This window comes from Dromiciops gliroides, chromosome 2 (assembly GCF_019393635.1).
Source record: "Dromiciops gliroides isolate mDroGli1 chromosome 2, mDroGli1.pri, whole genome shotgun sequence".
Lineage (NCBI taxonomy): Eukaryota > Metazoa > Chordata > Mammalia > Microbiotheria > Microbiotheriidae > Dromiciops > Dromiciops gliroides.
Genome location: NC_057862.1, coordinates 465,733,763 through 465,805,034, shown reverse-complemented (window position 1 = coordinate 465,805,034; position 71,272 = coordinate 465,733,763). Strand labels below are relative to the sequence as shown.

The following is a 71,272-nucleotide window of genomic DNA, read 5'->3' as shown; positions in this document are numbered from 1 at the left end:
CTAATGCCCTCTTTCCCAAACTACCTGGTGCTTCACTACTTTGTATTTATTTGCACTTATTCCCTTTATATTTATTTTCATATTTATTTATGTTTATTCCCTTTATATTTATTTTCATATTTATTTATGTTTATTCCCTTTATATTTATTTATGTTTATTCTCTTTATATTTATTTTCTATGTATGTACTTGCCTACCCTATTAGAATATAAATCCCAGCAACACCTGGCTCCTTGGTATCTCCTGCATGACATTCCATGCCTTTTCATTTTGTTTTGTTTTTGTTGTTGTTGTTGTTTTTAGTGAGGCAATTGGGGTTAAGTGACTTGCCCAGGGTTACACAGCTAGTAAGTGTTAAGTGTCTGAGGCCATATTTGAACTCAGGTCCTTCTGAATCCAGGGCCAGTGCTCTATCCACTGCGCCACCTAGCTGCCCCTATTCCATGCCTTTTCATTGGCTGTCCCCAATACCTGGGATGCTCTCCCTCCTGACCTCCACCTCCTGGTTTCCTTCAAGACTCAGATCAAATTCTGCCTTCTTGCAGGAGGCCTACTCCCTACACCTCAACCTCCACTGATTATACCTTCCTGCTTTTTTTTTTGGTGAGGCAATTGGGGTTAAGTGGCTTGCCCAGGGTCACACAGCTAATAAGTGTTAAGCATTTGAAGTCGGATTTGAACTGAGGTCCTCCTGATTCCAGGGCTGGGGCTCTATCCACTGGACCACCTAGCTGCCCTCATTATACCTTCCTTCTAAAGTTACCTTCCAACCATTTTGCATATATCTTGTAGGTAGCTGTTTACATGTTATTTCCCCACTAGAATGTGAACTTCTTGAGGGCAGGGACTGTTTTTGCCTTTCTTTATATCCTCTTGTTGTCGTGTCCGACTCTGTGAGCCCATTTGGGGTTTTCTTGGCAAAGAGACTAGAGTGGTTTGCCATTTCCTTACACAGCTAGTAAGTATCTGAGGCCAGATTTGAACTGTCTTCCTGACTACAGACTCGACACTCTATCCACTGTGCCAGGGAGCTGTCCATTTATATCTTTGGTGCCTGTCAAGTGTAAGAACTTAATAAATGTTTGTTCACTGACTCATGAGTAGGAATTGTTACATTCTTTCTACTTATATATTCTATATGTTCTTACACCAACACCTAGAACTGTACTTGGCACATAGTAGGTATTTAAAACATATTTGCTGCTTCATTTAAATCCCTTGTTGCAGTCCCCGAAGAATCCCATGACTCCAAGAGATGACAGGGCTGCCTACACTGGTCCTCTTTCCTCCCAGGGTCTCCTCTTCCTTCACAGCTCACTTCCTACGTGAGACCTTTCCTGATTTCCTCCAGTCTGGAGAGCCTTCTTCCGCCTAAGATTACTTTGTATTCTTTCCAACAAACTTCAATCAACAAGTGTCCATTAAGCGCTTACTATGTGCCAGATGCAATGTTAGGAGATACCAGACAAAAACAAAATCCTTCTGATATGGGGGGAAATGGGGTACGGGTTGGGTAGAGGTTGGGGTTCTTAGGAATTCCTCTTTAAAGAATTACACCCTCTTGCACACAAAACTTAGTTAGAATAAGGTGATAGTTTATTTAGGAGCAAGGGAAGGGAAGGGTGGGGGGAGGGAAACCATGAAAGAAATCCTTGGACTTTTCATGGGGAGATTTGGCATAAAGCACATGGCTCAGAAGTACCAAATCTCCTCGAACAGGAGACTGGAAGGTACTTTTATAAAGGACTGATGGGGGTGGACCATCTGCCCGTGAAAAGTTCCTTTAGTGAGAGAGGACCATCCCCCACTGGTGGTAGCTGGGGGAATTGGGGGAGGAGTGGAGGACCATCCCCCACTGGTAGTGACTAGAGGAATTGGGTGAGGGGTGGCTACGGATCCCTCTTCAGAACGCTAAGGCCGCAGCCACACCCAAATTTATCTCCCCAGGGTAAGGGAGACCAGAATGAAGGGTAGGAATCCCAAACTAGCTCAGTCCGATTTGGTTCCTCTAGGCGTTATCTGTCCTCTGGTTTAGTTTCTCAAGGAGAAGTTTCCTTGATGTGCCCCAGAGAATTTCTGGGGTGCTCTGCACCCCATGACACTTCCCTTGAGAAGCTGATATTCTAAAGGAGAGGGGGCAGGGGGCCATAACACGTGCATATTTAAGAATATTTATGCAAAATGAATGCAAGTAGTTTGGGAAAGAGAAGCATGGGGGGGTGGGGAAGAAGTTGTAGGGGGGCAGAGGGCCTCCAACAACAGGCCTCATAGAGAGGGCAGTGCTTGAGCTGAGACTGGATGGAAACTAGGGATTCTCTGAGACAGAGATGAGGAGGGAGTGTGTTTCCAGCAGGGAGGGACAGCCAAGGCAAGAGCACAGATGTCTCACAGCCTAGTGGGGAGTAGGGGCTTCCTAATTGTTTGTTGAATTGAATACCGGAAGGAGGGTAGGAGGAAGTGGCTGATGAAGGGGGATTGAGAACTACAACAATAGGAAAAGCTCCCATTTGTCAGGGGGGTGGGGTGAAGGTTTACAAAACACTTTCCTTCAAGGTAAATGAGGTTCCCACTATTATCTCCATTTCACATTTTCTTTCCTTTGACTCTCTTCTTAACCCCTTATGGTCCAGGCTTCCACCCTTATTATTCCACTGGGATTGCTCCCACCAGCATTACCAATGATCTCTCAATTGTCAAATCCAATGGCATTTTCTCAGTCTACATTCGTCTTGATTATCTGCAGCCTTTGACACCATTGATCACTCTCACCTCCCTCATATTCTTTTCTCTCTGGGTTTTTGGGACACCACATCTCTCTCTCTCTCTCTCCTAGTTCTCCTCCTACCTATCTGACCACTCCTTCTTAGTCTCTTTGGCTGGATCCCCCTCCAGGTCACACCCTCTAACTGTAGGCATCCCTTGGGATGTAGGCCCTCTTCTCTTCCTCATCTATACCACTTCACTTAATGTTCTCATCCACTCCCATGGATTTAATTAACCATTTCAATGCTGATTCATGTATCTACATATTCTGCCCCAGCTTCTCTGCCCACCTCTAATATGACATCTCCAACTACCTTTCAGATATCTCAAACTAGACTTCCAATATACATCTTGTTTTGTTGTGTTTTTTTTTTTTTTGGTGGGGCAATGAAGGTTAAGTGACTTGTCCAGGATTACATAGCTAGTAAGAGTCAAGCGTCTGAGCTGGATTTGAACTCAGATCCTCTGGAATTCCAGGCTAGCGCTTTATCCACTGTGCCACCTAGCTTCCCTCCAATAGACATCTTAAACTCAAAAATGTCCAAAATCTAACTCTTTATCTTTCATCTTAAAATTCTCCCCACCCAGGAACTCTATGAACACAATTACCAAACACTTTTCACACAAATCAAATCAGATCTAAAAAATTGGAAAGATATCAATTGCTCATGGATAGGCTGAGCTAATATAATAAAAATGACAATTCTACCTAAATTAATGTACTTATTCAGTGCCATACCAATCAGACTACCTACAAATTATTTTATAGAGCTAGAAAAAATAATAACAAAATTAATCTGGAAAAACAAAAAGTCAAGAATATCAAGGGAAATAATTTTTAAAAATGCACAGGAAGGTGGGTTAGCTATATCAAATCTGGAGCTCTACTGTAAAGCGGCAGTCATCAAAACTATCTGGTACTGGCTAAGAAATAGAGTGGAGGACCAGTGGAATAGGCTAGGCACAGGAGACACAGTAGTAAATGACATCAGTAATGTACTATTTGATAAACCCAAAGACCCCAGCTTTTGGGATAGGAATTCAGTATTTGACAAAAATTGCTGTGAAAACTGGAAGATAGTATGGCAGAAATTAGGCATAGACCAATGTCTGACACCTTATACTAAAATAAGGTCAAAATGGGTAGATGGGGGGCAGCTAGATGGCGCAGTGGTTAAAGTGCTGGCCCTGGATTCAGGAGTACCTGAGTTCAAATCCAGCCTCAGACACTTAACACTTACTAGCTGTGTGACCCTGGGCAAGTCATTTAACCCCCATTGCCCTGCAAAACAAAACAAAACAAAATGGGTAGATGATTTAGACATAAGAGGTGATACCATAGGTAAATTAGGAGAAAAAGGAATAATCTACCTTTCAGATCTTTGGAAAGGAGAGCAGTTTATGACCAAACAAGAGATAGAGAATATTATGAAATGCAAAATGGATGACTTTGATTACATTAAATTAAAAAGGTTTTGTACAGGGGCAGCTAGGTGGTGCAGTGGATAGAGCACCGGCCCTGGAATCAGGAGTACCTGAGTTCAAATCCGGCCTCAGACACTTAACACTTACTAGCTGTGTGACCCTGGGCAAGTCACTTAACCCCAATTGCCTTACTAAAAAAAAAAAAAAAGTTTTTGTACAAACAGAAGCAATGCATCCAAAATTAGAAGGGATGCAGATAGCTGGGAAACAATTTTTATGGCCAGTACCTCTGATAAAGGCCTCATTTCTAAAATATATAGGGAACTAAATCAAATTTATATGAATCCAAGTCATTCCCCAATTGAGAAATGGTCAAAGGATATGAAAAGACAGTTTTCTTTTTTTTTTTTTTTTTTTGGTGAGGCAATGGGGGTTAAGTGACTTGCCCAGGGTCACACAGCTAGTAAGTGTTAAGTGTCTGAGGTCAGATTTGAACTCAGGTCCTCCTGAATCCAGGGCCAGTGCTCTATCCACTGTGCCACCTAGCTGCCCCCAGGCAGTTTTCTGATGAAGAAATCAAAGCTATCTATTCCCATATGAAAAAATGCTCTAAATCACTATTGATTAGAGAGATGCAAATTAAAACAACTCTAAGGTACCACCTGACACCTATCAGATTGGTTAATATGACAAAAAAGGAAAATAATAAATGTTGGAGAAGCTGTGGAAAAATTGGAACACAGATGCATTGTTGGTGGAGCTGTGAACTGATATAACCATTCTGGAGAGCAATTTGGAATTATGCCCAAAGGGCTATAAAGCTGTGCATACCCTTTGACCCAGCAATAGCACTCTTGGGTCTTTTCCCCAAAGAGATCATAAAAAAGGGAAAAGGACCCACATGTACAAAAATATTTATAGCTGCTCTTTTTGTGCTGGCAAGGAATTGGAAATTGAGGGGATGTCCATCAGTTGGGGAATGGCTGAACAATTGTGGTATATGAACCTAATGGAATTCTATTGTGCTATAAGAAACGATGAGCAGGTGGAGTTCAGAGAAACCTGGAAGGACATGCATGAACTGATGATGAGTGAGATGAACAGAACCAGAAGAACATTATACACAGTATCATCAACATTATGTGTTGATCAACTGTGATAGACTAGATTCTTCTCACCAATCCATTGGTACAAGAATGTTACAAAGGACTCATGATGGAAAAAGCTCTCCAAATCCAGGGGGAAAAAAAAAAGCAACTGTGGAATATGGATACTGATTGGACCATACTATTTCTTTTGTTTTTGATGCTGTTGGTTTTCTGATTTGAGGTTTTTCCTTTGTGCTCTGATCCTTCTCATATAACATGACTAATGCAGAAATATGTTTAATGTTATTATGTATATATAACCTATATCAGATTGCCAGCTGTCTAGGGGAGGGGGGGAGGGAGGGGAGGAATGGGGGGAGGGCGAAAAATTTGAAATTGGAAATCTTATATAAACAAATGTTGAAAACTAAATTAAACAAAAAAATTCTCCCCACCCTACCCCCACCTTCCCTATTACTGTGGAGGTCAACACTGTCCTAATCCCTCTGTTTCATAACCTAGAAGTTAATCTTGACTCTTCAATCTCTCACCCCCATAGCCAAGCTGTTGCCAAGACCTCTTGATTTCACCTTTGCAACATCTCTTTATTTATTTATTTTAAGTAAACTGTTATGGGCCCAGAGCACCCCAGAAGTTCTCTGGGGCATACCAAAGAACCTTCTCCTTGAAAAACTAAATCAGAGGACAGATACACCTAGAGAGGTAAGAGGAACCAGTTCAGACTGAGCTAGTTTCAGGACCCCCCCACCCTTCATTCTAGTCTCCTTCAACCATGGGGCAATAAGATTAGGTGTGGCTGCTTCCTTTGTGTCCTGAAGAGGTGGCTTGGGAGACCTGCAGCCACCCCTCACCCAATTCCTCCTGCCACCATCAGTGGGGGATGGTCCTTCCTCACTAAAGGAACTTTCCACAGTCAGATGGTCACCCCCATCAGTCCTCTATAAAAGTACCTGCCAGTCTCCTGCTTGAGGAGATTAGTATCTCAGAGCCACATGCTTTGTGCCATGCCTCTTTCCCCATGAGAAGTCCAAGGATTTATTTCTCTTGGTTTCCCTTCCCTTCCCCTCCCTTTCCTTGTCCCTAAATAAACTACCATCTTATTCTAACTGCTTTTGTGTGCAAGAGGGTGTAATTCTTTAAAGAGGAATTCCTAAGGACCCCAAACTTCTATGGCTACCCCTATCCCAAACCCCGTATTCCATTTTCCCCATGACATAAACAGTATTTTTTTTCCAATTACATGTAAAGATAGTTTTCAATATTCATTTTTTTAATTTGTTTTGTTTATTTTTGTGGGGCAATGAGGGTTAAGTGACTTGCCCAGGGTCACACAGCTAGCAAGCGTTAAGTGTCGGATTTGAACTCAGGTACTCCTGACTCCAGGGCCACTGCGCCATCTAGCTGCCCCCCAATATTCATTTTTTTATAAGATCTTGAGTTCCAAATTTTTCTCCCTCCTTCCCGTTTCCCCTCCCCAAGACAGCAAGCAATCTGATGATGTAGGTTATACATGTGCAATCAAGTTAAAGATATTTTCACATTAGTCATTGTGAGAAAATGGGTAGTTGTTTCCTCTCAATGGAGATATAACAATCAATCATACTCCTCCTGACCTGTTTTTAGGACAAAGATCTCAGATACCCTCCTCTCCCTCTGGCTAACAAAATCACATGGTTCAAAGAACCCTGGTCTCAATAAGGCCTGATCCTGAGTTGTGTCCACGTAAGGAAGAATAAGGGCCACTCCTGAGTTATGTCCATATAAGGAAGAGGGATGGGAATACTGCATTCCAATTAGCTAGTTTTTCCATAGATTGTAACCCTTGCGTAATCAGACCAATGACAAAAAAGGGGAAGGTCCACTAGCATTAGGGACTAGGGTTTAAAACAGGGCTTGCAAGCCCCCTTTCTTTGCACCTGTCATGGAGAAATGGGGTACAGGGTTTGTGAAGGGGATAGGGGTTTGGGGTCCTTAGGAATTCCTCTTTAAAGAATTACACCCTCGAGGCGGCTAGGTGGTGAAATGGATAAAGCACCAGCCCAGGATTCAAGAATACCTGAGTTCAAATCTGACCTCAGACACTTGATACTAGCTGTGTGACCCTGGGCAAGTCACTTAACCCTCATTGCCCCTCCAAAAAAACAAAAACAAAACAAAACAAACAAACAAAAAAAGAATTACACCCTCTTGCACACAAAAGTAGTTAGAATAAGATGGTAGTTTATTTCTAGGCAAGCAAAGGGGAAGGGAAGGGAAACCATGAAAGAAGTCCTTAGACTTCTCATGGGGAGAAAGGCATGTCACAGAGAGAGTGGCTCTGAGATACCAATCTCCTCAATCAGGAGACTGGCAGGTACTTTTATAGAGGACTGATGGGGGTGACCATCTCACTGGAAAGTTCCTTTAGTGAAGGAGGACCATCCCCCACTGGTGGTGGCTGGAGGAATTGGGTGAGGGGTGGCTGCAGATCTCTGAAGCCATCTCCTCAGGACACAAAGGAAGCAGGCACACCCAAATTTATCTCCCCGGGGTTGAGGGAGACTAGAATGAAGGGTGGAGGTCCCAAAACTAGCTCAGTCTGGTTCCACTTATCTCTTTAGGTGTGTCTGTCCTTTGGATTAGTTTCTCAAGGAGAAGGTTCTTTGATGTGCCCCAGAGAATTTCTAGGCTGCTATGGGCCCATAACACACCCACTAGCTGCACACTAGGGTGCCTTCTTCTCAGGAGAAGAAAATAAAAGAGCCTTTGTCACATACCTGCTGAGTTCCTGAGAATTATTGAGAATAGGATTGTTTTCCCTCAGTCATGCAGCATCTCTCTCTTAAATAAATCCTCTCCTCTCCTCTGACACTGTCATTACTCTAGGGCAGACCCTTACCACCTCACAGTTGGATTATTGCAATAGCCTGTTGGTGGGTCTGCCTTCCTCAAATCTCTCCCCACTCCAATCCATCTTCTGTTCAGCCACTAAACTGATTTTCCTAACGCATAGCAGCTATAATATCACCCTTGATGGCCCTATATTGCCTCCAAAATAAAATACACAATTCTCTCTTTAGCATTCAAATCCCTTCATACCCTACCCCCCTCCTACCTTTCTAGTCTTCTACCTTTCTCTCTGCCGCAGACTTTTCAACCCAGTGACTTTGGCTGTTCCACAAACAAGACATGCCATCTCTCCACTCTGGCTGTCCCCCATTCCTAGGACGTTCTCCCTCCTCAACTCTTCTGCCTCCAGACTTTCCTGGCTTTCTTTCAGCCTAATCTAAAACCCCATCTTTTCCTGGAAGCCTTTCTCATCCCTTCTTAATTCTAGTGTCTTCCCTCCATTAATTATTTCTTCTTCTTTTTTTTTTGGCAGGGCAATGAGGGTTAAGTGACTTGCCCAGGGTCACACAGCTAGTAAGTGTCAAGTGCCTGAGGCCCCATTTGAACTCAGGTCCTCCTGAATCCAGGGTTGGTGCTTTATCCACTGTGCCACCTAGATGCCCCTCTAATTATTTCTTCTTTATCATGTATGAAACTTGTTTGTCTATATTCAAAAGTTGTCTCCTCCATTAGATTGTAAGCACCTTGAGGGCAGGCCTTTTGTCTCTTTTTGTATCCCCAGTGCTTGGCATTGGTCTGGCACCTAGCATGTGTTGATTGATACAGAAGAAAAAACTGAAGCTCAGAGAAATTAAATAACTTGCCCAGAATCTCATAGCTCATTTGAGAGGCAGCATGACTCACTGCAATGAACATACAATGTGCAATCATGTGCAGTGTGCAATCAGAGGAGCTGGCTTTTAACTGTTGCTGCTACTTACTGCCTGTGTGACCTTAGGTGAATAACTACCTCTCTAGGCCTCGGTAAAATGAGGATATTAAACTAGATGTCCTCTGAGATCTCTTCCAGCTCCAGGTCTTTCAGCCTCAGGAGTCTCAGGTCCCCTGCCACAAAGTCCCAGGCTCTTTCCCAGAGGGACCACACTCCAGCTGAGAAGAATAATCCAGCAGCTCCAGAAGCAGCAGCAGCTTCAGAGGCAGCAGCATGTAGATTAACTAGGTCATGTCCTCTGTTTTTGAGATGCGAAAAAGACAAAAGGTTTCTGAGAAGGCAGAGGTGCCTTTCTGGGCCATTGAACCAGCTGAAAGCCCTGGAGGAAAATGGCCAGATGCAAGGAGAACTCTGCAGTCCTAATTGTTATTATCATTTTAACATCCATTTTCCCTTCATTCTCTAGTGGGAGAGAGGGAGAGAGAAGGCATAAGGCACCTCCTTAAGGCTGACTGTGGGGGTTCTCTGATGTTGCTCAGTACCAGGGATGCTCTCAAGTACAGGGACACAATTTTAAATAATAATTTTGCAGTTATTTACTTATTAAAACATTCCTTTCTTTTTCAACTAAAAAAAGAAGAAAATAAAATTTTAACCCAACCTTTCATTTTTATATCATCTATATTACCTAATGTAGCCTTCCTCCCTCCCTGTCTGAAAGAGGGCGGAACAGTTCAGCAAAACCTAACCAACACATAGGAAAAGTCTGATACAGTGTTCTATACCCATTAGTCCCCCATTTCTTCAAAGAACTTGGGTGGGGGTGACAGGGAGTAATTTCAGGCAGAGCTGCCTGTTGCAAGAGGTTAAGCAAACACTAAAGGATCTAGGGAAGAAACTAGACCATTTTGATTATGTATGTATGCATACATGCATGTATATAATGTATAGCTGATATTTACATGGCACTTTAAGGTTTGGAAAGAATTTTACACAATATTTCACTTAAACCTCACAACCATCCTGTCAAGTGTTGTCTGTCCCCCTTTTACAAAAGAATAAATTGGGGGGCAGCTAGGTGGTGCAGTGGATAAGGCACCAGCCCTGGATTCAGGAGGACCTGAGTTCAAATGTGGCCTCAGACACTTGACACTTACTAGCTGTGTGACCCTGGGCAAGTCACTTAACCCTCATTGCCCGGCGCCCCCCCCCCCCCCCCCCCCCCCCCCGCCAAAAAAGAAGAAGAAATTGGTTCAGAGAGGTTGTGTCTTGCCCATGCAATACAATTTCCCAGAATAACCACATTTTTAGAATCAGAAGAGACCACAGTGGCCACCTAGGTTAGCCCATACCCAAAAAGAATTCCCCCTGCATTATGGCTGCCAAGTGATCATCCAGTCTCTGCTTGCAGACCATCTCTGAGGAAAAAACTACCACCTCCCATGTTAGCCCTTTCTACTTCAGGATAAACTCTTAGGAAGTCCTTCCTTCTATGTGGCCTACTATGTCTCTTTGCCACTTGCACCCATGCCTCTTGGTTCTGCATCCTGGAGCTAACCAGATTAAATCTAATCTGTCTTCAGTGTGCCAGCCCTTCAAATATTTGAACATAAAGACCACATCAACCCTGAGTCTTCTCCATGCTGAACACTCCCAATTCTCTCAGCTGAGCTTCATATAGCATGCACTCACAGTCCTTGGCCTTCCTTACTGCTCACCTTGGGGATCCTTTCTAACTTATTAACATTTTTCTTTTACTGTAGTGCTTAGAACTGACCATGATACTCCTGTTGTGCCTTAACCAATGCCAAGTACAGCAGGACTAATCATCTCCTTAGTCTGGGAAACTAGGCCTCTGTGAATGTAGTTCCAGATTGCCTTCGTTTTTTTGGGCTGCTGAATCACTGTGCTGACCCCACAGAGCTTCCAGTGCCCTTGCATGTATCTAAGGAAGGATTTGAATCCAGTTCTTCTTGACTTGAGACCGGTTCCTCATCTCTTTTGTGAGGTTGTCTCTTCAATCTTTATATGATTATTGAACAGGGGCAGCTAGGTGGTGCAGCAGTTAGAGAGCTGGTCCTGGAGTCAAGAGGACCTGAGTTCTAATCAGACCTCAGACGGTTACTAGCTGTGTGATCCAGGGCAAGTCACTTAACCCAAATTGCCTTAAACATCCAGGGCCATCTCTATTGCTCCTAGACCCAGATGGCTCCAGAGGAGAGAGTGAGGTTGATGGCCTTGCAAAGCCCTCCTTCACTTAAATCCAATTCAGTGCAAGTCATGACATCACCTCGATGTCATGGTCCTCTTCTAGAACTAAGGACAAACGATATTATTGAATGGAAAAAAAGTAGTGAGGTAGGGGCAGCTAGGTGGCACAGTGGATAAAGAACTGACCTTGGATTCAAGAGGACCTGAGTGCAAATCCAGCCTCAGACACTTGACACTAGCTGTGTGACCCTGGGCAAGTTACTTAACCTTTATTGCCCCACCAAAAAAAAAGTAGTGAGATAAAAAGGGTCAGGGGACAGTTGGGTCTGGAGTCAGGAAGACCTGTGTTCAAATCCAGTCTCAGATATTAGCTGTATGATCCTTGGCATTTCATTTAATCCTATTTGCTCGGTTTTCTCATCTGCAAAATGAGCTGGAAAAGGAAATGACAAACCACTCCAGAAAACCCACTGCCAAGAAAACCCCAAATGGGGTCACAAATAGTCACACACAACTGAACAACAGAAAGGTTAGGAGAAAGGAGAGAATGCCCAGGGAAAAGAGGGTGGCATTTTTTCTTGTTCTTCCAGGTGCCTCCTTTAAATTTGGGGAGAAAAAGATGAAGTGACTCGTCCCTTTTAAAAACCTGAGAAGTGGGAGGGGGAACCCACAGACTGCATGAGTGTTTGCCTGCAGGGGGTGCGTGGGGAGAGGACCAGGCTTGTCTCTAAGGAGTTCCTTTATCCTGGGTGAGCCAAGAAAAACAATCACAGCCCCAGTGAGCCAGAGAGAATAGGGGAGGTCAATAGAAAAGTTCCATCTCCTGCCCTCACACAAAGCAGGAGTCTCTGTCTCTGTTTCTGTCTGTCTTGGTCTCTCTCTGTCTTTCTCTCTGCCTTCAGAACAACACAAACCTTTACACCAGCACCAACACCCTTTATTTTGACTTATTTTGTTGTGTTTTGCTTTTTGTTGTTGTTGTTGAGGCAATTGGAGTTGTGACTTGCCTAGGGTCACACAGCTAGTGTCAAGTGTCAAGACTGGATTTGAACTCAGGTCCTCCTGACTCCAGGGCCAGTGCTTTATCCACTATGCCACCTAGCTGCCCTGTGTTTTGCTTTTAGGAGAAAATATCCTGCTTGCCTTTAGCAGAAAGGGGTTGAAGAGGCAAACAGCCATTAACTAAAATGTTATTGTTCCTTAAGTGCTAATGTACTTTGGTGGGGGATCCTCTAGGGGGTATCCTCTTGGGAAATGTCAACCCATTAAGACTTGGTCCCAGGGCAGCCAGGTGGCACAGTGGATAGAGCACTGGCCCTGGAGTCAGGAGGACCTGAGTTCAAATATGGCCTCAGACACTTAACAGTTACTAGCGCTGTGTGACCCTGGGCAAGTCACTTAACCCCAATTGCCTCACTAAAAAAAAAAAAAAAGACTTGGTCCCAGCTCTCAAGGAAAAGTGCTGGAGGTTTAGGGAGTAATCACTTTAGGCTTGGTGTGGGGAGGGAAGAAGTAATAAGGGAAGACTTCATTCCCTGAAGTTCGATCTGTAACCAGGAAGCCAATACCAACTGGCTTCTTCTAATGGTGGTGACTGACCCACCCATGCCTGTCTAATCCCTCTGAACTCCTGTCCCACTGCTCCCATTTGAGCCTTAATCTGGATCTCTTGACATTGCGAATGCATTTTAATGGAACACAGAGACACTTCCTTTTTTAATCTCTCACTCATGTTCTGAGACCAGCCCAAGACTTCACCAAAAAAGGTAATATTTGGCTCTTGATTTGATCAGGCATAGATAGGAAGTTGGGGATGGCATTCCAGGTCAAGAAATTGGTTGAAGAATGACATAGACTCAGCAAAGTACGAGGGCATATTTCAGAAACAGGGAATAAATAATCCAGTATGATTGGAGGCAGAGTAGGTGAAACTGGGATAATAGATTGGGGTTAGCTTGTAAATCAATGGCGGCCCTATACATGGCCATTCTTGTCTTTGCTGGGGCTGTGTCATTCCCTCTTGCCTAGAATGCATTCCCCCTCTTAGACTCCTAAGCTCCCTTCAAAGCTCAAGTACCATCTCCTATGGAAGGCTGTTCCCCCCTTCTCCCAAGCTGCTAATTAATACCCTCTTTCCTAGAAATTAATTTGTATCTTTGAATTTTAGACTCACTTTTCTGTGTCTGTTATTTCACTTCTTGGAGAACATCACACTAAAGTTAGGGTCTGTTGAATTTTTGGCCTTGTATCCTCAGCATCTATCACTGAGTCTGGTATACTGTAAGCACATAATAAATGCTTGTTAAATGAATGAAGATTTAGCTGGTAGGGAACTTGGTAGAATAAAGGTTTTGAATTGGAATTGAGATAATCATTGCTGTCTGTGCTTTGGGAAGAGTAACATTACAGGGAGGTAATGATAGCTTGAACCTGAAAGAAGCGGAAACCTACCAGCTAGGAAGCTATCAAGACAGGTGAGAGGTATTAAGGAACTTAGCTAACTAGAGTGGGCTGATGGGAAGGGGGAAAGAGAGGCCTGATTCTAGAGCTATAGTAGAGGTAGAATCTATAGGATTTGGTGAAAGGAAAAGGTTTGAAGTGGTCTTGAGCTTTCAAGGTTGGATGAGTAGGAAAATGATACTGATTTAAGAGAGAGAAGACAATCAAGAGGAAGATAAAAATGGGTTTGGGATGGAGCTAACAAGTTTGGTATTACACCAATTGATTTTTTTTTTTTTTTTGCGGGGCAATGAGGGTTAAGTGACTTGCCCAGCATCACACAGCTAGTAAGTGTCAAGTGTCTGAGGCCAGCTTTGAACTCAGGAACTCCTGAATCCAGGGCCAGTGCTCTATCCACTACGCCACCTAGTTGCCCCTCACCTATTAAATTTTAGGACTGGGTAATTCAAGGTGGAGTTGGGGATATCCCCAAGCTTACCAGAATGACTGATGTGGAAAAAATGAGGTTATAAAGGTAAGAAATATCCCATAGAACAGAAGACTCTTTTTTTAAAATCATAAAAGTATTTTATTAGATAGTTTTCAACATTTGTTTTCATAAGATTGTTAGTTGCAAATTTTTTCTCTCCCTCCCTTCCCTCTCCCCTCTCCAAGACAGAAAACAATCTGATATAGGTTCTACATGTACAATTAAATTAAACATATTTTGGGGCGGCTAGGTGGCGAAGTGGATAGAGCACCGGCCCTGGAGTCAGGAGTACCTGAGTTCAAATCCGGCCTCAGACACATAACACTTACTAGCTGTGTGACCCTGGGCAAGTCACTTAACCCCAATTGCCTCACTAAAAATAAATAAATAAAAACATATTTCTGCTTTAGTCGTGTGAAAGAAGAATCAGAACAAAAGGGGAAAACCTCAAAAAAGAAAAACAGAAACAAAAACAAAAGTAAAAACAGTATAGTTCACTCTGCATTCAGAATCTACAGTTCTTTGTTCTGGATTTAGAGAACATTTTCTATCATGAGTCCTTTGGAATTATCTTGGATCATTGTATTGCTGAGAAGAGCTAAGTCTATCACAGCTGATCATCACACAATGTTGCTGTTACTGTGTACGATGTTCTCCTGGTTCTGCTCACTTCACTCAGCATCAGCCCACTTAAGTCTTTCCAGGTTTCTTTGAACTCCACCTGCTCATCATTTCTTTCTTTCTTTCTTTTTTTTTAGTGAGGCAATTGGGGTTAAGTGACTTGCCCAGGGTCACACAGCTAGTAAGTGTTAATTATCTGAGGTCGGATTTGAACTCAGGTACTCCTGGTGCTCTATCCACTTCACCACCTAGCTGCCCCCCCTTCATCGTTTCTTATAGCACAATAGTATTCCATTACATTCATGTACCACAATTTGTTTAGCCATTCCCCAATTGATGGGCATTCCCAAGATTTCCAATTCTTGAGCAGACGACTCTTGATTCAGGAGTCTACCTTGCTCAGTAGCCTAGCACTTTCCAATAAGGAAGAGAAGGAACCAGGAACCATAACCAGGAAAAAAAAAAGTTAAGTTCTTTGAGGCCAGAAAGTGTTTCATTTTTGACTTTTTGTCCTCTAGTACCTAGCACAGGGCCTGGCACATAGTGTGTGGTTTTTTATTCATACATTCATTCAATCACTTATTCCACAAGCACTTTTCAGACTCAGTAAATTTATATAAATACATATTGAATGAATGAATGAATGAAAGACCAAAGCCTCCCCATTTCCTGTAGAAAAGGAGACTAATTTAGAATCAACCTCAGAGGGCAGCTAGGTGGTGTAGTGGATAGAGCACCGACCCTGGATTCAGGAGGACCTGAGTTCAAATCTGCCCTCTGACACTTAACACTTACTAGCTGTGTGATTCTGGGCAAGTCACTTAACCCCAATTGCCTCACCCCCCCCCCAAAAAAGATAAGATAGAATCAATCTCAGAGTTGGAAGAGACCACAGAGCCATCTAGGGCAACCTGAGCAGGGGTCATCTTTCTGACAACCCTGTCATTTAGCCTTCCTTTGAAGATCCATAGTGAGGAAGAATAATGCTGTCTTCTGTTATGGCAGATTCTATGTCTGGAGGGCTCTAATTGTTTGGAAACTTTTCCTTATGTGAAACCCAAATCAGTTTTGTCATAACTTCCACTCATTGATCATAGATTCTGCTGTTGGTCAAGCAAAAGAAACAAGTCAAATCCCTCTTCCCCAAGACAACCTTTCACATACCTTCAAATAGTCACCATGCTCAGTTTTGTTGATAGTTTTTTCTCCTTTTCTTAGTTTTTTTTTCTTTTTAAAATATTTTATTATGTGGGTTGGCTCTCTAAGAAGAAAGAGGGAAGGTATGGGGGGAAGGGGGAAATGTAGGTGATATAAAAACAAAGCTATCCATGAAAATTATTTAAAAAATAAATGTTCACAAACCATCCTTTTAATAATACATCCTAGAATCTTGTCAGTAATTGAAGTCAACCTCACTAGCTTATTCTTTTTGGATCACATCTTCTCTCTTTTGAAAATTGGAATAAACTTTGCTTCTTCAGGCCAGTTTCCTCTTTCCCATTTTCTGTGATCTTTCTTTCCTTAAATTTTTTTTGGATGCTCTTTTCTTACATCACTGTCACTCTCCCTTCACACCAATAGCAAAGTCAAAGCAAAGTAAGACTTTGGCCATGTCTGAGAATGTTTGCCTCTTTCTGCCCCACGAGTTTACTACCTCTATGCTGAGAGGCTTCTCCATGATCTTTTTTCTTCCCAAGTAAGTAAAAAATATAGAATGCTTCACAGATTTGCATGTCATCCTTGCACAGAGGCCATGCTAATCTTTGTATTGTTCCAGCTTTAGTATGTTGTTGTCCTTCAGTTGTTTCAGTCATGTCCAACTCTTTAATTAATTATTATAAATTTTTTTTTTTTGCAGGGCAATGAGGCTTAAGTGACTTACCCAGGGCCACACAGCTAGTAAGTGTCAAACATCTGAGGCCGGATTTGAACTCAGGTCCTCCTGAATCTAGGGTGGGTGCTTTATCCCTGTGTTATAGATGAGGGGCTCCCCCCCAACTCCAACTCCTTCACTAGAAGGGCTTAGTGACCAACCTAGACATAGACTTGGCAAAGTATGAAGACATATTCCAGAAACAGGGAATAAATACTCCAGTATGATTGGAGGTAGAGTAGGTGAAGCTGGAATAATTGATCAGGGTGAGGTTATAAAGGGATAGTGGTCTATTTTCTGTTCCCAAACATGACTATTCATTCCATGTCCTTGATTTTGTTCTAAGGGAGGAAGGAGAGGACATGCCAGAAAAGATGAAGTGCCAGGCTATTTCAATGTGATATTCCTCATACGTGACACCCACCTCCTGTTTTCTGTGCCTTTGCCAACACTGTCTCCCATGCCTAGTGTGCACTCCTTCTACTTCTTAGAAGAATTCCTAGATTTCTTCAAAGCTCAGCTCAAATTCCACATCCAACATGCCTTTCTCGATTCTCCCAGTTGTTCTGTTTGGGGGATACTTGTGACTTGGATGAGGGGGGCTGGCTCACCCAAAGAATTGGAGGTTCATCATGAATCTTGTAAAATAAAAAGAGATTTATTAGGAGAGGAATATAGGGCTGGAGAACAGATCACCTTGGTGATGTTCCACTGGAGTAAGAGAAGACTGGTGTTTTGTATCTTTACAAAACAAAGGAGAGGAAGGGAATTACCAGGTAAGGGCTGAGGCCAGATAAGGAAGAGGGGATCTTTGATAACAGGGTATCAGTAGTGTATGCAGCATCCAACCATATCCTGCATATCTTCTTCCAGACCTTAGTATTGCTTATCAGGATACTGGGGTATGTCCTGTCACACCTCATATCTGAGGTGGGAGAGAGAACTTTTCCCTCAGTCTTGGGGGATTGGGATCTTTATGTTTCTTGGGGTCTCACTGCATTCCCATAATAGTTCCTATACCCCTAGAGTCCTGTCATACTTTCCCTGATTTTGTATGAATGTATTTTGTCTGTACTTTTTTTTTTTTGGTGGGGCAATGGGGGTTAAGTGACTTGCCCAGGGTCACACAGCCAGTAAGTGTCAAGTGTCTGAGGCCGGATTTGAACTCAGGAACTCCTGAATCCAGGGCCAGTGCTTTATCCACTGAGCCACCTAGCCGCCCCCTTTGTATGTACTTTTTTTTTTCTTTTTTTTTTTTAGTGAGGCAATTGGGGTTAAGTGACTTGCCCAGGGTCACACAGCTAGTAAGTGCTAAGTGTCTGAGGCCAGATTTGAACCCAGGTACTCCTGACTCCAGGGCCGGTGCTCTATCCACTGCGCCACCTAGTTGCCCCTTGTATGTACTTTTGCTTCTGGACGCATAGTGGACTTGTTGACAGAATGAAATTATTAAGGACCCTAGCTAGAGGGTAGTGATGATGGGAAGGGGAAAAGACCTATGGTAGAGGTAGAGTTGATAGGATTTAATGCCCAACAGAGTGAGACAGGGAAGAGTTCAAGGTGGTCCTGAGCTTTCAGGGTCTTGGTTTACTTGCTTGGTCCTTGTGAGGGAAAAATTCATCCTCTTCTCAATAATTCTCAGGAACTCAGCAGTGAGGTGACAAAGGCTTTATTTTCTTCTCATGAGAAGGAGGCACCCTAGTGTGCAGGTAGTGGGTGCCCCAAAAGGGGGCTCGCAGGCCCTGTTTTATACCCTAGTCCCTAACGCAAATGGACCTTCCCCTTTTTCATCACTGGTCGGGGTTACATTCTACTCACCAAAACTAGCTAATCGGAATGCAGTATTCCCACCCCTCTTCCTTGTATGGGCATAACTCAGGAGTGGACCTTATACTTCCTTATATGGACAAACTCTGGAGAGGACCTAATTGAGACCAGGGCTCCTTGAACCATGTGACCTTGCTAACCTGAGGGGGAGGAGGGGATCGAGACCTTTGTCCAACAAACAGGTCAGGGGAGTATGACTGACTGTTATATCCACATTGAGAGGAGACAATTACCCATTTCTCACAGTCCTCCTCTATGGTCCTGCTTACAGAGAGAAGGGGAGAACTTCAAAGAAATAAGACAAATTTTGTCCCTCTTCAAATTTCTTTGTAGTTCTCCTTGTTGGGAAGGACCAATTCTTTTTTATTTCTTGTCTTTGTATCTGCCTTAGGTGCTTAATAAACGTTTATAGAATTGAAATTTCTTATCTCTTACTAGGGCAGCTGGGGGGCACAGTGGATAGACCGTTGGTCCTGGAGTCCGGAGAATTCATCTTCCTGAGCTCAAATCTAGCCTCAGACCCTGGGCAAGTCACTTGGGCTGTCTGCCTCAGTTTCCTCATCTGTAAAATGAGCTGGAGAGAGAAATAGTTAACCACCCTAGGATCTCTGCCAAGAAAACCCCAAATGGGGTAGTGAAGAGTTGGACGTGACTGAAAAATGACTTAACAACAATAACCTTCCGGCAGTGGGAAGACAAAAAGAAAATACCTAAAGAGTTGGCAAAATTAGGTGAGGCCTTTGGATCCTTGGAACTTGGCTTCAGCACCTTCAAATATTGATAGTGTTATGGGGGAAATAGGGTAAGGGTTTGGGGTTCTTAGGAATTCCTCTTTAAAGAATTACACCCTCTTGTACACAAAAGCAGTTAGAATAAGGTGGTAGTTTATTTAGGGGCAAGGGAAGGGGTGGGGGGAGGGAAACCATGAAAGAAATCCTTGGACTTCTCATGGGGAGATAGGCACAAAGCTCTGAGGTACCAATCTCCTCGAACAGGAAACTGGCAGGTACTTTTATAGGGGGCTGATGGGGGTGGACCATCTGCCTGTGGAAAGTTCCTTTAGTGAGAGAGGACCACCCCCCACTGGTGGTGACTAGAGGAATTGGGTGAGGGGTGGCTACGGATCTCTCTTCCGGACACAAAGGCTGCAGCCACACCCAAATTTATCTCCCCAGGGGTAAGGGAGATCAGAATGAAGGGCGGAGATTCCGAAGCTAGCTCAGTCTGATTTGGTTCCGCTTATCTCTCTAGCCGTATCTGTCCTCTGGTTTAGTTTCTCAAGGAGAAGATTCCTCAATGTGCCCCAGAGAACTTCTGGGGAACTTTGGGCCCACAACAATAGTGTTGCATCATTCAGAAATGAGCTAAGGGATGTAAGGGGTGACTTACCCATCCAGAATCAGGCTTTCAACCATTCTGGTGACCTCCTAGCTTCAATCTCCAGAATTTTGCCTTATCATTCAAACTCTTAGGCTCATTTCCACTAGTCTGGGAAACCTTATGTAATACATATGTTCCCATCAAAAGACTCTGAGGTAGAGAATGCAGATCATTATCCTTGTTTTCCAGATAAGGAAGTTGAAGGTGAGAGAAGTTAAGGTATTTACCTACAATCCCTACGAGAACCCAGGACTTGAACCCACTTCTCCAGACTCCAAGCCCAGTTTTCTTGTTAATATAGCTAATGATGCCATCTTTTAGAAGAAAGTTTTATTAGTACCTTTAGTTTTTGCTTCACAATCACTTGTTTTGTTTGTTTGTTTGTTTTCCGGGGCAATGAGGGTTAAGTGACTTGCCCAGGGTCACACAGCTAGTAAGTGTCAAGTGTCTGAGGCCATATTTGAACTCAGGTCCTCCTGAATCCAGGGCTGATGCTTTATCCACTGCATCACCTATTTCTGCCCTATTTCTGAATATGTTTTCCTATCCCTCATCCACACCATAAAGTTTCCAATATAATAATTAAATTTTAACACAAAACCACCAACAGTGACCTTGTTTAACAGTATTTATACTCCACACCCATAGTTCCTCACTTCTCCAAATAAAGAAGGAAGGTTAAATTCCTCATTCTAAAGGGGTGGGACAAGATTGGTCATTACAATTACTGAACTTTTGGCTTTGTTCATATAAAGATATGCTCGTTTGGACTTGAGTGAAGCTGGAAGGAGTAAAAGACAGAAATTTAAAAGGGAAGCCCTTTCTGAGTTGGGAAGGAAGCACTCCACATAGAGTCCGAGGCTTGAAGAGCTCAATTGCATATAAAAAGGCCAGCAAAGACAATGAATTTGCTTGTAGGGCACAGATAGCCTGAATACCTTCCTCCCCATTCTCTCCTCCCCCAATCCTTTCCCCCAGTCATCCGCATAAGATCTCAACTGGAATCTGGAAAGTGGATGTAAATAGATGATCTCTCTCACGGAGGGAGGCTACTTTAAACCTAGAAGAATTGTGGAACTGGAGGAGCTAGAAGTCTCCCACTTCCTGCCTAGAGAGCTGAGGGTCTGAGGGAGTCAGAGGCAAGAGGCTTTTTACCAATCCTCTAGGCTAAGTGTCATTGTCCTTGCTGAAAAAAGTTTTGTAACCTGAAGGTGAGCCAGAGGCTGGATGTCAGCCACAGCTCATAGAACAGTAAGCCTGAGGAATCTAGTAGATTTACCCATGCAGTGCCAAAGAGGAACCCTGTGGAAGCGTCAGTGGCTGAGCTTTCTCTGAGCTGCAATTCTTCAAAAGCACTTCTAGGGGCAGCTAGGTGGCGTAGTGGATAGAGCATCGGCCCTGGATTCAGGAGGACCTGAATTCAAATTTGACCTCAGACACTTGACACTTACTAGCTGTGTGACCCTGGGCAAGTTACTTAACCCCAATTACCTCACCAAAAAAACCCCCCAACACTTCTGAAGAAACACACACACACACATATATATACACACACATTATATAAATATATATACACATATAACATATATTTTCATAAAAAGACAAATTGGAATATATGGCATGTATATGCCACAGAGAAAAGGTGTGGGGGTCCTTAGGTGTTATATTACTCTGTAAAGAATTACACTCTGGGGGCGGCTAGGTGGCACAGTGGATAAAGCACCGGCCCTGGATTCAGGAGTACCTGAGTTCAAATATGGCCTCAGACACTTGACACTTACTAGCTGTGTGACCCTGGGCAAGTCACTTAACCCCCATTGCCCTGCAAAAAAAAAAAAAAAAAAGAATTACACTCTGGCACATGGTCCAATTAGAATTAAAATGGTCCTTTATTTGGCACTAGAGAAACTGACCAAATGAGAAGTCAAAGACTTAACCCCTGGGGAGGAGATGGCTTAGAAACATCTTCCTCTCCCAAAAGAAGGAAGGCAAATGTTTTTATAGAGGATAGATGGAGTGTCCACCTGAAAATGGAAAGTTCCCTTTTAGGGTGGGGTGGGGGAAAGCTTGGATACTTGTCATTCCTGAGAGTCAAGTGGGATTATTTTTTAGGAATGATGGTCTTAACCTCTGGGGTTATCTCTGTCTCCTAGCTCTGGTTTAATTGATTTTCCTGTTATGGAATTTTATCTCCCCTTCTTTTTTTTTTTTTTGGTGAGGCAATTGGGGTTAAGTGACTTGCCCAGGGTCACACAGCTAGTAAGTGTTAAGTGTCTGAGGCTGGATTTGAACTCAGGTCCTCCTGAATCCAGGGCCAGTGCTCTCTCCACTGCACCACCTAGCTGCCCCCCCCTTACTTCTTAGGTGTGTCAGTCCTGATATCTAGTTGGCCAAGCTAAACTTTAATAGTCATTTGACTTCCCAATATGTCTGTCCTGTTATCTGGTCATCCTAAATCCCATGTCAAAAACAAAAACAAACATATACATACACACACATATATACTTACCATATATGTGCCTTTATATACACCATATATTCCAAGTTTTTATTAAAATATATATCTATATATATCTATATACATATGTATGTATATATTAATAAAAAGAGAAATTGCAATATGTGACATGCCCAGAATAAGTATGTAGAAGTCTGATCCCGAATATTCCCAAACTTCCTAGCACCCACTTTTTTTTTTGGCAAGACAATGAGGGTTAAGCGACTTGCCCAGGGTTGCACAGCTAGTTAGTGTCAAGTGTCTGAGGCTGGATTTGAACTCAGGTCCTCCTGAATCCAGGGCTGGCACTTTATCCACTGTGCCACCTAGCTGCCCCCAGCACCCACTTTTTTTTTCTTTTTTCTTTTTTTTTTTAGTGAGGCAATTGGGGTGAAGTGACTTGCCCAGGGTCACACAGCAAGTAAGTGTTAAGTGTCTGAGGCCGGTTTTGAACCCAGGTACTTCTGACTCCAGGGCCGGTGCTCTATCCACTGTGCCACCTAGCCACCCCGTGCACCCACTTTTAAATGTTACCTATAAGTCAGATTCTCCCCCAGCCCACCCCTGGAAACATGGATCCAATTTTGAATAGAAGATAATCAACAAATACAATCAGTCTTAGGCAGAGGAGAACAGTATTCTTAGAGACCAAAGTTGTTTCCCTTGGTCAGAGAGCTATGTGTGGGTCCAGGATGATGATTTCAGATATCATGCTGAGAGTTCCAGGACACACCAGGCTGGGAAAACCTAAACTTTCCTTTTAGTACTAATGGGTCTGAGGATGCATGATTAAATTCCCCCACTGCAAAAGTCTATTCCTCCTTATAGGGAGCCTGACCCATTCCTGCAGTAGCCCATTGGTTGAACAACCTGTCTAAACTAGCCTAGAAGTCAGATTGACTCACCCATCACTGATATCTTGCCCCACATTTACTTTATGTGGATTCTCAAGAGAAAGAAAGTTTGGTAAGGGGTTAGGCACGGGATATATTCAGAAGTGACTGAAATAAAAACAAAAAGTCAACTTGCTCAACAGTAGATTCCCCCGTCACCAAAGGAAAGAAGCCAACATTTATTAAGTGCCTACTGTATTCGAGGCAGTGTGCTATGCTCTTTATGAGTATTATCTCATTTGATCCTCAAGATGACTCTGAGAGGTGCTACTATTATTCCCATTTTACTGTTGGGAAAACTGGGGCAGACAGATTAAGTGACTTGCCCATGGTCATATAGAAAGTAAGGTAGATTTGAACCATCTCCCTGACTTCAAAACTGTCACCCTGGGGTGGCTAGGTGGTGCAGTGGATAGAGAACTGGCCCTGGAGTCAGGAGTACCTGAGTTCAAATCCAGCCTCAGACACTTAACACTTACTAGCTGTGTGACCCTGGGCAAGTCACTTAACCCCAATTGCCTCACACACACACAAAACTGGCACCCAAAAAAAACCTGGCACTGTACCACCCTGCTGCATCACCAAACCTATACCCCATGAAGAACTTCAATGTGCATTCTTCAGAGAAAGAAAGGGCATCAGAACTCCATTGTTTCAGAATTGTGAGTTGCCTTGGTCATGTGTGTTGCCTACATGTATGCCTCTCTACCATTGTATTTTATATTTGTGTTCACATTCCTGGATTCTATATGATTTTGTGGGAGGACTGCCCCAGGTTTGGAAGGGGGAGGGGAATGCTTTGGGGTTTTTTTGTTTTGTTTTGTTTTGTTTTTAGTGAGGCAATTGGGGTTAGGTGACTTGCCCAGGGTCACACAGCTAGTAAGTATTAAGTGTCTGAGGCCAGGTTTGAACTCAGGTACTCCTGACTCCAGGGCTGGTGCTCTATTCACTGCGCCATCTAGCTGCCCCGAGGGGAATGCTTTGTAACTGCTGTTCTATTTTATGTCATTTGAGTAAATGTATTTTTTTAAAAGCTAATGAAATCCACTGTCTGATTGTTAAGAGGAAGCACACTAGTGGTAGTTTATAAACTACACTGTTGGGGGCAGCTAGGTGGCACAGTGGATAAAGCACAGGCCCTGGATTCAGGAGGACCTGAGTTCAAATATGGCTTCAAACACTTGACACTTAACTAGCTGTGTGACCCTGGGCAAGTCACTTAACCCTCATTGCCCCATAAAAACCCCAAACAAAACAAAACAAAAACAAAAACAACAAGAAAGCATAGAATTTGCCACAGCTGTTTTAAACCATTTCCCCATTTCATAAACTACACTGTTAGGAGGAAAGTCATCCACAAGGTGATCCCTAGCAGCTGAGGCAGCAACCGCTGATAGGGGTGGGACCTAACCTGCCAGGGCAAGTTGGATGATGGAGCCCAGAGGGGTGCTACATTTAATTACTCTCTACATTTTCCTTATTGTCATTGAGCATATTGTCCTACTAGTTCTGCTTTCTTCACTGTGTATTCTTACAAGTATTCCCATGTTTCTCCAAATTGCCAAGGTTTGTCATTTCCAATGCAGTAATAGTCCACTCCCTATACATGCCACAGTTTGTTTTGCCATATATACAATGGTACCTCTTCAAGGCACTATGTATCTCAAGAACCTATACTCCTAGCATTGTAAGCACTTAATAAATGATTGTTGATTGGGTGATATAGAGAATTTATAGGGAAGGAAGGAATGGGGATCATAGAAAGCTGAGGAGCCAGGAGACCCAGCCTATGGGATCTTCTTTACTCACTGTGGCTGAGAGCTATATGCCAGTTTCCCCATTAAGGGAATTGAGGGTCTAGTTGGCAGTAGTTCTCAAACTTTTTTGGGGGGGTGGGGCAATGGGGGTTAAATGACTTGCCCAAGATCACACTGCTAGTAAGTGTCAAGTGTCTGAGGCCAGATTTTAACTCAGGTCCTCCTGAATCCGGGGCTGGTGCCTTATCCACTGCTCCACCTAGCTGCCCCCCACATTCTTTTTCTTTTGTGTTTTTAGTGAGGCAATTGGGGTTAAGTGACTTGCCCAGGGTCACACAGCTAGTAAGTGTTAAGTGTCTGAGGCCGAATTTGAACTCAGATACTCCTGACTCCAGGGCCGGTGCTCTATCCACTGCGCCACCTAGCTGCCCCCCCACGTTATTTTTTACCGTGAAGAAATGGCACATCTGAAGATGTGTGTGATTACAAATATAAGGTCAATTAATATGGCTGTAGGTATAAGTTCCATATAATTCCAGCATACTGTTTGGTTACATCATTCCCTTTGGGTACCACTGGTTCTTATTGGAGAGAGACACAAATGGGAAGAGAGCTTATAGGATGTGTTACAGTGTGCCACAAAGGTCAGATGAATGGAACAGATGGGAAGTCTCAAAAGTAGGAATTAGTGATCGGATCCAGATTGGTCAGAGAAAACTTCTAGGGAGAGCTTTGCACTGTTGCTGCCTCAAACTCAATTAGAACAAAACTCAGCTCATCATCCCCGAGTCCTAAAGAAAAAAATTACTCACCCCAGTATTCTGGAATCTCTGAAGAGACAAACCCAAAGGGATAGAGAACAAGGTCCCAGAAATAACCCATGGAAAGAAGTTAAGGCAGGAAGTGGCTAGTCAGGAATATCCAGCATTAAGTCAGAGATAGGAGCCCAGACAGGCCACCTGGGAATGAGCATGGGGCAATTCAAGTGGTAAGTAAGCAAGCCTCAGGGAAGTGTTACAACAGGTAACCTTAATCATAGGGACTGGAGTTCAAGACTAGGAAACTAGGCCTTGAACAGACTTTATGGGGCAGGGACAGGGGACAGGGAGGAGAGATGCCAGGAGTTTTAATCATTTCTATAGTGCCTACTATGCCAGGTACTGGGCTAAGTGCTTAACAAATATCTCATTTGATCCTTACAACAACCATTGAAGCTATTATTACCTCCATTTTATAGCTGAGGAAACAAGGAAAATAGAGGTTAAGTGACTTATTCAAGATCACACAGCTAGTCAGTATCTGAGACCAGATTTGAACTGGGATCTTCTTGGCTCTGGGCCCAGTGCGCTATCTATTGCAAACTGATTCAAATACATAAGAATATGAGTCTTGGGGCAGCTAGGTGGTACAGTGGATAGAGCACGGGCCCTGGAGTCAGGAGGACCTGAGTTCAAATCCAGGCTCAGACACTTAACACTTACTAGCTGTGTGACCCTGGGCAAGTCATTTAACCCCAATTGCCTCACTAAAAAAAAAAAAAAGAATATGAATCTTTTACCAATTGATAAATGGTCAAAGGATATGATTACACTGTTTTCAAAGGAAGAAATCCAAGCAATCAACAGCTATATGACTTCAGTCATATATACTACAAATCACCCTCCTCTTAATTATTTCCTATTTATTCTATACATAGGTTGCTCTGTATCTTTGTTTTCATATTGTCTCCTCCATTAGATTGTAAATTCCTTGAAGGTGGTGACTGTCTTTTGCTTCCTTTGAATCCCCAGCATTTAGCACAGTATCTGGCAGAGTAGTCACTTATTAAACCTTGATTGATAGATTGATTTGAAGTAGAGAAATGCAGATTAAAGCTATTCTGAGGGGCGGCTAGGTGGCACAGTGGATAGAGCACTGGCCCTGGACTCAGGATGACCCGAGTTCAAATCTGGCCTCAGACACTTGACACATACTAGCTGTGTGACCCTGGGCAAGGCACTTAACCCCCATTGCCCCGCCCAAAAAAAAAAGCTACTCTGAAATCTGATCTGATTGGTCATTTTCCTTTTTATCAACTTTGTCAGTGTTGGAGGGACTGCAGGAAACATTAATGCACTGTTAGTGGAGCTGTGAATTGATCTGGCCATTGTGGGAGGGTTACTGCAGAAATTCTGAGTGAAGCCTGGGCCATGGGAAAATTAACGGAACTGGGCATATTAAACTTGGAAACTTGGGGTTGGATCATTGCAGCTGTCTTCCAAAACAAGGAGAAATGGGCAGTAGTTACAGAGTTTCAATTTAATTTATAAAAACTTCCTATCAATTAGAGCCAAGGGACTCCCCTTGAACTGCTCTTGGAAGTAGAGAGGTTAAGGGGTTTGTCTGAGCTCACTCCAGCAATAAGAAGCCGTTAGAATTCACTCTCAGGTTCTCACTTGAGATTCAGTGCTCTGCCCACATCATATTGCTACTCCCATGTTAAATTTAAATATGATGCTTCAGATATTGAACCTGTAGGTGATACAGTGGATAGAATTCTGGGCCTGGAGCCAGGAAGACCTGGGTGCAAATCCAGCCTAAATCTATTAGCTGTGTGAACCCCCAAAAGTCACCTAACCTGTCTGCCCAGTTTCTTCAACTGCACTGCCTTGAAGGGTTGTGAGGATTAAATGAGCTATTTGTAAAAAGCATATAACACAGTGCTTGGCACAGAGTGGGAATTCTAGAAATGCTTATTCCCTTCCCTTCCTCCCCTCCAAATAATGATTATTTGGCATCTGACTTTAGATGTCATTCAACTTTCTGTGAGAATGTCATCTCCCCAGGCAGACTTAAGACCCACAAGGACAGATCCCTGCAGATCTCACGGGGACCATTATTAATAATGTTGATAATTCTGATTTTGGCTATGCAACTCGTTTCAGTGCTTTTGCTTTTCCTCATTTCTCTTAAAATAAGAACTAAGATCCTGACCTGAGAGGTGAGAATGGTGGGAAGGAACTAGCTATTTTGAGATGCCTTGCAGCTACATTAGAAGTGACTCATGACTTATGTGGGGGTGGGGAATAAATATTACTGTATCCATGAAGATGAAGAAAATGAGGGAGTAGCTGGTGAGCCAGCCCCAGCAAGACACTGCTTTCTCTATTGTCTCTTAGTCAGTACATTCCCATAGGACCTACCCACCCACACAGGTGGGAAGAGAAAGACAAAACCAGAGCAGTTCAGTCCTTTGGAACTGGGAATTCTGGATTAAAATCCACTGAGTGAGCTATGTGCGGTTGTGGCCTGCTAAAGATATGTATTTGTGACCTGGGCTAAGAATATTCAGAAGGCGCTAGCCCAGTGACAAGCCCATAACATAGACATTACAGATTAGAAACTTTACCACCTACCACTGACTGCACATAATCCATTAGAGTGTGAGCTCCTGGAGATTAGGGACTGCCTGTTAGCTTCCTGGGTATCTGCAGTGTTTAGCACTGGGTATAGAACATATTTACATTTATTGACTGATACAGGGAAGGACTGGAAATAATAGTGAGGTAGACACCTACATACTGAGAATCAGAGGCTGGAATTTATAATTGGGAATACATTTGAGCAATCGATCTAGAAAAGCTATACACAATTGATATCTGTAGTTTCACATACAAGCTTTTTTCCTTCCTGTTCTGCTACCTATATGGACACATTTTATTTGGTGTTTAAGTTCAGAATCTCAAAAATTGGAGGAAAAAACACACTTGGATTTGCTGCTTGGGTAGTCTGAACACTGAATTTCATGAAGTCCTCTCCCAACAAAGGCATCTAAGTTTGGCTAATAGCTTTAAACCATCTGTACTTTGGTTCAGAGAAGCATTACAATTTACTTCTGGTAGGAAAAACAGCTGATTACAAATGATTTGGTTCCTTCAAGTCCTCACAAGTTCTTTGAAGAAATATCTTTGCTCCAACCATGCCTCAGTATGCACAACACACCCTGTCACGCCTTTTCTCACCCCATGGTGGTACCTCCTCTCTCCCCCCATTGCTCCATCAAACAGCTTCCTTGTACACCCATTCTGTGGCCTGACTTTTCCATCATGATTCCATGCCAAGGGAACAGATTTAAGAATACTATTTAATGGGGCAACAGATCCATCAAGGAGGGACTTGCCCCTCTGAGCCTCATCCCCAAGGGAGGACTAAAGATGGCAAATCTCCATACAGGGAAAGTCCAAATTTCCTTTTTGCCCTGGCCACGGTTCACAGGATCACCCTCAGGTTGAAGCCAAACTTGGAAAATTCCAGGGGAAAAGGGAATTTTCCATGGGGGTTGGAATAACTGAACCTTGGCCAGGGAGGAGGCTGGAATAGTTTCCCTGCCAATGGAGTAGGAGCAGACAGAATAGGAAGCGTGGTACTAGCAGATGAAATTGGAAAAGCTTTGGCCTCTGTGAAGCCTTGTGTCTCCCTCCCAGCAGGGATATGATGGTGAATTGAAATCAGAATCCTTGGGACTGTCTTTCCATATTTGAATCCCAGGTAACTAACAGTGGCTGGCATATAGTTGGAGCTTAATACTTGTTATGCCCCATAACACTTAGAATTGAGAAGACCAGACTATTTTTAAGTTTACCTGCTAGAGAATCTAGGGCTATGAACCATGCTATAACACCAGGAACAAAGATCTGCCCTTGCTGGTTGGTAGCATCTCACTACATTACAGTTAGCTTACATCTCACTGGCTCCTGGAAGGGATAATAAAAGCACAGGCATCCCTGGCCCCCTCTCCCCACCTCAGAGCACAAAGGAGGTGAGTCAGCCAGGCCCACCAAGAGGGAATCCTTTAATATAGATACTGAAACAGGATACACAAAACGGCCCCGGGCAGTACTGCTCACACACGTGGCTCTGGCCCCATAAGCCAGACAGATGCAATGGTTTTCCAAGAAGGGACAGTTGACCACTTGGATTCTCTCCCCAGGGGTACAGGTAAAGGGAAGGTGGTTTTTTAAAAAAACGTGGCTGTTACTCGTTTACTTTGCAGAAGGGGGGATTATGGGGGATGAAGGGCACAGCCAAAGAATTTCTACATCCTGGTGAATAACAATTCCCCCCTCCCACCAAGTATATTCCCTGCCAGGGCTGAAGCTTAGGACCCCTACTCCCCAATGGAATGGTCACTCATACAAAGTCAGGGAATATGCACATTTATGGGAATGGGGGAAAGAACAGGGGAACCAAGGGGGCTGTACAACAGAGGGACTCGCTTTCCTTTAAATAGCTTTTTTTTCTTTTTTTTTCCTGCTTTTAGTGTTTCTACACTATGTACATTTTGTGCTTTGTAATTAATCGTCTCCCTTCCCCCCCAACCCCACCCTACACAGCCTCTTGCACTTGGGCTTGGGGTGGGGAAGAGGAAACATGGGTGCCAGATAGAATGAGGCTGGTGGGGAGAGATCCAGTCTACGTGACAGCTCCTCGGTCCCCGATGAAGGGTTGCGGGGCTTGCTGTAGCCTTTCGGTCCACATACGTAATGACTACTAAAGATGAATTAGTAGGACTGGCTTCATCACCAAGCCAGGAAGAAAAAAGCCCAGGGCCCTCCCAGAGTCCACAGGCCCAGACCACCACAGAGCATGCTCGGCCCCATTCGTGAGGAAGATAGAACAGAAGGCTCAAAGCCAGAGTCAGACGGAGGGCTGATACCGGTCAGGGTAGAGAAAGGGAAGGCTCCTGCTAGGACCCTGTGGAATGGCCTGTGCAGGGGGAAGATGGAAAGACTACAGCAGGCCCAGGCAAAGGAAGCCTCAATCCCAGTGCTGCCGGGGAGCTGAGGGAAGGGGGCCAGAAGAACTAGGAAGAAGGACGGACTGAAGTGGGCAGCCACACTGTGGCTGCAAGGTCTGACCGACGACAGAGGGGGCTGTGTTTGGGTGAGCGTCGTGATGTGTGGGCAGCTCAAACTCCTTTGTTTCCCTGCCTCTGGATGAGGGACAACAGTGGTGAGTATGGAAGGACCGAGGGGCAATGAGGAGTGGATGTACAAGTGGGCATGGCAGTTCTCAGACCAACGAGTAGATCCCAGCCTGAGCTGGGGGATCCAAATGAAATCAAGGGTCAGTTGTTCTCGAAGAGGGACAGCAGGTCATCATTACTGTTGGTGGGGAGGTCAGGCGGGCCCAGGTATGACAGCAGCTCATCAGGATTGGTCAGTTCCGGGAGGAGCTGAAGACGAAGCAAACAAGGTCAGGAGCCAGAGTTTCGTCCTCTAACCCCTGCTGAAGCCAGCGAGCACACTACCCTCCATCCACCTCAGAAATACACCCCCCTCTAATTATAATTACAGGGCCAACCTTTCAGATGCTGGGGCACTGACATGTTCAAGAACTTTGATTCAGTTACTGTATAGACAGTCAAAGATATGACTTAACTGTAGAGCTCCCTCTGCCAACCAAGGTGGGATTTGATCTCGGGTCTTCCAAATGGCCAACTCTAGCCCTCCATTGACTGTCCTGCTGCCCAGCTATGGTCTGAGGGGTGGGGGTATGTTTGGACCTCTCAGTGAGGGAGCCCTGCCAATTCAGAATGGCACCTGCTCCACAATTTATCATCATCTCAGAGAGTTGTAATGTCTCGTAGGACTTGAACGCCAATTCTCTATTCACTATGCTATGTTGCCTTTACTGAATAAAAGGCTACATTTCTCTAAATCTCCTCATTTCTCTAGATTTCCCTTTCCCTCATCTGTAAAATATGGGAACTGAATGAGCTCTGAGGTTTCTTCTAGCCCTAAGTCGACAATCCCTGTGACTAAGAAACACAACTAACCTTTCTTCCCCACCTCTACAACTCTTTCTCAATGTCTCACGTTCCCTCAGAGAGGTACTGTTAACAAGAGGTGAATTAGACTCACATCCAGAGCTGGCTCTGGCCCTTCTCCGGTCCCAGGCATCCCTGGCTGCCCCATCATGCCTGCAGCAGAATTAAAGGCCAACTCGCCACTTGTACCTGCCCCACTCGATGGCCCCAAGGGTGGCCGGGCCTGGGGGGGCGGGTTCCGATGATGGAGCTGTGGCCCTGGAGGGGCACTGAGATTGGGATTGTGCAGCCCCTGCTGCCCAGGATTGTGAGATGGGTCCATGTGACCGGACGGTGCCATCTGAAGGAGGAGGAGGAAGCCAGAGTAAATATTACAGGATTCATTTGTTCTTCCCTAGTCTCTCTCCCTTTGTAGGCATAGATACCATTCTTTAAGGCTCGCCCCCTTCCCCAATTGTACTGACCTGTCCAGGGATGGAAGGAGCCGGAGGCTTTTCTGGAGTCAGGAGGCTGCTCGGAATGTCTGACTGGTACGAGATTGGTGGTGGCCCCGGGGTGAATTCAGTAAGGGTAGGGGTGCTGGGTGTGGTGGGGGGAAAAGAATCAGGGAAGTTTCCGGGGCCTGAAAAGTTAGAACCTGCAAAACAAAGTTGTTCTGTGAGATAAATTCTTCAAAGTAACACTGCCTTATTGTGGCTTGGACTTATTTTGAAATCAATGACTTATGGCAAATTAAATTCTAAAAGGCATTTAAGATGGGAGAAAATTGTAAAAAACATGTCTGGGCTGGTTGTTTTGTTTTATTTAGAGAACTGACTTATTGGTAATATCAATTCCAAAAGTCTACACTGGGGGTCAGCTAGGTGGTGCAGTGGATAAAGCACTAGCCCTGGATTCAGGAGGACCTGAGTTCAAACCCGACCTCAGACACTCAACACTTATTAGCTGTGTGACCCTGGGCAAGTCACTTAACCCCAATTGCCTCACCAAAAAACCAAAACAAAAAAAAGTCTACACTGGATAGAACTCTTCAAGGAAGAGAAAGGATAGCCTTTATTACTGCTGATAGTAGTAGCATTTGTAAATCTCCTTGAGACTGAGAAGGGAACACACACACAAGGTAAGATTTTAATGAATATTCTACCCTGAATAAGTCAGGTTCCTGAAATGTCCTCCAAATATTAGGATTGACAGGGGTAGAAGAATGAGGATGACCCCCTCACCCATGGTCCCCCTGTCATTCCAGGTTCCTAAGGATTCTTATTTCAAACTATAAAAGAAACAATCAGGCTGGTACTCACTCTGACTGGGATAATCACTGGTGGCAGGGGCTGAGGGAGGTTGCAGTGGGGCAAAGGGGGAAGAGCCAGGGCCCAAAGCAGCAATCATCTCCATGACATTAGGCATCACCATATGGGTAGGGCTCATGGTGCGGCAGCGCTTCAGAACAGGCCCATCGGATTCTTCCTTAATGTGGAGGTCAGGCTTGATGGGCACTGGTTTCCAGCTACAGGTGGGGTCAATGGTGATTTCTTCATAGTCTGAACTGGGGAAGGGAAGGGAATACACAAGAAGAGGTGACACCCTGCAGACAATCAACTTTTTAGTCTATGCTCTATCTTTACAACCCATTTCTCTCTCACCTACCCTCCTTGCCCTCATCCCTTGATGTCATTTCCCCATTTCACTAAGCCTCAGTTCTAAGTATCTCTTTGCCCAGATCAATTTGACAAACAATTACTGGCTACCTAATGTCTATAAGGCATTGCTATTGTCCCTTGAGTTTCAAAAGTGAGATTTTCCAACTCAAATCCTTATTGATTTGAAATGAATTGTTGATTATCTACCATGTGTACCCAGCATCATTAAGTTAGCAGGATATATGATCCCTGACTTGGCTCTGGGCCCAATTCCTGGGAGGGCTCCATGATCCAACTGCGGCATGAGTGAAAAGATTTCAGTAGATCTAAGCATTACGTCTCACATGGTCATGACTGCCCTCTGGTGGCCAAAGGAAAAAAAATCAGTTCAAAATCAAGATAAGTCCAATTAGAATTACTTTTGGATGTAAATAAGGATCCCCAGCATATATTGATCCACCTCCAGGCCTTCCAGCAATGCAGTCTTACTGCAAAGAAACAGAGGATACATTATTAGCAAGTGACAAGGTTTTTCCCTCAGAGCCACCCTTCTCTCTCTATCACAAGCCAATTCTCTGGGCATCCAATGTGTATGACAAATCTTGGAGAAGTCACTTATCTCTATGAAATGCAAGTTTTCCCCATCTTTAACTTACTCTGCCTTACATATTTCACAAGGTTGTGAATTAACATGTGAAAGTGCTTTGGTAAGTATAAAACGTTATGTAAAATGCAAATTATCAGTACTGCCACCACCACTGCTGCAATCCCCCAACTTCTCCATCCCCCCAATCCCCAGAGCCCCTTGGTGATTCCAGAAGGCATAATCCCTCTAACTCACTTGCAGACAGGGCATCTCCAAGTTCCCCTCTCACAATTCAGCTGCAGGTAGGATTCTAGGTCGAAGCACTAAAAAAAAGATCAGATAGTATACTTACTATTGCCGATAGGCACTATGCTAGGTGCTAGAGATATGAGAACAAAGAATGAAACAATTTCTGCTGGCAAAGATCTTACTTTTTTTTTTTTGGTGAGGCAATTGGGGTTAAGTGACTTGCACAGGGTCACACAGCTAGTAAGTGTCAAATGTCTGAGGATTTGAACTCAGGTCCTCCTGACTCCAGGGTCGGTGCTCTATCCATTGCGCCACCTAGCTGCCCCAAGAGCTTACTTTCTTTTCTTTTCTTTTCTTTTTTAAATTAATAAAGTATTTTTTTTCCTGTTACATGTAAAGATAGTTCTCAACTTTTGTTTATACAGGCTTTCCAATTTCAGATTTTTCTCCCTCCCTCCCCTAGACAGCAGGTAATCTCATATAGGTTATATATATATATATATATATATATATATATATATATATATACACACACATACATAAACATAATAACATTAATCCTATTTCTGCATTCATCATGTTATAAGAGAAAAATCAGAGCAATGATGAAAAACCTCAAAATAGAAAAAACAACAATGAGCTTACTTTCTAATGTCATGGGTTGGGGGCACCCCCTTCCCCTTAAGGACAGACGAGAACATATAACAAGGCATGAAGCTGTAAGAAGTACCCAAGTTGAGTGAGCTGGGTTTGTACATTGCCTCAGTTGTACGCCTATATATTTTACCCTTCTGCCCCCACCTCCCAATTTCTAGATCTTCAAACTGGGCTCAAGGCATGATGGATAAATGATCTCAGTCCTCAATTCCCCTCCAGGGGACAAAAGGGGTGCAATGATCTAAAAGGATCAGAAAGGCCAGGAAATGTAAAGTGGCAGCTGTATCACCACCATCTTACTTGTATGTGGCGGCAATCATGTCCTCGTGCAGGGAGCTGGATCCTTCGGAAGGTGATGGGACATTTCAAGGACACTTTGATAGCGGTCTGCTCCACACCATCCTCTCCATTGGGCCCAGGGGTTCCTGGGATGGTGCCACTGCTAAAATTCCGCTTTACTGATCATTGGGAAGAAAACACAGATGAGATGCCCCTGAGCTTACAAGAAGCTGGGGATACACCATGGGGAAATGGGCACCCTGAGTCAAATTTCACAATGACAAATCAAATGGCTGTCTGGCTTGGAGGCTAGCAGAATCTGATGCCCCAGCCCTACCCCACAAAGGCGGGGCCGTGGTGGCCAGCCAGGCGCTACTCACTTTTGGTGATGCAGTGCTCTGCGGGAAGCAAGCGCTTCTTGATGAGGCCCTGCAGCACAGAGCGAACCGAAGGCCGGTGCACCAGTTGCAGCACAAAGAGGTGCGACTGCACAAAGAGAGGGCTCAGGTCAAGGGGGCAGAGACCAGCTGTTTGAAGGCGCCCCACTTGCTGAGTCCCAGCCCCCGGGTCTAGCTCCTATATTTCAGGGCTGTTGTTGGGTAAAGGAGAAGGAAATAGAGGGAAGAAGCTAGGTACCTGTAGCGTCCCCCTCCCCTGTGAGTCTTTAGGTGTGGGATAAAAGTTCCTTTGGCCCCATTTGGAACACAGGTTGGCTGCCTCTATTTGACACAGAGCTCCTCACATTGGCCTTCATTTAGAAGCCTCAAGCACAGCTGCTGTTACCCAGGGTTTACTTGTAAAGAAAAAAAAGAGATACTGATCCCCCTTCCTCCTGAATTAATCAAAATGATTATTTCCTAGTCCCCATCTCTCCACCAAAAACAGGAAAAACTGGGCCTGGGAAGTCTGCTGAAGGTTAGCCTTCCTTGTTCACAATATGTTCTCTCGCTTATTTGGGGTCTGGCTTCAGTGTTGAGAGCCCTGTACAATTTGGCCCTTTGGGGCCCATTCTCCGCTTCCTTACAGCAGCAGATATAGCCGGGAGTTGGGGGGGCTCCTCCTTATAACCATGATGAATGTTGATTGAGGTGCTGTATTCTCCATTTGGGGAGGTTTTCCCCTGCTTCCTTCTCTACAACTGGCCAAGACACCTTACAGAGAGCAATGATCCAGTCTTGGCGCATGGCCTGGCATCTCTGAAATGAGCCAGGACTCCAGGAATATGGTCCTATACACACAGGGGCCTTTCTTCACCATTTAGACAAATTAATGTCAACTCCAAATGTAACGAGTGAAGCACTGGCAGGACATACAACCGTGTCCCTCTTTGGTGGGCATAGAGAAGGGACTGGAAGGTAAATGTTTGGCTTGCAAGGAAGGGAACCCAGTACCCTTTTCTTAGTGATAAAGCCTACAACTCAGACATCTTCAACTGGCCTAGCAGCTTTACCCTATCACCAGGCAGGGATATCTGTACACAGATATTTATACTCAATGTGCCTGTGCAAGGATATAACTTTCATCTGTATTTCATGTTTGTCTGGTCCCAGCTATGCTGTCCACCCCACTTTCTCACTCCCGGTTCTCACTGACTGTGTAGCCCAAAAATCACTTACACAACAGCAGGCAGTGACAGTGATCTGGATGGTATTCCTGCCAGGTTGGCACACGTGCTTCAGGTAGAGGGGCTTGTGGGACGTCTTGTTGTCTCCTCGCTCGATGGTGAGGGGAGTGGCATTGACGCTCACCTGCACCGATGCCGGCCAGTTGGTATTCATCTGCCGATCCTCATGATGATAGCATTTAAACTGTAGCTCCAGGTCAGGTCTGAACCAGGGAAGAGGAGACAAACAGCCCATAACTCAGAAAATCTACCACAAAATATAGCAAGTGGGAATAAAAACAGGCTGTTGAGTAGGCAGGGGTCAGGGCAGCTAGGTGGTGCAGTGGATAAAGCACTTGGCCCTGGATTCAGGAAGACCCGAGTTCAAATCCAGCCTCAGACACTTGACACTTACTAGCTAGCTGTGTGACCCTGGGCAAGTCACCTAACTCTCATTGCCACACAATAAAATAAAATCAATCAGAGAAGGCAGGGGTCCTGGGTGGCACCCACTGTGCCCAGTGCCACTGATAGCTGGGCACTCACCTCAGCATCAGCGTTTTGTAGACCGAGTCCCGGAGCTGGAAGACGTGGTTGCTGACGGCCAAGTTGTGCTGTAGACGGAAGGGCTCCAGGACCACCCCATCTCGGACCGGGAATGTTAGCCGCAGCTCATCACACGGATTTCCTGTAAGGAGAGTACAGGGGCTGGTGGTGGGCATGGGCACCAGTGACACCCAGCGCCAGCGGACATGTAGCTTGAGCTGGTGCTGGGCAGAGGGGGTGGTGGGAGAGCCCAGCTGGCACCCCACCAGCAGTATGGACTTGGGGCGGACGCCACCCTCTCTCCTGCCAGGCCGAGCACGAGGCCCAGCTTCCTCCTGGTTCTTAGGGTGGCCCAGGACGCATCCGCCCCTTCTCTCTTGCACTATGCTGTCATGATGAGCCATGCTAGGGGCTGCGTTTGGGCATCCCCTTGTTCTCAACTGTCATTTTCAACGGTCATGGAATGTTTGGAACCAAAGGTTCCATTGCCCCTTAAAGGGGGCCCCCCAGCTGGGATGCATAGCAGAGCCTCATTGCCCTGCCAGCCTTGGACAGGGGGGCCCGCCCCAGATGCTATGGAGGATGGGAGGCAAGATGACGGGCAGACCTCAAGTTCTAAGGGAATCACCCTTGCTTTGTTACTTGACTGAAGGTTTCAGATTCCCAAACTCTTATCTGCCATGGTTCTAAAAGAGCTAAGAGAACTGTGTTTGGTTTGGAGTTTAACTCCATCCACTGAAGGTAATGTTAAAAAAAAAAATTGAGATCCCCCCCACACTTATAGTCCTTTGACATAAAAAAGTTAAGCAAAACCATCTAATACAGTGATTGTGACTGATAGCACATGTACTGCTCTGCTCTTCTAGTTTATCACTTCTTAGCAGCAAGGAAGTCTATTTTACCCTTAGTTAGTGGGAACCAATATTGACCACTATACAACCTGAATTCTGTTGTCTTCCTTTATATCAGTGTAGTCACTGTGTATATTGCTCTTTTGGTTCTGTTCCCTTCACTCTGCATCAGTTCACACAAGTCTTCCCATGTTTCTCTGAATTCTTCATTAGACTGTCTTAGCAACTTAGAGATTCCACTGCTAGGCACAGACCCCAAGGAGGTCAATGACAGAAAGGCCTCAATATACACCAAAATATTTATACAAGACTTTGTTGTTATAGTAACAAAGAACTGGAAACAAAGTAGATGCTTATCAACCAGAGAATGGTTAAAAACAAAGTATAGTACATGAACATAAAGGGATATTACTGTGATGTAGGAAATGATGAATATAATGAATACAGAGAAACATGGTTTACTTAGAGGAACTAATGAGAAGTGAAGGAAGCAGAACCAGGAAAACAATACACAGAGTGGCTGTGACAATGTAAATGGAAGGAACAAAACAATAACTGAATACTTGGAAATTATATTAACCAAGCTTGGCCTCCAAAGAGATACAGGAAAAGACAAATCCATCTTTCCTTTGCAGAAGGGTTATGGGTATGGAATGCTGCACAGGCTTTCTTCAATGTGTTGGATAGTTTTGCTGAACTCTTTTTTTCCCTTTAAAAAATTATCTTATAGCTCTGGGAGGAGGAATAAATACAAGGAGAAATATAGGTGACATAAAAACAAAACATATCAATAAAATTCTATTTAAAAAAAAGATTATCACATAAAAAAAATTTTAATAAATAAAGGGCTTTTCTAGCTGACACATAGAGTCTTCTAACTCACTGAATGATTTTCAGGGCTTCCTGTGGGAAGATAAAAAATGTCTTCATTCCCAACCTAGCCTTCAATAATCTTTCTTTTGAGAGCTCAAACTCTTAGAAACCCTGAGAATGAGACTTACCAGAGGGAGATGGGTGCAGGGAACTCATATTGGGCTTAATGTCAGGCAGGAATGGAGACTTGACTTCTTGACTGGGAGACATATACGGTGGTATGCTGCTGCCAGGAGTCATAGGGGGTGTGGGGTTCCCAGGCAGTGGGGAGCTGGGATAGCCAGGCATTGATCGGGTGGGCTGTGGGAAAACAGACCAAAACTGTCAGGGTAAGTGATGGCTGGATAACTGGGCCCTGGATAACAGGGGTGTATGTGTGAGTCTGTGTTTGAGAGCATACTCATGTTGTGGGGTGGAGGGGGAAGAGCTCTTGTGAGAAGTGGCTTAACTCTCACCAAAGGCTCCTCATGTTCTGGCCCATGGTGTCAAGCTATCTTCCTAAGGGGACCCCGTATACCAATTTCCATTTCATACCCCATTTATGTTGGGCTGGCTGTAGCTGTTGAAGTTCCCTCCATTGAAGTTGGTGTTCTGCCCATTGAACTGCTCCGTGGACTGCTGGGGACAAAATCCTTTGTCAGTGACCTGCAAACAGAGCCTCGCCCTTGTGAGAAAATAATGGGTTTTGGAATGCCCAAAGGCCCTGGCCTTTGATTGGGATTGATTGGATTGACTGAGATTGACTGGCCTGCAAGAGGGTATGTTCTCAGAGGCTGTGAACTGAGCTCAACACGGGACCATCCTCAAGTCCAGTGAACCAATGGATTTGGGTAATGCTAGCCAATTAGCTTGAAGTAGTGTGTAAGGACAGCCTCTCCTCCAGATGCAGAGAAAGCTTCACCTTGGAGTTTTGGTGCTGGAACAGGCTCGTAATAGAGGACTTGAGGAAGAAGCAAGCCAGGCTGGAGGTCTAGGCTAGACAGGCCTTTTCTTAAGTCACTTAAACCCAATTGCCTCACTAAAAATTTAAAAAAACTTTAAAGAATTTTAAACGTCACACCCTGTACCTTTAGTGCAGAATTCCCTCAAACACTGGCATACCAAGTGATGGCCCGAAGTACAATGTTAGGTAATAGAAAGACTCTGGGTCAGAGGCATTTGGGAAGAAAGAAGGGGGAAAAAAAGGGGGATAGGGGGCACAGGACACAAAAGAACCTCCCCTACTTCCTAGGTACCACCTTTGAATAAATAACCAACAGACAATTCAACATACAAAGAACAAGAGAGAAAAGATGGTGAGCTTCTGCTCTATATATCTGTTTATAGAAACCTCTTTGCTAATTCTTTTGAGTTTGAGAACTGGAGAAACGGCAGCGTAGGGCAACAAACTATGCCCCACCTTTCTGCAGCTTCCCTCCCAGTTCTGGAACTCAAGCAGCAGCAAAGGGTTCGTTTTGATGCCTCATTCAGCTGGGGCAGAAGCAATCCTCATCATCTCCACTCCCAAGAGTAGTAGATGAAAGATCAAATTACAGTTGCCTTCCTGGACACTGTCACTGCTCCAGAGAGAGTGATACCAAGGCCTAGAACAAAACTTGTCCTCGTCCAGTGCTTCAGTTTTTCTATAGTCAAATGGAGAGAGCTTCATGTTTTTTGAGGTATCTAGATGGCTCGGACATCTATAAACTTCTCTTCACTTAGTTACTCTCTTGATTGAATTTCCAAACCACAATTCTATGAGCCAAGCTGGCAGCTGCTTTGTACCTTAAAATAGGGTCCTGCTGAGCTGGAGGTGGCCAGGTACTGGCCCATCGCTTGTTGGATCGGCATCCTCTGGCCAGGGTATGAGGGGGAGGGTGCTGATGGCTGGGCAGTATTTGGTGCATATTGGGCAGCGCTGGGAGCATACTGGCCACCTTGCATATACTGCTGTGCTGGGTAGCCCTGGAAAAGTGGTAAGACACATACCCAAGGTTAGTTAGCGGGTATAAGGAAGACCAGAGAAAAGGCATCTGGAAGGGGGAATAAAGTGTCCCAAGAAGAAGAGCACTGTTCTCCTGCACAAGGGTGGTGGAATACAGAACTCTAAGCCCTGAAAGAACACAAGGGGAGCTCAGGTAGGGAGGGGGGAGGGGAGAATTCCTGGGTTAGTTGGGGATTCTGCTCCAGCTGCCCTCTGGGCCCTGCCTGGATGGTTCACTCCAACCTGAGAGTGTGGCTCCCACTCCTTTGTGTATGGTTGCTGTCAGTAATGATTCCTAAGGGAAGCTGCTCCCAGATCTTGCCCTGTACTCGCCTCATTGGAGTAGGCTCTCTTGACTCCTTGTCGGGGCATCTGCTGTGTCTGGGGGGCCCCTGGGTAGCCGTGCTGGGGGAGTCGCTGCCCTCCATACAAGGGAGTCATTCCAGGTGCCCGGGTTGGGTTCATGCCCATGGGGGAGATACCAGAGGGGCCCATCACCCCTCCTAGACTGGCAGGGTTCATGCCAGCTGGGACACTGGGCCCCCTGGGACCCCCATGTTGCAGAAACTGGCTGTTAAAGGGCTGTCCTGCCCCCATCTAGGGAGAGAGAAAAAGGGAATTATCCAAGGCCCTACCCATGAGAAATACCAGAGAGAGAGAGAGAGAGAGAGAGAGAGAGAGAGAGAGAGAGAGAGAGAGAGAGAGAGAGAGAATAATTCCACAACACCCTCAGCCTAGCACAACACTTTTACCATCCCATCTGACCTCTATCACATTACAGTATCTTTCTTGGGTCTTTTACTGTTCTCTCCCATAGCATGATCCTTCATCCAGTGCCCCTCCCACCTTTTTTCCAGTAGACTCCCCAAGGTTCCCAGAAGTGTGAAGGGGAAGGCGCAGGGGAAACCATATAGCCCTCAGCCATTACCTCCCCCACCCCCACTTTATCCATGCATATCCATCTTAGAGCAAAAAAAGCCCTCTCCTTGTGCTGTGCTGAGGACCTAGACTAAGTCTGTTTTTATCAGTGACCTCAAAGAACTGTGCATTTTTAGAGCTAGCAGGGCCCTTAGAAATACCTATCCAATTATTTTAAACAGACAAGGAAACCAAGACTCAGAAGTTAAGTGACTTGCCTAAGGTCACACAGCTGGTTACTGACAGAACTAGGACTAGAACCCAGGCTCTCAGTCCAGTTATCCTTCCCCTACGCCATGCTGCCTCAATCTGGGCACACAGGGGCAAGGTGAGTAGTCAGGGAAGGCACCTTACCGCTCCATACTGGCTCAGCTCCTGACTCTGCTTCTCCTGGAGAGCGGCCACAGTGGCAGTAGCAGTAGCAGTGGCAGTAGCTGCGGCAGCAGCCACAGCAGCAGCAGCAGCTGCCTGAGTGAAGTCAGTGGAGGGTCGGGTGGCATGTGAGGGGAGACCTAGGCCCCCAGGGCCACTTGGGCTGCCTGTGTAGCTGCAGGAGACACAAGATTATACCTCCATTCTGCCCTGGCTCAGAAGCAGCCTCCTATTAACCACATAAGGCTACGGTTTGTGTTCTTGCAGAGAAGGGACTTGGCTACCTAACTCCTTAGGCAGAATGGAGTCTCATTCATTCTTTTTCAAATGCTTTAGGTCATAGCCAAAGTCAGCAGAGCAGCACAGTTAGTCTGTGCATATACAATTAACCAAAAGATATTCATCGACTCCCTAGTATGTACAGGGCATTGTGCTAGATGTTGTGAACTAGAGACCCACATTCTAAATGGGGAAAATTCAAAAGAGTCGGACAGGAAACCCCTTCAACAAAAGGGTGCTCACCTGGTGGGGAAGCCGGGCCCTCCAGGGTAGCTGCCACGACCATACATTCCTTGCTGCATATAACTTTTATTCGCACCGCCTTCTGGAAAAGCCTGCTGCCCCAAGAACTGAGGAGAGTTCAGAGCAGGACTGCCGCCTGCCATGCCAGGCATCATGGGACTACCAGAGGGGTTCCCCCCAGGGCCCATGGGGCTTCCCAAAACCTACAAAAAGCAATAAGACTCACATTGCCAAACCCCTCCAAAGCGGGGGTTTTCTGTGTCATGGACCCCTTCTCAATATTTTTAGATACATAAACGGTAAAATAATGATATAATGTTTTTCCCATCTAAGTTTATGGAACCCTTGAAATTTCTCCTTGGAACACTTGGAGGTCCATCGACCCTGGGCTAAGAACTCTTTCTCTAAAGGGAAATAACAGATGAGTCTGCTCCAACACAGCAGCCTTCTACTACTTCAAAACAGAGGGGGCCTGGATGTCAGATTAAGGGAGAGAAAGGAATGTAGGGGGTGGGGTGGGGATTTACTGAGGATACTGGAGAGACAACACAGAATGATGTGCTGTGGGAGACTAAAGGGACTAATGTCTAGGATTTGTCTTGGGGATGGGGGGGGGAGGTGGGACAGTGGACGATGTCCTGGATATTTGGGTGGGAAGCTTTTACCTGACTCTGGGATGTATTGCTGACTCCCCACACGGTGGTTACCACGGAGAGTGATCCTGTTGGCTGATTGGTGCTCTGTTGCCAAGGAACAGACTCATACGCAAATGAACCATCACTGTGGGGGAAAGAGGCTAGTAAGGAACATTTTTCAAGTTCCAGACAGTGAACTGGCACAATCTTGAGGTTAGGTGGCAGAGGGGTGCCTGATAGTACAGGGATTCACTGTTCTGAGAGGAACTGAAGGCTGGTACAGGGATAGGTCATCCCAGGGAAGATAGGGAGTGGAGACCATAATCATGACTCAGACAGACCAACCACACAGGTCCTGCCTTTAAGCAAGGCCCAACACAGGAATGGGAGTTGTTTCTTGTACTCACCCGTGTGGCGTGGGGGGGAGGGCAGGTTTCATTGGGTTCATGGAGTTCATTGGCTGTGAAGTATCGTGAGGGACAGGGGGGTCTGGGACTTCAATATAGTTGACCTCAGTGGGGTTGATCTGGGCCTCAGCCCCTCCAAGCTGCTGTGACAGAAAGAGAAAAACTCATCTCCGAGGAAAATTCAACAGAAGATGCTATAGGGGTTTTACAGGAAACCATAGTATTTGAGTCATTCCCGCCCCATGACCAACAATGAGGAGAAAAGCTGAATGGAAGAGTTCACAGGTATGTGCTCTTTGGGGGGCCCAGGAGCTAGTCAGCACGGAGCACTAGGGCTCTTTTTTCATGAGCAGTGTACACCAGATCGCTCTGAGGCACATGGAGGGCACCCCAGGCAGGGCAGGGTTAAGCTTAGGGACCCAGGGGGCCATACTCAGGGTGTCTCGGCCAGCTAGAGGAACTTGGCGTCCTGCCCATGTCTGGCAAACCTCTGCTCCTGGCAAGCCCAGCTAAGAAGAGTACATTAACCCCATGTGGCCCAGCTACTGCCACACAGGCACCCAGAGCAGCAGTATGAATGACCCATGAAGCTGTATGTCTGGGCACAAACGTTCTTCTCCCTCCTCTAGACAAAGCTTTTCCTCTGTCTTTCAGTATCTAGATAGAAAAGGGAAAAATCTCAGCTTCCCTCAGCAGAAACTGCACAGGGGGGAGGGGGAGATAATGAAAGAAGAACCGGTTGTCAGAGACTCCTTGGAGAAGTGGCTGGATCAGGCAGGTAGAGAAGGAAAAGGCCTCTGGGCTGTGGAAAGCTGCTGCCTCACTAGGAGGACTGAGGTGAAAGGCTGATACTACACTGTTTTCCTGTTCAAAGGGATTTCCATAGTTGACAAATGAAGATTTCCCTAGAGGAACTAAGCATGGAAGAAATAAAAAGATAGAGTAGGGGGCAGCTAGGTGACATAGTGGATAAAGCACTGGTCCTGGATTCAGGAGTACCTGAGTTCAAATCCAGCCTCAGACACTTGACACTTACTAGCTGTGTGACCTTGGGCAAGTCACTTAACCCCCCTTGCCCCGTGCAAAAAAAAAAAAAAAAAAGCCTTGGGAAGAACCAGCAGCCCAGTATCAGCAAGGGTCCTCTGAGCTCAGTTTCCTGAGGCTGGGCAGGGTCCAGAAAGGGCAACAGCTCAGCTCCCCGAAAATGTAGATGGGTACTTGAAAAACAAGTCCAAAGAAGCTTGAGAATTATTTTTCTGAGAAAGGTGCTGAATAGAACCTTATCCAAGGTCAAGAAGGTCAGAGAGGCTTAGTGGGGAAGAGCAGAGTCCAAGGAATTACAATGTGGTTTAACTACTCCAACCAACAGATAGACCACCATACTCCCCTTTATCAGGAGCTGACACCATGCAAGGAGGTCAGAAAAAAAAGGCAAGAGGGAAAAAGCAAAAACAAAACCTTCCCTCAAATGAAGCCCAGCATCTTGGCGGCAGAGTGGAGACATGAGGTCTTCCCGCCTCCTCTAGTCTCTTCCCCAATCCCCTGGAAACAAGGGACTTTTTCCCTAACAGAATTCCTTCTCTGTGTCTGAAAGAGCACAGAGACCAGCTGCCTTCCCTTCTCCTCAGGCCAAGCGGCCTAAGTCACCTCAGGAGGCAGCAGGAACTGCTCCAGTACATGGAACAGTAGCTGGCAATCCAGCGTGAGCCCTTTAACACGGTCTCTTCCCTCCTCCCCAATAAGGGAGGGGGCATTCGTTCTGTTCCCATTCCTGAGCCAGCTGTGCTCTGTGTTAGACAGGCAGCAGCCATCCCACTTCGGGCTTCTGTGCAGTCTGCCAGTCGCCTAGGCAGAGTGTGAGCATTACTGCCTCGAAGACTAAGTCATTACAGAGATGGAAAACAGCTGGTATTGGCCACTGAGGACAAAAGCACAGCCAGAGGTGCATCTAGGGCAGGGCAGAGTACACAGGAGCACCGAGGTGGACATGAAGGGAGAGAGATTTTTGCAGAGATGCCCGCTCAAGACACACACAGACACACTTTGAACATGTGTGTCCGTCTGAGGAATTGTGTACATCCATCTGTCAGAGGGGATGTGTTTGCTCCCATCTGTCACACACATACAGCATGAGTAATTGGCAGAAGCACACAGGGGATAGAGAGGACTTGCACAAGAGATGTTGCAAACAAGAGGCATGATACACTTAAGACACAAAGTACATAAAAGAACGACAGCGTTCCAAAGAACAGGCAAGCCTGACCAAGACATGCAGAAACATCCGTGAGCCAAGCAATTAACAAAAGGGACAATGTGGAAAATGCCAATTGTGAACAAAAAACCCAAAGGCTTCATGAGAGAGAGCATGTGCCTAAGAGCTACACTGTGAGACAGGGACAGGAGTAGGACCAAAACAGAGGTGGCACCAGTTATGGCAAGACACAAGGAGAGACAGAGAAATGGGAAGATGGACAGACACAGGGAAGAGCAGGATAGTAAAGACAAGTCTCTAAGGATAACTGGCATAAATATATGTGTATTTATCTATATGTACATAAACAGTACACATACACACACGCACACAAAAGTTGGAGAATAAAAGAACCCTTGAAATGCTGAAAGTTTTAGAAATTATATAACCCATTTCCTTTTATAGAAGAGGAAATGTGACATGTCTAAGGCCACTAGAACCCAGCTTTCCTGACCCAAAGTCCAATGTTCTTTTTTTCCCCCAATGTTCTTCTTAATGTGTATGTTTTCTAATTTGAACTAGTAAAACCTCAGCCCTTTCTACTCCAGATATTCTTTCGTGGGGGTGGGAGGAAAAAGAAGGGTCAAGATGCTTCTTTACTGACCTCTAGAGAATTTAGTTCTTTGGAACCAAAGGTCTAATTTCACCACTGAAGCAATCCCCTCCCATGATTGGAGGTTACTAGGCCGTTTCAACTGGTCCTTCAGAAAAGTCCCATGAAAGGGTAAGATATGTGGATCAGTGCTCTTCAAGTGTTAAGAGAAGCCCACCTGGGGGGGGGGGGGCAGGCAGCTGGGTGGTTCAGTGGATAAAGAACCAGCCCTGGATTCAGGAGGACCTGAGTTGAAATCCAACCTCAGACACTTGACACTTACTATGTGACCCTGGGCAAGTCACTTAATCCTCACTGCCCCACGAAAAAGAAAAAGGAAAGCCCACCTGGAGGACTGGTCCTTTGTGTCCCATATTGGGGAACAAAGGAGACTCTGGCCTAAAGACAGCCCCAGTGTTCTCTGCAATGATGTGACATGCTGAAATGGAGTTGCGTTTTGGGGGGTGGACAACTGCACAAGGCATCACAACCACCCAAAACACCAAGGACTCAGTAGTTGAGTAAGAGACTCACAACTAAAGCCAAATCACTGAGCCCACCCCACCCCCTCTAGCAATTCAAAGTACTTTATGCATAACTTCCAGCTTGGGGGATGGGAAAAGTTAACCTTGGTCTTCTAATCTCTTTACAACTTTTGAGTGTGGAGAGGAAGAAAACTAGGTACAAAAAAAAGGGGAGAGCCAGGTTCAGAACTAAGACTCTAGGAGGTTAGAGTCTTAGTGATCTGACTAGCGAGCTAGATAGTAGGGAGAGAAGACCAGAATGAGACAAGAAAGTAATGAGGAAAAGGGGAAGTTTCATTTCTAGCTCAGAGAACTCAAGCCAATTTCCTAGAGAACTGTGGAGTTACTTGGTTAGGGAAAGATAGAAAGGAGAAGATAGGCTGTCTCATACACAGTGCCCGGAAATGGGGTTCTTTGTCAAAGGCAAAAAACTAGCCCCCCTCCTCAGACCTGGAGGAGTCAGGAGGCTCAGGCATTCTTTCAAAGACCCAACTATTCTCTCCTCATAGAACGTGGGGTTTTCCAGTCCTAACTCTTGGGCAAATAAGGCCTCTTAAGAGTAACCCAGTTCACAAGGGTCTTTCAGAAGCATGTTTCTAGCCAGGGACAGCTGCAAGGCAGTCACAGGGAGGGGCCCCGAGGGAAGTAAGTGCATGCAGTTTAATTGAAAGAGCAGTAGGGGGAGGGGAAGACTGGGCTCCAGAGCCTGCCAGTGAGGTTTAGGAAATTCTAGGCAGCATAAGGCCAAGCCCACCTACCTCCCAGCCTTTCCTGTTCCTTACTCACACAGGTAATCACCATGCCTTCCACCAGTTAGTGTTCCAATATCTGAGGAGTCAGGACAATCAACTGCAGTGGTTGTCAAGGCTTGACCCCCTAGCACAGGACTCTACAGGCTTTAGCAGGGGCCCCAACACCTTTCTATCCCCAGGGCCTAAATTCAACTCACCAAGGCTTTAAGGAGACCTTTTCTACCACGTGCACATTCCGTGCTAAGGTGATAAGGCACACAAAGACAAAACATCAAATTGGTTGTGGCCTTCAAGGAACTGGCATTCTTTTGGGGTCCCATACATAGGGCCCACCCAGCTCAGGATGAAGAAAAAGATTCAGCTGGTCCAGTTACTGAAACATCTCAGCAAGGGTCAGACCAAACTGAGGCTTTCCCAAATCCTTGAAGCAGGGATGACACACAGGAAAGGGGGTGGGGGGATTCTCAAGCAACTTAAAACCCACGAGCTTCCTTCTTTGACATCAGTGTGCTAACTCTAATCCCAAACCTAGCTCTCTCTCAGGAATGAATAGAAAGAAACATTACAATCCCTCTTCCCCCACAAGAGTCCCTCTAATGGCTCACTCTGTTGTCCCATATTGCAAGAGATCTAAGAAGGAAACCTGAAAGATTGGTCAAGAAATCTTCCTGGGGTGAGAAAGGTTTGTTCTGTGGTGTCTGATCATTTTAGCTTATCTAGGAAATTGTATAGGACTCAGGTCATCTTAGCGTTAGGACTGGGTCCTTGGCTGAGACTATCAGGCTGGAGCTGAAGAGGAGAGAGGGGCCTACTATCACACGGGTTTGGGGAATTCCAAATCAACTAAGTTCCTGCCATGGACAGGAGACCACAAATATTTTCAGTTCCTCCAACCTAAATCCTGCAAAAGACAAGGTGATTTTTCTACCATACTCATTATTGTGAATTTCTGTAGTTCCTTCCATTTTGGTGGACAGCTCCCTCCAGATTTCCTTGGGTGCAGTTTTTTTTGAGTGAAAAAACAAAAAACCATCATTCTCTAATGCTAATACACTCTGCAGAACCTTAGCAGGCCGACCAGAGTCTTGGCAAAGAAGCTCAGAAATGTTATGGCTGGGAGGGATTGTGGAAATCATCCAATCCAAATCCCTCATTTTACAGATGAGGAACTGAGACCTGGAGAGGTTAAGTAATTTGCCCCATGTCACACAAGTTGGTGGTATAGCCATGGCTAAAACTCAGGTCTCCAGAGTCTTAATCTAGTTTTCTTTTTATTAATTATACCAGGCTGTCTCTTATTCACAAAAGGCAAAGACTTGGGAGCTCATCATCCTAATCCTTTGGAGATGGAGGCAGATTTCATTCTCTATCCTTTTGGGCCCAGGAACAGAGAGCTAGAAACAACAGAACCCAGGAGTCGTCTGTTTTCTACCTCCTAAAGAAAGACACAGAAGCACCAATCTCTCTTGGCTTCCTTTCCTTTTGCTCTATTGACACCATATCCAGCTCCTTTCTCTGCAATAGGCTGCATTTCAATCTACTTTCACTGATAACAGGGACAGACTGACACCCCAAATGTTGTTACGTTGGGGTAGCAGGGTAATCCATATAGTTCGAAGAGCATGAGAAATTCAGAGCATCTTGAAATGAGAGAACACAGAAAACATGGTTCTAGCCTTCCTTCTCATTATGGACGACCTGAGCTCTGAAGAGATCTCCCTAGACCTCCTAAGTGACTGGAAAGATAAGACAGCTTTAACCTACTAAAGAGCAAAGGCATGCCAAACTGAGTGCCTGCCTGTCTTGGTGGCTAATCCTATGGGCCCTAATTTTGCCTAAGACTCCAGAAGAGCTCTAAGTCTGTCTCCATATACTTTAGACTCTCTTCAGGCTCCACTCTAGTCCAGGCTTTCAACTGGGAACAGGAGTAACACTACTTCTCTTCAAAGCTGAGCAACAGGGCCAATTGCTGTCTGCTTTCCCAACTAATCAACCAGACTCCCAAGAGGATGGCCCTGTGGCAACTCATTCTCCAGAGATTGCAAAAAGCTGCTTAGAGGACTTTTTCAGCTACAGACTTCTACCTTGTGGCTCCTAAGAGGCAAAGGTAACCTTAGAGGGGACAAAGGAGACCAGATGAATTTAAAGACTACAGATGGATTACATGGGACAGAAGAGTTCCTGACAGGGGCAGGGAACAGAAAATGAGCCATTCTCTTGATTCAATCCCAAGCAATATAGGGAGGAGGATTAATTTGTACTACTAGAAAGGGCCACAGCCTTGTGTGACTGGACTGGCTGTGTTCTATTTCTGGGAGGCAGCATAAGCTACTAGAATAAGCATCAAGCAGGAGCCTGAATACTTGGGTTCTGATGCTGGTTCAGTCACAGTGACTTTGGCCAGATTACTTAATCACTTTAAACCTCAACTCTCCAATAAGCAAAATAGTGGGAGGAGGGAGAACAGTTCCTGCTCCTATCTATTTCATAGAGGACTGTCATGTGAATAAGAACAAAAGAATTGCTACCTTGGGTCAGAAACATGGCCTGTCCCTGTCCAGTCCGTGACTGTAGGTCTAACATTGATCCCATAGGATATTTTATGTAATAGCATAATTGTTCTGTTAGATATCAATCATAAAATATCACAGATGTACCCCTCCCCAAAAACCCCAACATTCTTAGTTGCCCTTAGTAACTCATTATGGATCTATCATCTATAAATTTAGCTAATTTCTAAAACATTCAGATTTTTAGGCAGTACCTCCTGGAATAATTAGTTCTTTAAGTTTACTATGAAACATAAGAATTCCTTTTATTTATCCTAAATTTACCTTTTTCAAGCTTCAAGGAGTACCCCCTAATTCTAGTATTCCAGGATTTGGTGATTAAGTCCAGGTTCACCCTATCTGTACCCTTCATGATTTATGACATTCTGTAGATGGCCCTGTGAAATCTTCTCTAAGTAAAAATCTGTGAGAATAAATAATACAAATGAAGTACTTTGAATCAAAGACATTATTACTGACATTATTATTAGTACTGCTATTTTATGCTCCACCCCTGAGTGTCCTAATTCTAGCCTCTCCAGGCTTCAGTTTCCCCATTCTGGAATGGGGTGTGCTCTCTGGGAGGCCATGGCAGGGGAGTAGAAAGGTAAACAGTCTACCTTGGACCCAGGAGAAATGTGTAGCACCTTTGGGAATGAGCCTAGGTAGGGTCACAGACTACACCGGTGGACACCTCTTGGGGATTGGAATAGGGAAGCCTCTAAGAAGATGGGATAGAAAAAACAAAAGTGGGCCTGGCAAGACAAACCAAAGTAGGCCTGGCAATGCCTATCTGTAAAGGGAGAAGCTATCCAGAAAGGCCCACTCCTCTCACCACACACAGGTAAGGAAGGTACTGAATGATGAGTAAATCTGTTCCTAGAGCCCCCCCCTCCCTTTCACCTTCTCGGGTTTCTCGGAACAGCTGGGTTTCCCCCCCTAATCAAATCCCAAACAATGGCTCAAGTTGGGTGAAAGAGAAAACCTCGGGAGACAAAAGGGTCATTTCTGCCTAACAATAGGGTCATTTCTGCTTAGGACCACCCCAAGGAAAGGAATTCAGTCAAGGTATGTCCCAACAGGGAGACAGCCAGAGAGGCTGAAAGGGAACAGAAGGGGGATGGGGTGGTCTTGATCATCACCCATGTTAGCCCCCCCCCCTTCCATGCAGAGGAAGCAGCAGCCGCCTGGTGTGTTGAGGGGGGGGGGCTCGGGAGCGCCCCAACACCCGCCTGGGTTTTATTGGGCAAACAGTCACAGCCTCATCGGTCCTGGTTAGCTCATTCGAAAGGACAGCTCAGGCCCGGTGGAAAGGGGGCGCTGCGAGGAAGCCGGGGGTTGGGGGGCGGGCAGGCTCCGGACACCCACACGGTGCCGCCGCCGGCGTGGGAAGGGGGCCCGCTGGGCGCGCGGCCGCGGCTCCCCGCGGGGGCCCCTCATCCTGGTCCGGTCGCGCGCCCCGGGCACGGGCACTTCACTCCAGCCAGCCCCGCGCCCCCGTGCCCCCGCGGCGGCCTCGTTGCCATGGTGATCCCGGCCTCCCCGGTGAGGGTGGCAGCTCTGCTCCGCGGCGGGAGGGGATGCGGGGGACCCGACCCCAGCCGGGGAAAGGAGGGAGGGAGCGGGGCTCGCAGGCCCTGGGACGACCCCGGCGCTGGGTCCCATACCTGCCCCTCCGGCGCGGCCATATCGCCCACCCTCCTCGCAGCCCCAGCCCTGGCCCTCTCACCTCCCGGCCGGGCGTCCGGAATGGCCGAGGGGCCCCCGAGCCCGGCTGCAGCTCCGGGCCCAGCTCAGTGCCTCGCCGGCTGCCGGCCGCTACCGCTGCCGCCGCCTCCGCGGCCCGCCAGCTCCATGCCGCCTCGCGGCCGCTGCGCCGGCCGGGGGGCTCAGCTCAGGCGCCCAGCTCCAGGGGCCGCTGGTGCTGCCGCCGCCACCGCCGCCTCCCGGCTCCGATTGCACAATGGAGCGGCCGCTGCCGCCGCATCATCCATATGCATGAGCTCGGGAGACTGGCTCCGCCCCCAGCCCCACCTCAGGCGAGAGCAACACATTTCCGAATGATCGATGGGTCAAGACGGAGAGGGCGGGAGTTGCGGGGGGAGGCGGGGGTGGGGGGTGGGAAACGGACGGAGGGGGGACTTGCTCTGCTGCCTGAGAGCTTCCCCCTCCCGACGCTTCCCCTCCTCAACACACACACACACACACACACACACACACACACACACACACACACACACACACACACACACACACACACACACACACACACCCCCTCTCTACCTACTACGATTCCCCCAACCACTTCCAAGGGTTGTTTTTGCATTTGAGAGGTGTAGTAAGGACCTGCCCCCCACCCTGGACAAGAGGTGGTTCTGGATAACTAGTCAGCCAGAGAACAACACACGCCAGAGCCGGTGCCCTCCAATTGTGTTGTACATTCCACAACTCTCACCCCAGAGTCCTGGCAGGAAACCGAAGGGGGTGGGGACGGGTGGGAATTCAGGAGCAAGTTAGAGGTAAACGCTAAATTCCAGAAACTTGGTTTTGATTGGGATGATGGACAACCACTAGTCAGCCAACAAGTATTTGCTAGGCCGACTAGGTGCTGTGGGTGACAGAAAAAAAGTATGTCTGACCACAATTAGTCAGGAGAAAAAAACACAGAAACCAACAGTTAAGTGCTAAATATATGGGTACTGACCATTCAACTCAGCTCAAAGCAGTCTATGTAAAGCTTACTGTATGTATGCAGAGTCAATGTCTTGTCCAGGGTGTGTGGAGGGGGTGAGAGTGGAGATTCATGGCCTCATGGGGTCTTGCTATTTAGTAAACTTCTTTACTTCAGATATTCCCCATACCTGGAATGCTCTTCCCTCACCTGACTGGTTGAATTCCTTTACAGCCTTCAAATCCCAACTCAAAGCCATCTCCTCCATCCAATTTCCCTGATTCCTCCAGGGCAGAAAGCACCTTTTCTTCCCCCTCCCCATAGTTAGTAACTGATTTTTTCATCTCCTGAACACTTATATTACTTTGTATTACAATGATATATAGCCTATGTCCTAGTAGATTACAAACTCCATGAAGATAGAGCATAGCTTATCTATACCTTGTATCTCTTCCAGAACCTGCTTAGATTTTGTAAAGAGTTATTATACATGTAGATATTGTTTCCCCAGGCCAAATCTTAAACTAAGAGGCAAGAGCTGTTACCTTTTCATCTTTGTAGCTTACTGTCTGGCATATAGGTCAGGGGCTAGAGACTGGTCCTGTGATTTCTTTGGTATAGGGAACTCCTGGGTGAAGAAACTCCCTCTGCCAATGCAATGGCACAGAAACTTATACTTGAGAGGTGCATAGAACAGTGGGAGTACAAGTAACGGGTCTAGGCTCACATGGGCCACAGCCAGTGTCAGAGGCTAGACTTGAAGCCAAGTCTACCTGATTTCCAGGCCAGCTCTCTATTGACTATGTCATGCTGCCCCTTCCTGACATATAGAAGGTGCTTAATAAATGTTTGTTGATTGCTTACATATACCAAACCTTACTAATGTTGTTCATTAAATGTAAGGCATAAGACATGGGCAGCTAGGTGCCACAGTGAATAGAGTGCCAGGCCTGGAGTTGGGAAGACCTGAGTTCAAACCTGGCCTTAGACATTTGCCAGGCAAGTCGCTTAACCCTATTTGCCTCAGTTTCCTCATCTGTAAAAGGAAGTGGCCAACCAATCTTTGCCAAGAAAACCCCAAATGGTGGAGCTACAAAGTGTCAGACATTATTAAAACATATATATACACACACATGTATGTATATACACACATATATGTATGTCTATGTAAAGTATGTGTGTGTGTTTATTTCATGGATCCCAGTTTAAGAAACCCTGCTTAAGGAAATAGAATATCTGCAATGAAAAACAAGAACCGATTTACAAGACCTATGATTTGCTTTATGTGGAAACAGTCAGAGTAGCCTTGAAGGTAGATCCCCAAGCAGTCTAAACTTAGTAAATAAGTCTTAGAGAGTTGCCTGAGGCTCCAAGAAGTTGTTTCCTGCCCTCAGTCACACTACTACCAAACTCACCCAAGTTTCCCAGACTCCTAGTATGGCACTGTACTAGTACCCACTGTACTTAACTGCCTAAGTACATGAATGTGTTGAGTTATAGGGTTTGAAGCTTTAAGGAATCTTTGCTTCTCTTGGGTCTGCCAGCCTAGAAAAGGACTTCTTAGCCTCCCAGAAGAGTCATTCCATAGAGTTCTAGGCACCTTTTCTGCCTTCCTACAATTCCAAAGCAGTTGTCTTCCCTCCCCCACCTCCCTTTCAGCTATACATAGCTACTAGATATACCCTGGGACAACTCCACCCCTGAGGCCAAATTCCTAAGAACTACAAGCAACCTATCTGAACTCTTCCTCAATGATTAATGTAATCCTACCACATCCTACCCTACCCTTCCCAGAGATTCTGAACCCCTATCCCCCTCAATCCAACACCCACTCATCCTCCAATCCCCACCCCCACCATGTCCCACTCTAAAGCTAACCACTCCTTCCACTGTGTTCTCTGGAATGTCTGCCCTATAGGTAACAAACTAGCTTTCATCTTAAATCTTTTTCTTTCTTGCTTGATCCATCTTGCACTCACTGAGACCTGGCTCCATCCTGAGGAGATGGCTACTCTGACTCTGCATTGGTTGAAAATTCATCCATGGGGCAGCTAGGTGGCGCAGTGGATAGAGCACTGGCCCTGGAGTCAGGAGTACCTGAGTTCAAATCCGGCCTCAGACACTTAACACTTCCTAGCTGTGTGACCCTAGGCAAGTCACTTAACCCCAATTGCCTCACTTAAAAAAAAAAATTAAAAAAAAAAAAAAGAAAATTCATCCATACCCCCAACTCGCTGGGTGTTGTGGGGTAACTGGAATACTCCTGACTCACCTTTGCCACTATCAGGTTTTCTTTGGACCACCATCATTCAATAACCTCTCTTCCTTTGAGGTTTATTCAGTCCATATTTATTAGCCAATCAGGATTCTGGTGGCCATTGTCTGTGGACTTCTAGAACAGGACATTCTCATCCTTCAGTTCCTGGCTCATAGCCTTTCTCTTCTACCCAACTCCTGCCCTCATAAGAAGACTTATATAACATACATACATACATACATACATACATACATACATACCTTACCCAATGTCAAGATTATATGGGTAGAGCTCTAAAAGCAGGTCCTCTGACTACAAATCCAGTGATCTTCCCTGTATTCCACACTGTTTTCAGAAAGATACAAATAAATAGCTATGTGAATTCAGAGGGTGTAAAGGTTATCAAAATCTGAGGACAGCTGAGATTATTGCCAAGTCTTTTTAGAAGAGCTCATAGCACAACAGGAGTTGAAATGAATTAGAAAACTGGGAAGGGACAGATTTCTTGTCTGCTAAGGAAAAAGGCTTCATGGAAGGGATGATACTTGAGCAATGCCCTGAAGAGTTGTGTGAAAGGCCTAGTCCTGGGCCTCATGTCAGGGATCTTAACCTGAGTTCCACAGATCAGTCTGTGAGGGATTTCAGGGAATCCATGAACTGCCATGGTTAACAAAACAAAACAAAACAAAGCATCTTTATTTCATAATATCATTGGCTTCCTTCATAATCTTATGCATTTTAGGCATTCATAAACATTATTCTGAGAAGGGGTTCATAGACTTGACCAAATTGTCAAAGGGGTCCATGATACAAAAAAGCTTAAGAACACCTACATTTGAGCCCCTTTTCCTGAGGCAATCAGAAACCTTTTGATCCAATCAGAAAATGAAAGAACAGCTTGCAAAAAAACTTTTGAAGGAAGGATTGTCCTGTGTCACTCCCCACCTCATTCCTCCTTCTGTGTCTTTATTTCCCCAGATCTCCTATTACAAAGATTGAGAACTTTTGCCCTAAGTAAACTAAGCAGAACCTATCAAACCAAGAGATGACAACAGCCTGAGGAATGGTGAATTAGCTGGAGTCCTTCCATCCTGCGTTCCTGGATCCAGCCAGGCTTGGAGAAGTAGTGGCAGAGGCATATTGCTGTCGTATATTTTCTCAAGCCCTAGGAGAGAAACATGACAAACTCCTAAGCCCCAACCTTCTAGAAACAGAATGGTTCCTGAGCAGCACTGGTCTTTGTTAACTTTTCAAGGAACCTCAAATTAAACAGTTCTAAGACATTGGCTTCTAGAGAGAGATTGTCTGGACTACACCAACCTCTCTGGAGGAAGAAAATTAAACATGTAGCCACGGAAGCTAGAGGACCTCTAAGGGACTGAGCCACAAAATGAATGAGCAGAAGACAAAGACCTTTTCCCTGTACTATTACTATGGATCACTTGGATAATACAGGTCTGAAGGGACCTCAAGTTCATTTCTCTTCTGAGGGGAGTCAAGAACCACAGGGTAGTGCTGTGAGTCTGGTGGACTCTGAAAGGTCTTAAGTGAGAACCAAAATATTAGAGAACTCTATCAATTGTATTTGGGCTACTGTGAGTAACCTTCATATATTATTGAGTTTTGTGTTTGTGTTTGTGTTTTTGAATTTTCCATGGGTTGAAATAAAGGCAATCTTGTATCTGAACATTGTTATCTGGAGTATTTGTTTGCATAGTATCTCAGGACTCTTTTACCCAAATATGTGGAGCTCTCTATGCAAGCTATATCTGAGGTTTCCAGAAAAAACACTAAATGGAGCAAAATGAAGCCAAGAGAGGTGATTCTGAGGGGCTCTCTTCAGTTTCTCCTCCCCCATACCTTTGAAGTCTCAGAGCCTTAGGAGCTGGGACACAATTGTTCCTATTTGTTTATGTGTAGTGGGGCATTTATCTCTACCAAGGAGGAGAACATCCCATACCAATTGGCCTTGGGACTCAGGTTATTTTTATATGTCAAGTCATCTCCCTCTCTCCACATTCATCTAGTAGAATGGAGCTCTTTAAGGTCAAAAACTGTTCATTTTTGTCATTGTATGCACAGTTCCTTGAATATACTGAGTTAATAAGTTATTAATATAGCTGGCAAGTTGTTAAATGGATTGGAGATGTATTGAGAAGCTCAACACAACCCTTTTAGACAGTTGGCAGTTAAACAGGTCAAGGTTCCAGTAGTCAGTAGGAGAGTGAATTGACAGCATAGGGTCCAAGCCTGAAGGAAAATGGAGCAACTTGGTAGCCCAGCTGACTCACTTTATTTACTGTCCTAACCTTGTCATTTTGTCATCCATTCTGTTTGAACATATAGTGATAAGGAGCTCACTACATCCTAGAGCAGCCCATTACAATTTTGAACAACTCAGGGGCAACTAGTTGGTGCAGTGGATAGAACTCCGGCCCTGGATTCAGGAGAACCTGAGTTCAAATCTGACCTCAGACACTTGACACTTACTAGCTGTGTGACCCTGGGCAAGTCACTTAACCCCAATTGCCTCACAAACAAACCAAAAAAACCCCCCAATTTTGGACAACTGTAATTGTTAGGATGTTTCTTTATATGAAGTTAAAATCTGCTTCTCTTCAACTTCTACCCATTGTTCCTAGTTTTCTTCTCTGGGTCCAAGTAAAACAAATTTAATCCTTCCACATGACAACTTTTCAAATATTTAAAGACAATCTCTAACTCTGTCTTCCTATCTTCCCACTTTCCCTCCTCCTTTATCTTGTGAGAAAATAATTATTAATAATTAGTTTCTTGGGGGGACCCAGATTCAATCCTCTCTCCCCCTCACCCCAGAAAGTCCAATTCTAATCTTGTTTTGGGACCAGCCCAAGGGTATAATAGAGATGGAGAGTGATTCTTTTGGTTACTTTCTTTCTTTCTTTCTTTCTTTCTTTCTTTTGGTGGGGCAATGAGGGTTAAGTGACTTGCCCAGGGTCACACAGCTAATAAGTGTCAAGTGTCTGAGGTCAGATTTGAACTCAGGTCCTCCTGAATCCAGGGCTGGTGCTTTATCCACTGTGCCACCTAGCTGCCCCCAAGATTGATTCTTTTGTCTAGCTAGGTTGAGCTGATGGGATTATACCACACCTAGGCTTTGTCCTTTGTCCTTTCTTGAGAGTCTTTTGCATACTTTTCCCAGATGTCATCATAGAGTTCATTTTAATTTGGACCATCCTCAAGTCATGTCAACCAATGGAATTGAATGATGCTAACCAATTAGCTTTGATTAATGTATGATGACCTTCCACAATCAAAAGAGGATTAAAAAGCCTTGATCTCATGAGGGTTGTCATCTTGGCTTTATCCTGACTCTTGCTTTGCCCCCTCTCTTGACTCAGAATGCTATGGCTTGGTGCTTAAGATGGCGTAGGTATTGTAGGGCTTCTGAACTCTCCTTAAGACCATATGTGGGGGTAGCTAGGTGGCGCAGTGGATAGAGCACTGGCCCTGGAGTCAGGAAGACCTGAGTTCAAATCCAGCCTCAGACACTTGACACTTACTAGCTGTGTGACCCTGGGCAAGTCACTTAACCCCAATTGCCTCACTAAAAAAAAAAAAAAAGACCATATGTGGTATGGCTCCAGATTCAGGAGGACCTGAGTTCACATCCAGCCTCAGACACTTGACACATACTAGCTGTGTGACCCTGGGCTAGTCACTTAACACTCATTGCCCTGCGAACACACAAAAATGTAAAAGAGCATATGTGGGGGGCAGCTAGGTGGTGCAGTGGATAAAGCACCAGCCCTGGATTCAGGAGGACCTGAATTCAAATCCAGCCTCAGACATTTGACACTTACTAGCTGTGTGACTCTGGGCAAGTCATTGTCCTGCAAAAACCAAACAAACAAAGAACATATGTGTTCTCTCTAAGAGACAGCATGGGTCTTCTGGGGCTTTTCTCCTGCTTGTGCTAACTGCCATGTGGTCAATTCTTTACTGGTATATTTATGATATTAATTAATAATAAATGCTTACTGTCAAAATGAGTGCAATAGCTATTAATATATAAGTATCAATAATTTTATAAAACACAGTCTAGCACAAATAATTTAAAAAACAATCTTTTCTCGGGGCACCTAGGTGGCACAGTGGATAGAGCACCAGCCCGGGATTTAGGAGGACCTGAGTTCAAATTTGGCCTCAGACACTTAACACACTTACTAGCTGTGTGACCCTGGGCAAGTCACTTAACCCCAATTGCCTAACCCAACCCCCCCCCCCAAAACCCCAATCTTTTCTCTAGGCTAAATACCTCTAGTTCCTCCCATCAGTCCTTTTATGACATGGCTACAGTTTCTTCACCATCCTAGTCACTGTTTTGACGATGCTTCAGATTGTCAATTTTCTCCCCCCCCCCAAATGGCACACAGAACTGGACACAACACTTCAGATCCAGTCTGACCAGAACCAAAGGTTAATGGAACAATTACCTCCTTTACTCTGGACACTATGTCCTTAATACTTCCCATGTCCACAATTATCTTAATTAAATTTCCCCAGACCAAGCATAAATGAGGTAATTTTCCTTAGGTAACTAGTGACTAGTCTCCTTTTGGATTTCAGAATGTGTCATCTTCCCTTTCCAGAATACTCTCAAGTCAAATTGGTTATTCTTTGCACTAAAACAGACGCATCTTACATTCTCCAATTCCAGTCTCAGGCTTAGGTTCAGGCTCAACCTTCTGCTGGCTTGGTGGGTTTTGAGTTATTTTAGGAAACATTATTTGATAATCACTTAGATTAATCACTTTTTATCTCCATCTCTTCCCTTTTCCCCTCTTACTGAAATAAAAGTAATAAAATAAATAATAAATAATAATAAATAAATAAAATATAATAATAATAAATAATAAATTAATAATAAATAAAAATACAAACAGGTAAATATTACACTGTTTTCACCAACTCAAAAAAAAATTTCAACATGCCACACAGATCACCCCCAAAGCTCACAAAAGATTTAAATGTGAGTAGGACTTTGAAGACAAAGAGGAGGTAGAGAAAGGAGTTAGTTTAGGTAGTGTAAATAGGAAGTATAGACAGAAAGGTAGGAATGAGGATTGTATGTGTGTGGAGGGGAGATGAACAGTGAGTAGTTTCATTTGCCTAGTGTGGAGGGTGCACATTATACAAGAGTACCAAATAAGATTAGGAGAAAGACTTGGGTCAAAGTATGGGGGGATGAAGCTTTTTAAACCCCACCAAAAAAGTTTGGACATCAGTTTATATGTCTTCTGTTTTTGGATGAATATCTTTTTTTGTTTTGTTTTGTTGTTTTGGGGGCAGGACAATGAGGGTTAAGTGACTTGCCCAGGTTCACACAGCTAGTAAGTATCAAGTATCTGAGGTCAAATTTTAACTCAGGTTCTCCTGAATGCAGGGCCAGTACTTTATCTACTGTGCCACTTAGCTACCCCCTGACTGAATATCTTTTTTTTTTTTAAGTGAGGCAATTGGGGTTAAGTGACTTGCTCAGGGTCACACAGCTAGTAAGTGTTAAGTGTCTGAGGCCAGATTTGAACTCAGGTACTCCTGAATCCAGGGCCAGTGCTTTATCCACTGCACCACCTAGCTGCCCCTCTGAATATCTTTTTTTTTTGGGGGGGGGGGTGAAGCAATTGGGGTTAAGTGATTTGCCCAGGGTCACACAGCTAGTAAGTGTCAAGTGTCTGAGGCCAGATTTGAACTCAGGTACTCCTGAATCCAGGTGCTTTATCCACTGAGCCACCTAGCTGCCCCCCTCTGAATATCTTTTAATTGATAATGAGAAGTGAGATTATTTCCTATACTTTTCTTTTCTTTTTTTTTTTTTTGGTGGGGCAATGGGGGTTAAGTGACTTGCCCAGGGTCACACAGCTAGTAAGTGTCAAGTGTTTGAGGCCATATTTGAACTCAGGTCCTCCTGAATCCAGGGCCAGTGTTTTATCCACTGTGCCACCTAGCTGCCCCTATTTCCTATACTTTTCAAAGTAAAATCTGAAATCCTAAATTTAGAACTGGTTCAATGACTGAACACAGTCATGGATGGGTCAATGTCAATTTGGAGGTAAATCTCTAGTGAAATGCCCCAGGGATTTGTCCTTGGCCCTATACTTTTCAACATTTTTATTAAAGACTTGGACAAGGCAACATGCTTGTCAAACTTGTAGATGACAGAAGTCCGGGGAGAATAGGTTACACATTGTATACAAAGTCAAGGACCAAAAAAAAATTAAATAGCTTTGAATGAATCAAAACTAAAAAATATTAAATTAGAATAGGGAATAAATGGAATCAATGGCACAAATACAGGATACAGAATGGGGGAAGATGTAGCTTGATAACAGTTTATTTGTGTATTTTTTTTAAAGTAATAAACAGGGGGCAGCTAGGTGGTGCAGTGGATAGAGCACCGACTATGGATTCAGGAGTACCTGAGTTCAAATCTGGCCTCAGACACTTGACACTTACTAGCTGTGTAACCCTGGGCAAGTCACTTAACCCTCATTGCCCCGCAAAAAAAAAAAAAATCTACCAGTGTTTAAAGTAATAAACATTTTTATTTATACTTTTTGGTTCCAATTTTTATCCCTCCTTCTGTCCCTTCCCTTCCCCCTCCCTGTGGAGGTAAGCAATCAGATATAAGTTATACATGTACAATTATGTAAAATGTTACCATATCAATCATTTTGTATATGAAAACTTGAACAGAAGAAAAAAATGAAAGAAAGTGAGAAATAGCATGGTTCAGTCTGTGTTCCATCAATATCAGTTCTTTCTTTGGAGGTGGCTAGTATGCTTCATCATTAGTCCTTTGAGATTGTCTTGGATCATCATACTGTTGAAAATAGTTAAGTCTTTCACAGTTCTTCATCAAACAATATTGTTGTCTCTGTGAACAATGTTCTCTTGTTTCTGCTCTCTTCACTATACATCAGTTCATACAAGTCTTTCCAGGCCTTTCTGAAATCATCCTGCTTGTCATTTCTTATAGCACAATCACCATCATAAACCACAGCTTATTTAGCCATTCCCCAATTGATGGTCATTCCTTTGATTTCCAATTCTTAGCCACCACAAAAAGAGCTGCTATAAAAATTTTTTTTTGCAAGCTTTTCTTCTTCTCTCCCTCCCCCCCCGCCCCAAACAGGGCTTTGAGGGTTGAGTGACTTGCCCAGGGTCACACAGCTAGTAAGTGTGAAGTGTCTGAGACTGGATTTGAACTCAGGTCCTCTTGAATCCAGGGCCAGTGCTCTATCCACTGTGCCACCTATCTGCCCCAGTTATCAAAATATTTTAAAATTTTTTACAGGCCCCAAATTAAGTATCCCAGGATTAGATGACCTTTGAGGTCCATTCCAACTCACATTCTGTGTTTCATTATGTATAGGGAATCTTAGCTAAACAGTAAGATAATTATTATAGAAATAAGCCTAAAGTCCTAGATGGGTTTGAGTTATGCTTGGAATCATAAGATCTGAAGTAGAAAAGGACCTTAGAGATAAGCTGTATGGGTAGACATTTAGGTTTTTCATTGGCCAAAATATAGTCCTGAAGTAAAAGGGCTTTGATGCTGAAAGATAAGTATAATAAATGTAAAGGTATGGAGGACAAAGGAGGAAAGTAATAAGTTTTTATATAGGACCTACTATGTGTCAGGTGTTATGCTAAATGTGCTATAAATATCTCATTTGATCTTCACAACAATCCAGTGAGGTAGGTGCTGTTATGATCCCCAGTTTACAGCTGAGGAACCAGAGGCAGACAGAGGTTAAGTGACTTATGTGACCTCTCTCTTAACTGCTTCACCTCACTGCCTCAAAGACCAAAGTCTTTGTTTCCTTAAATTTTCTTTTTGTTTTGGTTCAAGTACATTTGTAATGGTAAAATAAATTGAATTTGGGGAATATCTTACTCTAAGTTAGATAGGTATCCATAACAGAGGGCTTTGTTCTTCACTCAGACCTAGGGGTTGAATTAATCCTAACCTGAAGAAATTCTGTCTGATTGGAGGGGGGAAAAAGTAAATGCATCGGGGGCAGCTAGGTGGTACAGTGGTTAGAGCACTGGCCCTGGATTCAGGAGTACCTGAGTTCAAATCCAGCCTCAGACACTTGACACTAGCTATGTGACCTTGGGCAAGTCACTTAACTCATTGCCCAACCCCCCCCCCCAAAAAAAAGCAAAAGTAAATGCTTTGGTGAGTATTTTTGAGGTATGGTATTGAGTACATTAGGACCCATAGACCACTTTGAACCTGGGGTAGTTAGTTACTTTGGGAGCCTCAAATGTGAGATGTTACAACTAGTTCAACTTCCTCATTTTAATCATAAGGAAACCAAGACTCAGAGAGGTGATGATCTGCCTAAGGAAAGGAATAGAAGAGCTGGGATAATACTATGTCTTCTGACCTCAAACCCAGTGTTCTCCCCTGTATACTATTTCTTTCTCCGTTAGCACACAAGATGGTGTTTTATAAAAAGTAGGAACTCAGTATATTTCTGTGGATTGGTTCATGACACAATGTCCCACACCAAAGGAAGCAGAATCATTATCCAATAATTTTAAAGGCTATCTCAAAATCCCCCAACAACAATTCAGATTAGACTTTTAAAATAATAATACAAAAACCACAAAATATAAACAGGGATAAGGTCTGGATCTGCAACTTCATTGGCGTAGGGAAGTCCTGGGTGAGGAAACTACTAACAACATAAGTCAGTACCTCCTCTATAACTTAGCATCTTAGAAAGTTGCCTAGAGCCACACAGGCACTATGGGTCAGAAGCAGATCTTGAACCCAGGTATTGTTGGTTTTGAGGCCAGCTCTCTCTCTACTTTGCCATGTTACCTCTTTATAAATAAAATATGTTTGAGAATAACTCTCGGGGGCAGCGAGGTGGCGCAGTGGATAAAGCACCAGCCCTGGATTCAGGAGGACCTGTGTGATCCTGGGCAAGTCACTTAACCCCCAATGCCCTGCAAAAAAAAAAAAAGAGATTAACTTTCCTAACTAGAAAATATAAGCCCACTTTTTATCTGATCTGTGTCTTCACCCTTATAGGCCTTATTTATTACTAAGCCATGGCCTAGTGATTCTAATCTTATCTCTTTACCCCGTTGTCCTTCCTCAGAACTGACCACCTTAATTTCAAACTAAACCTTAAAGATTTATGTTACAATTAAATCCAACTTTTAGTTATCTAATCTTTTAAAATAAATATTTATTCAAATCAACCATTTAACATTCAACAGACATTTATTAGGTAACTACAATACTCAAAGAAAGCAGTTTGAGGCACTAAGGAAGATACAAACATAAGACAAGGTCCCTGCTCTTAAAGGAACTTTCATTCTAGTGAGACAAACATGTAAACAAAGAATGGTAATACAAATAAAACTCAGTAAATGCGCATAAGTACAAGCAAAGTATGAGAGTTTTAAGGAAACCATGTGTGACCTGATACAAACAGAAGTAAGCAGAGTCAGGAGAACCATTTATTCAGCAACCACAATAATGTGTAATAGTAGGGCAGGGCTAAACTCACCTCCACCCCACTCAGCCCTGATATATTATTAGGGGAGAATATATCTTTATGGAATTGATGATTCTGAGGTGTGAACAAGGCTTTAACACTTCTACCCTGTTAATCAAAGATTTTGACTAAGACTTTTTGTTTGTTTTTGTTTTTTGTTTGTTTGCAGGGCAATGAGGGTTAAGTGACTTGCCCAGAGTCACACAGCTAGTAAGTGTCAAGTGTCTGAGGCCAGATTTGAACTTAGGTCCCTCTGAATCCAATGTCTGTGCTTTATCCATTGGGCCACCTAGCTGCCCCTAAGACCTCTTTTAACTGTAGTGATGGTGACAGGAAAATTGTGTGATTGGCTGAGGAAACTTTGTAATGCCTTGTTGTTTGTTGTTGTTTTTCCTTCTTCTTGAAGAGGACCAATGATATCAGGAAGGTGATGTCTTGACTTGAAAGTGAATTAGTTGTGGCTGCTGTTGAGGCTACAATTGAGCTGCAGCCATGGCCATCCACTACCCCATGGCTGTGGGCCTCAACAAGGGCCACAAAGTTACCAAGAACGTATCGAAGCCGCGACATGGCTGCTGCCATGCGCGCCTGACCAAACATACCAAGTTTGTGAGAGATATGATCCAGGAGGTGTGTGAGTTTGCCCCTTTTGAGAGGCAGGCCATGGAATTGTTAAAGGTCTCTAAGGATGTGAGCCCTAAAGTTCATCAAAAAAAGGGGGGCAGCTAGGTGGCGCAGTGGATAGAGCACGGGCCCTGGATTCAGGAGGACCTGAGTTCAAATCCGGCCTCAGACACTTGACACTTACTATCTGTGTGACCCTGGGCAAGTCACTTAACCCTCATTGCCCCGCAAAAACAAAAACTAAAAATAAATAAAAATAAATTTTAAAAGGTGGGAACTCACATCCAAGCCAAGAGGAAGAGAGAGGAGCTCAGCAACATCCTGGCTGCCCTGAGGAAGGCTGCTGCCAAGAAGGACTAAACTGGACCCTGCCTGCCTTTCTCTAATTACCCAATAAAGATTTGACAAAAAAAAAAGTTAATTAGATTAAGTGAGGCAGGGCTGTGTAAAGTCACCAGCCTCACTCTCTCCTTCAGAGCCATCCTGGTCTAGATCAGGATGACTGGAGATAGCCCAGGGATGCAGTGGGAGACCATGGCCTTTTGAAGCTATGGTCTTTCCCAGGTCTCAGTTTATTTGAGGCAACACCCATTCAGTGATTTAATATTAGGCAAGAAATGAAGCAAAAGTTGGCTTCTTTTACCTACTTAAAAAGAAAAATCCAATTCGGGAGGGGAAGACCCTCAGGGTTTCTGGCCAGAACAGAAACAATTGCTATTATTGCCCTCTATTTTTTTTATTCATTTGGATTTGCTTTATTGTGTCTTGGTTTCTCATCAAGTCACTAGTTTCCAGTTGTTCAATCCTAATTCTTAGTCAATTATTTTTGTCAGAGAGCTTTTCCATTTGGCTTTTCAAGCTGTTGACTTTTTTCTCATGTCTTTCCTGAATTACCCTCATTTCTCTTTCCATTTTTTCCTCTACCTCTCTGACTTTATCTTCAAAGTAATTTTTGAGCACCTCTATGGTCTGAGACCAATTCATATTTTTCTTGGAAGCTTTGGATGTATGAGCCCTGATGTTGCTATCCTCTTCTGAGGGTGCACCTCTATCTTCCTTGTCACTAAAGAAACTTTCTATGGTCCTCACCTTTCTCTGTCTGCTTATCTTGCCTGTCTTTTACTTGACTTTTAGCTCCTTAACGTGGGGCAGTTTCCAGGCTGCACTATCCCAAGCTTCAGAAGGTCCCATGTTCTTCACTCACCTGGCCTGTTCCCTGGTCCGTAGATAACCCCAGGCCAACTTGCTAATTAACCAGACAGCAAAACTTTGTGTGCCATGGTTGTTAGCTCTGATGAACCTGTGCCCTTCCCCCACCTGGGCCACTGCTACTCAAGCCTGGTTCCCAGCAGGGGTGAAAAACCCAAGTTCTGCCTCAGTACCAGCAGAGACCCCTTTAATCTCCTCCCTGACAAGTGCTAAGCCCTCTCACCAGACTGTGAGCTTAGTTCCAGTCAACACTGGCACTGTAGCTGATTCAGAGGCTCTGGGGGTCTCCTTCCCAGGCTCAGCCTGCCTGAGATGGATCTGTGTCAGCGTGACTGTGGGGTTGGGCTCCAGTTCTTCCTCAGCACAGCAGCCCCCTCCTTCCAACCTTCTAGCTGTCTTTGGTTGGAAAATGATCTCAGTACATTCTTCTGTGGATTTTGCTGCTTCAGGAATTGTTCTATGGCATTATTTGGATGTTTTTTGGAGCAATTGTGTCATGAGTTTGAGAGCTCACTGCCTTTCCTCCACCATCTTGGCTCTGCCATGGTACTCGAAATAATTACTATCACACTTATTTTGAATCTACTAAATCCAATGAGACTTGGGTTTGGGACCTATTATTGGCCAATCAGTGAGAGCCAGAGTAATTTGGGTTTAATGCCTTGTGAAGCTGGTATAAAAGGAGGGAGCTAATCAGAACTGAAGAGATTGGAGTAAGGAGACAGGAGATAGCATTCCAGCTAAACTCTTGAGGAAAAAATAATTGGGGAGAGGGGAATGGAAGAGGGGAGAGAAGCAAAGCAAAAGAATGAGGCATATGTTGTCAGACATGACAAATATATTGGGGGTTTTTTGCTTAGCTATACTTTATTACAAAGGAGGAGTTGATTGGAGGGAGAGGTTGTCATTAAGAAGTGACAATGATCTAAGAAAAGAAAAAAGCAATGTAGCTCACAAAGACTCTATAGTTCTTATCTCAACTGTCACTTGAGCACTAACAGGATCGGTCATTCTTCAGAGCTCAGCTACATCTCCCTCTTAGGGCTCTAGGGGCAATATTAAGGGGTTGGAGGATCTTTCTAATTCTATAAGATCAAGTATGTGGTTCCATGTGTTCTTCCTAAAGTCAGTGTTCAGTGATTGGTACTCAAATGCCATGTAACGAATATCAATTAGCTTTCAAAAATAGATATTTACTGAAACAATATAGCAAGAACAGAAATTCAAAACATTTCCCTAAGCAGGGGCACACTTTCACCTCTCTATCTGGAGAGTAACTGGGGAAAGTAAATTGCAACTTAAAGTGGTTACTTCAAGACCTTAGCTTTGTTAAGTTTGTTAAATTCACTTCTCAGTGTTGTGAGAAAATAATAGGTTTTGGGACACCTAGAGGCCCCCTCAAGGGGATAATATTAAGGTTGATTGGATTGGGGGCAGCTAGGTGGCACAGTGGATAAAGCACTGGCCCTGGATTCAGTAGGACCTGAGTTCAAATTCAGTATCAGACACTTGACACTTACTAGCTGTGTGACCCTATGCAAGTCACTTAACCCTAATTGCTCTGCCCCCCACCCAAAAAAAAGTTTGATTGGATTGACTTTGCTGATTAACTCACATAAAGTTAACTTAAAACCACAACTACCTGAAAGCCTGCCCCTCAGAGGGTGTGTTCTCTGAACTCTGACCTCAGCATGTTCTTTTTTTTTTTTTTAGTGAGGCAATTGGGGCTAAGTGACCTGCCCAGGTTCACACAGCTAGTAAGTATTAAGTGTCTGAGGCCTGATTTGAACTCAGGTCCTCCTGACTCCAGGGCCAGTGCTCTATCCACTGCGCCACCTAACTGCCCCCAGTGTGTTCTTGCTCTTGGACCACCCTCAAGTCCAGTAAGCCAATAGATTTGAATGATGCTAGCCAATTAGCTTTGAGCAGTGTGAAAGGCTGCCTCTCCTCTGGATGGAAGAAGCTCCCAGAGACAGGCTTTCAGATGTGGAGGACTTGGAGAAAGAAGGAAGCCAGGCTGAGCTCTATCTCTCCCCTAGGCTAGATAGGCCTTCTTAACTTTCTTTTTTTTTTGTTTTTGCAGGGCAATTGGGGTTAAGTGACTTGCCCAGGGTCACATAGCTAGTAAGTGTCAAGTGTCTGAGGTCTGAGGTTGACATTTACTAGCTGTGTGACCATGGGCAAGTCACTTAACCCTCATTGCCCCCCCCCCCAAAAAAAAAAAGAAAAGAAAAGAAAAGAGAGAGAGAGTCCATGGATAGCTTAGTATGGGAAAAAGCACCCTCTGTACCAAACTTTCAGAGTTCAGGGAGGCCTCATTACACCTCATGGTCAGAGGGAAGGAAAGAGACTGAGTCTTTCCACTGAAGCCTTTTGTACTCACTTTTAGTTTGGCTCTTCTTCACTATGTGGTAAGTGGAATTCAGCAGCTAGCTGCAGAATACTTGAACATGCTTTGAAGTGGAAGGCAAGACCCTTCCAAGCCTCATCATTAGGCCCTTTGAGGAGTAAGCTCACTAAGTATCCGTGTGGGTTGGATATAAGCAAAGCAGATGGTACTTGCTTATAAATTAATACCAAGGAATAGGTCCTTATTGTCCAGTTCCCCATTACAACAACATAAAACATTTGTTGTTATTGTTGTTATTTTAGAGTTCCAAAGAGGGAAAGAACATTTCCAACTGAGATGTGTGTGGAAGGCTCTGTGGAGTTGGTAGTATTCTAGCTGGATCACTGAGAATGAGTAAGATTTCAACAGAATCAGATGGCTTAGAGAATTCTAGCTATCAGCAACTAAATGAGCAAAAGATACATGGTTGGGATGTGTTCACAGACTAGCAGGTAGTCTCATTTGGCTGGAGTACAAAGATAGTAGTAGTAGGAAGAAGAAGAAGAAGAAGAAGAAGAAGAAGAAGAAGAAGAAGAAGAAGAAGAAGAAGAAGAAGAAGAAGAAGAAGAAGAAGAAGAAGAAGAAGAAGAAGAAGAAGTGGTGGTGTAGTAGTAGTTGTGCTAGTATTTGTATAATTTTGGAATTTTCAAAGCATTTTATATACGGTAATTCAGTTGATTCTCACAACAGCATTCTGAGGCAAGTGCTACTAATCATGCTCATTGTAGAGATATAGTAACTAATGCTAAGAGAGGGTTAGTGGTCACATAGTATCTGAGACAGAATTTGGAATCTGGTCTTACTGACTCTAAATCTGGCAATATCTCCACTATGTGTAAGAAAATGCTGCAAATGTAGGTTGGAACCAGATTTTAGAAGGTCTTAAACGTCAGACTTTATTGAGTCAGGAACAGGGAGCCACTGAAGGTTTTTGAGCTTTGACATGATCAATAGGAAGACTAATTGGCTTCAGTGTGAAGGCTATATTGGAGAGGTTAAAGGCTGGAGCCCAGGAGATTTTATTAGAGAATATTGGAATAATTTAAACAATAGATAACAGGGGCTGGACTAGGGTGGTGATAGTGGAAATAGAGGGGAGGGGACAGGACGGATGCAGAATAGATGCAGGAAATACTGCTGAGGCAGAATCAACAGGACTTGGCAACTGATTGGATATGGGGGACAGAGGAGAGGGAGGAGTCAAAGATGACAGAGAGGTTTCCAGTCTGGGTGACTGGAAATAGTAGTGCCATTAACAGAAATAAGGAAGTCAGGAGGAGGAACAGATTTAGAAGGAAAGATTATGAGCTCAGTTTTGGACATATTGAATTCGAAGTTAATCTGAATACTAATTAGACTTGTAAATTAATACCCAAAATTACCCACCCATATAATCACCTCTCAAATGATAATGAAAATAAAATGATCAATTGTGAAATAAATGGTTGAATAAACTGTAATTTGACTAAAGTACTCCTTCCAGTTACTGCAGAATCAGAATTATTTTTTTAAAACTGAAAGAGATCTTAGAGATCATCATCCCATCCTTTCCCCCTACCTTTGGCTAAACTTCTTCAAGAAATATATCAATTCATGAACTCTTATTTAGATTTCTGATGTCAAAAGCATTGAGTGGATTAACTTTTCAATTCTAAAAGCAATTATTAGGGATCTCAAACATATATAAATACATATAGATAGATGGACAAATAAATTGGAAGGACCCCCTGTGATATCAACAAGAGTTGCACAGGGAGGCAGCTAGGTGGCACAGTGGATAAAGTGCCAGCCCTGGATTCAGGAGGACCTGGGTTCAAGTTTGGCCTCAGACACTTGACACTAGCTGTGTGACCCTGGGCAAGTCACTTAACCCTCACATTGACTCCCCCCCCCCCCCCAGCAAAAAAAAAGAGCTGCACAGGATGGATAATCATGAATGG

General features: G+C 44.5%; 2 protein-coding genes and 1 pseudogene across 4 annotated transcripts; 1 reads left to right on the top strand and 2 right to left on the bottom strand.

Moving 5' to 3' along the window:
• Positions 1-16,521: 16,521 nt before the first annotated feature.
• On the bottom strand, positions 16,522-16,618 carry LOC122744984 (annotated as a pseudogene).
• An 11,985-nt stretch (positions 16,619-28,603) lies between these two features.
• ZMIZ2 (zinc finger MIZ-type containing 2) lies at positions 28,604-52,592 on the bottom strand. Of its 3 annotated transcripts, none has more exons than XM_043985120.1 (19): positions 52,352-52,592; positions 43,955-44,097; positions 43,578-43,692; positions 42,913-43,115; positions 42,373-42,565; positions 41,434-41,697; positions 40,902-41,081; positions 39,672-39,755; positions 39,266-39,437; positions 37,414-37,555; positions 36,881-37,091; positions 35,645-35,750; positions 35,286-35,443; positions 34,335-34,402; positions 33,913-33,981; positions 33,155-33,399; positions 32,318-32,490; positions 31,948-32,193; positions 28,604-31,259 (listed from the first exon to the last, which is right to left on the bottom strand). In XM_043985120.1, the coding sequence occupies exons 2-19, from the start codon at positions 44,002-44,004 to the stop codon at positions 31,152-31,154; spliced, it is 2,787 nt and encodes a 928-aa protein (XP_043841055.1). In that variant the 5' UTR covers positions 44,005-44,097; positions 52,352-52,592; the 3' UTR covers positions 28,604-31,151. The 3 variants fall into 3 exon arrangements, with proteins under 3 accessions (XP_043841055.1, XP_043841057.1, XP_043841056.1); XM_043985122.1 differs by having other exon boundaries at positions 39,672-39,752; XM_043985121.1 differs by having other exon boundaries at positions 43,955-44,094.
• A 13,010-nt stretch (positions 52,593-65,602) lies between these two features.
• Positions 65,603-66,094, top strand: LOC122739372 (60S ribosomal protein L36-like). The gene is made up of 2 exons (XM_043981135.1): positions 65,603-65,812; positions 66,005-66,094. The coding sequence occupies exons 1-2, from the start codon at positions 65,603-65,605 to the stop codon at positions 66,092-66,094; spliced, it is 300 nt and encodes a 99-aa protein (XP_043837070.1).
• The last annotated feature ends 5,178 nt before the right edge of the window (positions 66,095-71,272 follow it).

Excerpts from the sequence above, each read along its gene's own strand:
- LOC122739372 (XM_043981135.1), top strand. The coding sequence starts at position 65,603 with ATGGCCATCCACTACCCCATGGCTGTGGGCCTCAACAAGGGCCACAAA. Across the intron at positions 65,813-66,004 it reads CTAAGGATGTGAGCCCTAAA|GTGGGAACTCACATCCAAGC; the intron begins GTTCATCAAAAA and ends AAATTTTAAAAG.
- ZMIZ2 (XM_043985120.1), bottom strand. The coding sequence starts at position 44,004 with ATGAACTCCATGAACCCAATGAAACCTGCCCTCCCCCCCACGCCACAC. Across the intron at positions 37,556-39,265 it reads CCTGCACCCATCTCCCTCTG|GAAATCCGTGTGATGAGCTG; the intron begins GTAAGTCTCATT and ends CTCTCCTTACAG. Across the intron at positions 35,751-36,880 it reads CTGTCACTGCCTGCTGTTGT|TCGCACCTCTTTGTGCTGCA; the intron begins GTAAGTGATTTT and ends CTCTTTGTGCAG.